Below are 72089 nucleotides of genomic sequence, written 5' to 3' on the forward strand. Positions count from 1 at the left end.
AGAGATAAAACCAGGAAGCTATGTGAGCAACCCTGTGAAAAAAATCCTGCTTTAATGTTATTAAACAAACTGTGTTGTCAGTACTTTGTTGAATTAAATGCTAAAACTGGGGCCTGTCACATCTGTCACTGTCACTATCAATTATATTTGTAGCAGAGTAAACTTGTGATAATTTTGACGATTAATCTTGTATGTTGCTTTCTAGCCAGTCATTTTATGAACTTGTCACAGGTAAGTATCATTATGCTCCAGTGTTTATGGCATAAATGAAAAGTCCCACTCTTATGATAATCCAAATTTTCCAAGCTACTGGCAATGGTGCTATTTGTTGTATATGATCACTTCCCATGGTTTTTGAATCATTTAATTACAAACATTGATTTGTAACTTTCTTTGGATATGTGTTTTTGGAAAGAATAACAGGCTGACTTATAATGGAAATACATTTTTATTTCTCTAAGTAATATTAGCAACAATATAGCACTGATATTTCTTCTATGTGTAAAGACCATTCCCAACAATTTACATCATGAAAAAAACTAATCTTTAAAGTGGTTACCAGTGCATCTTGCAATGAAACCCTTCAGTTAAACATGAAAAACTGGCAAATTCTTTACTTTGCATGTTGCAGTTTTAAAGTGAACTCAGCAATAAAGCCAAACTTCATGTATTATAAGAGGTCATATTTAATTTTACTTCATATTCATACAATACATAGGAACATGTCATTTTACTTGAAATACACAATTTAACTTGAGCTAATGGCACACAGAGAAATAAGACATCCTGTTCTTATGCTATTTTTCCTAAGAGTACTGCAAAGATGTCTTAGGCACTTGAGAAATGTTTTTTACATTTTTTTTCTGGGAAGAAAGCAATTTGGACAGAAACGCAAGACTTTTCCTCAATTAAGCCCTGTATTAACTAATTATTATCCCATTTCTGGCTTATAATTAATGTTCATTAAATTAATTGCACTGGTGATGAATCTATGCAATGGCTGTGGTGAGGAGGAGAAATCTGGAACCAAACCTGTGTTGCTCTAACCAGCAAACAAGAACAACTGTTTTGATTTTGATTTGAAAATTTAAATTGTCATATTTTATATTTTATAGCATCAACATTTGCATTTATGCTGTGATATGGTCTTTTTAACAAAACAAAAAAAAAACACTTCTATTGTCTAAATAAATGGTGATAGTTTGCTTATGTCACGCATTCAGCGAAGGAGCTGGACTTCATCTCCCAGAGTGCTAGGGGAGACCACGTGATCGATCACGTGCTAGGGGACTCTTGAAAACTCCAACCCCCAGGATTCACAGACTGATCACGTGGTTTCCCCACGCACCTATCAGCGCTCTCAGTCGCCTGATTATTGAACTCCTTTCACCTGATGCTCGTCCTCTACTAATATTTAAGCAGGGAATCAGTTTGAGAACTATGCAAAGTATTGTTTAGACAATCACTGAGCGTTCCCTGATTCTGTTGTTTTGTGTATTTCGTGTATCGACCCTTGGACGAGTTTACCCGTGTATGATTAGTGTTTTGCCCCTTGGATACTGTTGCCCTTTTTCGGATGGTTTCATGTTTTTGATTACTGGACTGGACTTTCACTGTGAGTTGTGTTTTACCCTTTGGACTGAATGGATCATTAAAATCACCGCATCTTATCTGCGAGCGTCTGCGAATCTGTCTGACCGTCACAGCTTACTTTAACACAGTACTAAATATTTTTTTAAGTGCAAAGGTTCAGAGTGCTAAAGCCTGCCGTACACCGTACAAAGGTTGTGAAAAATGTTATGAATCACTGCTTAAATGCAAATTTTTTACATATAACCATTCTGAGAGCAAATCATTTATAAATGTTTAATAAACAAGGCCTCTGATCTTTCAACAGAGTCCTGAGTATAATCTGTCTCTCTGAAGTAAGGCAGGATCTTGGAGTTTGGATGGTGATGGCTGCAGTTAAGGGCCAAAAACGCCACAAATGTTTGACAAGTATAAATGAGCTTTACTGCCAGCGGTGAACTGGAAGAGAACCTGCATCGTTAATTACCGTACATAAGAGACTGGGTGTGTCCTGTCAGACCACAGCATTCTCTCTCTCTCTCTCTCTGCTGAGTCAGACCTTCATATTAGCATACAGCTGCTGTTAGTCAAACTGCAGCTGCTCACTCTCTACCTCTCTCCTCCCCTTCCTTCTTTCTTCCTTTCTCTTTCTGCCTCTTGCCATCTCTCCCTCCCTCTATCTCTCTCCCTACTTTTGTTCTTTTCCTGCCTGTTTCTCTTTATCTCCTTGTCAATTTCTCTCCACTTCTCTCTATCCCTCCTTTGTTTTCATTTCTCATTCTTTTTCCTCTCCTTTCTTTAACACTTCTTTTTTTCTTTACTCCTTTTTCTGGCTCTCCTCTTTCTTTTTCTCTCCCCCTCTGTCTCCTTTTTTCCTTTCTCTTCTTTCTCCATCTCTATCTCCTTTTTCTTTCTCTCTGTCCTACTCTTTCTCTCCCTTTTCTCCTTCCCTTTTTCTCATCTCTCTCTCTCTCTCTCTCTCTCTCTCTTCCCATCATACTCACTTTATATCTCTCACCCATTTTCTTTTTCCTTTTCTATCCCACCCTTTTTCCCCTCACTCTTCCAATACAAGCTCTCATACATATTCTCTCTGAGGTCTTGTGGATACAAGCTAACCAATGAAGGTAGAGAGATCTGCATATGTCTCTCTTTATTGTCCAGTGCTCTGCCCTAATGACCACAGAGACCCAGACCAGCCTCATCTGGCCAACACACATCCACACAGTCCAAATGACTGCTTCCTATGGAGATTCCTGCAGGTCAAGTTCGAGGTACAAACTGGACACCTGAATGAAGCAATTGTGTGCATGTGTGTGTTTTCAAAGCTGAAGGATTAAACATTTTTAAAGGAATTTCTATAGATTTTTCCAAAATATCTGTTCATTTCAGTCACTGAGATGTAAACACAACTATTCAGAATGGTAATATGCGAAATGGTGCATCCCAGAGAAACTCTGATTTCTTTACAGTAGATGTTACAGGACCAGGGGTCCGGATGTCTACAACGGAAATGTGTATTTTATTTACTATTCAAACCTACACCTGTCTTCTGAGTTTTAATATGTAATATTGATGGTAAAATTGTGGAAAATTCAGAAAGCGTATGATTTCTTTGGGTACTGTATTGACTTAATACGTTTCAGATGAAAATAGTTTTTTTGCCATCAGGCAGTGTATTCATAACCACTTCATTAATAAATTCCCATGAGAGATCTTTTAGCAGCATTAAACACTTTGGATGTCTGGTTCCTGTCACCACCACTATGAAGAATTTTTTTGCTTGTTTCTCTAAAAGCATTTCACATCAAACCACTCTGAATGACTCTGTTTACTTCTCAATGATTGAATTATGCATAAATCTGGTGAATATTTTAAAGAAGCAACTTTAATAACCTAATAACACAGAGCTTACAGACTATGGGGACTGGAAATAACAAAAAATAGGCATGTAAATTAAAAAAGGCATGTAAATTAAAAAGACTATAAAATTACGAAGTGAAAATCTGAGAGTCAGTTATCTGATTTGATATAGTTAACTGCTATTTGATTAAAACAGTGTGGATTTGATAAAACAAACCAGCATTCAGCAAATTAACAAGATGTTTTTTCTAATATGAAAATATTCCTTGATAAAGGTGCTGAAAAATGAATGTAAATAAAAAAAGCAGTATTTTAGCAAACACGTTTATAAAAACGTATTGTATACTCAAAGTATTGAGTATATTTTGCCATCTTTTAGCAGCATTTAGCATGAAACTTGTCAATCATTTAGCATTACTCATTTTTGTTACTTGTTAACAAGCAATATTTTAATTTCTAGAGAACATTTTTAATTTTCTTGGCCAAAATGAACAGGCCTGCACCTTAACTTTTAGAAAAAAACTCTTTTTTGCAATGTTTTACCCAAACTGTTTAGTCCTAGTGTGTATTTGTGATCACCATTGAAAAGGCCAGATCTGTTGCCCAGAGTTACACAGACTAATGCTGCATTGACATTATAGTGAAGCAAGTTTTCATTTCACCTATCATTTTCTATAGAGAAAGATGCAACAGTTGTGAGTGGAAAACTGTGGGAGCCGTATTGGCGCAAAGCGCTCAGCAAGATTGCTAAAAAGCTTAGCTCTTCTCTACTTTATGCAAATGAGAAGGGAGTTTTGCCAGACAGCACCCAATCAGACTCAAATGTACAGACACATTAAAACAATAATCCCACCTGATACCAATCTTGGTTGCCAAGATCACAGGATTTTGTGGCACATAATGTATCCTACCTACTATGATCAGTTTAATTAGTTATATATATATATATATATATATATATATATATATATATATATAGTAAATAACAACAACAAAAAAATCAGCTCAAACTTTTCAGCATGTCCTGAATTCCAGTTAAGGTTCCAGCCAATAATTTTGCACCTCTAACATTCAGTTATTAACTGTTTTTCACAGGATCAAAAGTGCAGTTTCTGCATGTATTTCAAGTCTTAAGTAGTGACAACCAGAGGTGGACGAAGTACACAAATCATGTACTTGAGTTAAAGTAGATAAAATATTACTCCAGTAAAAGTAGAAGCCCTTACTCTAGACCTCAACTTGAGTAAAAGTACAAATGTATTTGGCTTCAAATGAACTTAAGTATCGAAAGTAAAAGTACTAAAAGATTAATTATGGCTCTAATGTCCTGGTATAATTTTTGTAACAAGACTCGCTTCATGAACTCATTTTAGGTGAAAATCCTCCAGTGTTTCTCTTGGTAAACCAGTCTTTTAATAGAATGTCATTAATTAGTGACGCTGGCATCTATTAAAATCATCATAAGCACAAAACACAGAACACTTGCTTTAAACTCAGGTTCACAAATAAGTTTTCCTTTACTATATTGACCTGTAGGTCTCTGTTCATAAACATAAACTAACCCAAACTAATTTACTATGAAATGAAAGTGTTTGTATAAATTCAGAAAAAAGAAACATGCCAGTCACAACTGCATATGTGTACATATTATATATTGTGCTCTATTTACACAAAGTTAGGTTAGTTCATCATTTAGGTGACGTATGTGCTCCCAAATTTTTATGCTGCTGCACTGACATTGATCCGTGCATTTGCACTGGGTCGGTATGACCAGCAGGTCAAAACAAGCTCAGAACAAAGTGACCGCTGTGCCCTGATTGGTGTTTTTGCTTTGCACTTCTTTTGTTTTGACATGTTACGTTTTTATACGCACAGAAACCAAAAGGAACGACAGATTTCACAAAATGCAGTGGAGTAAAAAGTCAGATATTTGACTTTGAAATGTAGTGGAGTGAAAGTAAAAAGTCACCCAAAATGGAAATACTTAAGTAAAGTACAGGTACATGAAAAAACTACTTAAGTACAGTAATGAATTACATTTACTCAGTTACTGTACACCACTGGTAACAACTAACTAATGTATACACAGTCAACTAAATGCCCTTGTTTTAGTGCAGGGTCCAAAATAGTAATAAAACAGCTTGGTTTGACACAGCTGTTTTTTTCACAGCTGATCTGAATAAAACTTAATATGACTCAATGCATCCTCTACAGGAAAAAAATTAAAGATGATATTTATAGCACAATTTAATGCACAATTTATTTAATTGTTGAATTTAACATATTGGAAAAAATGAAACATTAAAATGTGCCATAATGTACAAGCGCTGAAAACAGCCCCTGATCATTAAACCATCATGCATCTTGTTAGGGAGCAGGAAAAAAGTAGAGTTTTGAGCAATATGTTTTTAAAAGAGTGAGTCAGAAGTGGAGACTCACAGATCTGAAAGTTTCGAAAAGGTGGTTTCTGTGAAATATTTCTCTCACAGTGCTCTTAGAATAGATTACAGAATAGCAGAGGCTGTCAGCTACCACACAAATAACTTGTGATAAACAAACACCTGCAGTCTGTGCAATAAGTGAGAGTCGTTTGTACCTGGTGACAAAAACAGAACCCTACTTGTGAAAACAGTCCCTGGATTCGGCTTCAAATCTGAAACATTCATCGCTTTCAGCACTTTCATTTCTTCATCAGCTCTCTCTCCATCATTTTCTCAGATACGCTGATGAAAGTGAATGTGTGTCCTTCCATCTCTCTCTGTTTTACTGTTCCTCTATCCAACACCACTATCCCTCCATCCGTTCCCTCTGCCCCCCAAATCTTCTGGTTTAACGGGTATGGATGATAGGTCTGGGTGGTTGGCGTAGTGAGATACGGTTGCCGTGGTGAGGTATGCTTGTGTCATGCGGCCCGACAGGCGGAGTGATGCGCGTACAGATGGCAGCTTCACTTACAGCCCAGAGAGAGAGAGAGAGAGAGAAAGAAAGGAGCACAAATAAAAGTGAAAGAGCTAATAAAGAACACAGCTGAAAGCAAGAGAAAGATGAAGAATACAGAATATAAGAAAGAAAAAAAGAGGGTGAGAGTAAGAAAAAGAGAAAAAGAATGACCTTCACATTGCTGCATAGGTCATAATATACAAATACACATAGTTCATTCCCGGAAAAGACAGTCATTTGAGTCCACAACATTTGATGTCAAGCTTAAATAAACATGTGAATTCAAAGACCACAATTACCATAGTGTGTGAGTTCCGACGACCGTGCTCTCTCTCTCTCTACACACAGATAGATAGATAGATAGATAGATAGATAGATAGATAGATAGATAGATAGATAGATAGATAGATAGATAGATAGATAGATAGATAGATAAACAGCTCTCTACACAGTGACTCGGCTGATCCCATAGGTGTTCTATGGGATTCAGGTCTGGAGAAAGTGCAGACCATTCCATTTGTGGTACCCCAGTCTCCAGCAGTCATTCCCTAATGATGCTACCTCACTGAGTTGGAGCACTGTCATCCATGAAGATGAAATTAGGCCTGTGTTGTTCATGCAGAGGCACAATGGCTGGATTAATGATGTTATTCAAGTAATATGGGCCACTGGGTCACTGTACCATTCACAAAGTGTAGGGTAGTTCTGTATTGACTAGACACACCTACCCACACTAACACCACCACCTTGCCTTTAAGCTCCTTGTTAGCAAACAGCAAGTTTGATAATTATCGTGATATAACTTTCCTCAACAGAGTGATACGACATGTTCGATATAGTTTCGCTTTAATACACCACTCTCACACTTCCACATTGTAATTTTAGCAGCATTATATTCAAAGACGGGGGATCATGCAGCCCTGATTTAAATGAAAGTAAACTGAGGAAGCTGTGAGGCACTGGAAAGCAGGAGAGCACTATCTTTCCAGGCTAGCTGTTTTTAGCAGCTGGCTAACTTGAAGCAGTGCTCCGTCACTCACACAACACGGCAAATTGATGATACTGTAGATCAAACAAGACACAAAAGCACCGCTTTCAGGTCAAAAATACCTAAAAGGAGGACTCAGTTTGTCTGGTGTCAGATATATTGCGATTCACCCCTTAAACTACTGCGACAGAATAGAGGAATCCAGCCGTCTGCTAGCATGTGTCAGCTAGCATGTGTTAGCATGAATACTGCGATACACTCTGATATGGTTGTGGTAGGAGTGATGGCAGTAAGACGGTGTGATTGACCTACCAAGCTAGCTAATGTTTGCTGTTCGTACTAATCTGACGCTGAGAAACTAAACAGTTTAGCTCTTCTAATCTTTTCTTTCTTAAATTATGACTTTTACAATAATTGCAGCCGTGCTTTTCTGGCTGATAAAAGCTCACCAGAAACTTTCTCCCACTCTCCCATGACAGATTTGTGGAATGTTCCATTGTTTCGTGAGTGTTTGTGTCACGGTTGGCCCCTCCAGGTCCTGCCCATGTGTTCATGTTTTGGTTTAGCCCATGTGCGTTTGTTTTGGTTTAGCCCCCTCCTTTCATGACACCGCCCCTGATTGTCTCCACCTGTTTTCCACCTGTCCCTCATTTTCCATGTGTATTTAAGCCCTGTGTTTGGCCCTTCTGTTTGCTGATCTTTGTCCTTGTCCTGTTTAGATCTTTGTTTGTAGTTTGAATTGTCGTTTGACGCGTTTTGATTTGTTTGATTGTATTGCTCTGTTGTTTGCTTTGTTTGTTATCTGTTGTGTTGTTGGTCGTTATATGCTGTGTTGGATGTTCTGTTTGTTCTGTTGTATTCTGGTTTATGTCATGTCTGCCCATGTCTATCTATACTGGCTCTATGACCCTGGACTGTCTCGACCCTGATTTTGGATTTGCCCTTAACAAATCTCGCTTATCTCAGCACGTGCGTACGCCTCCTCGCTCCATGTTACAGTTTGTTGTGTTCTGACCCTAAAGGTTAGTTTAAAACAGAAATTAAACAACCAGAAGAAAAAAAATCAGCCTTCAAAATTTGAAAGAAATAATGAATTGACATTTATCGCGATATGTACCAATATCGAACAATATTAATTTTATTTATTGTGATAACATTTTTGGCCATATCACTCAGCTCTAGCTGAGACATACATCTGTTTCCACATTAATAGTAATCTATAAAATTACCATTTCAAAATCTAATCTAAATGTCCACCTTGGCTGGAGCCTATCCCAGCAGTCTTCGGGCGAAAGGCAGGATACACCCTGGACAGGCCACCAGTCCATCTATTATGGTGTCATGTTTGTAATCTGTAGTTAATTTACTGAGGTCTGTACTTTTTGCATGACTCACATTTCTGTATCTTATAACAACTGTGTTTATACTATGCTCTCTCTTTATACTGCTTATTTATTATACTGCATGTACTGCAGAGATTTGAGCCTGCTTTGCAGTGGTGCATACTTCTAAGACCTTGGGTTAACTGCATTGTGTGTTCTCTAAGTCTATAAGTCTACACTTTAACAGAAAGCAGGGCACAAACAGGGTAAAATGTAACATGGGCTGTTGATGTTAGCGACTCAAGTAGAGCATGGTCCTGGTCATCTTAGCATGATAGCAACATCAACAGCAATTGGTCAGATATGCCCTAAGATTAACCCTTAAAATACTTGTGGTCAGTAAATATGCATAAGTGAAATACACAATCAGCCAGGTATAAAATAGGGACTAACACAAAGACAAGAACATGCAATCAAGATGTAAAAAGGACAAGGACAAAAGGCAAAAAAAAAAAAAAAAAATGACACACAGGAAAGCTATAAAACCCCACAGAATGAATCGCTCAGTAGCTCTACTTACAAAAACAATACTTAACAAAGAGCTAGGTTAAAGCCTGGTCAGATGACAAACAAGACAGGTTAATCAGATCAGTATTCATGTGAGCTGGAACAAGGATTGGCAGTGGATGGTGGTGTGACAGTCATGTGGTCTCCCAGGAATTTCTGGAAAGTGTAGTTTGCCAAAGAGTCAGGTCCGGAGGGATATGTGAGAGTTAGGTTACAGCCTCCACACAGCAGGATTAGTTACTCATAAGACAGTGTTACAACTAAGAACCCAAAAGTAAACAACAAGAGAATCTCCATATCTCCCAATATACATTAAAATGTTTTTGCAAGTTTTTTTTATGCAAAGATTCATTAAAAATACACCAAGGATACATTTTAAAATAACTACATTTTATTAAGTTATTAGCTTTTCTACTAATGACTGATATTAGTGATGGTCTTTCTGGCTGATCATATTCATTTTGGTGAATATATTTTATGACACACTATTAATTAACTCTTGAATTAACTCTGTTTCTAATTGATGACTGTTACAATTCACTGCTTAGTCTGTTACAACTGTCTCTGCATGTGAGGTAAGATGTAATATTTGAGCTCATTCCACTTTCAGCTGAACTGTTTGGAACCAGTAGTATGTAACAGAGATATGTAGGTTGTATGTATAGGTTGTGTAGGTTGCATGACTAATCTTAATTAAATATTTTTAAATGAAAAAATGTGTTGGGTTGTGCCATGGTATCCCTTAGTTCATGTTCTTGATTGTGGAACTGCCCACAAAACATACAAACATATGTAACCTCATCCGAATCTAAGCAGCTCCAACTTAACACCTGTTGCAAGGACATTTACGAGAAATTCTATTGTGTTTCTCTAAATTGAATAATAACTCAGTGCCTCCACCTTTAAGTTGGAAATCACTGCTAACTGCAGCAGACTCCTTCCCCTTCTCTATCTCTCTCTCTCCTTCTCTCTCTAAGTGGATGTTTATGGCAGGAGGTGATTACTGTGTAGAGTGCTGTTCCAGTGCATTAGCATTTTATTACTCCATTAGTTACTCCTTGCTTCCATTCGCGATGCTCTGCAGAGCCAGACACCTTCCACAGAGGAAGGTTTATTTAGAATGTAAACACCTACTTGGATATGTACACCCCCCCCCCCCCCACACACACAAATTTAGATGGTATAACACTCTTCAAGCTCCACAGGGCTATGGTGTTGCTACTCTTACTCAAATTTTCCATTTTAAGTATTTGAATTAGCAAATAAATCAGGGAATCCAGAAAATTCATAAAGAGGTTGACATTTATCAAAAGGAAGGCATTCACTCTGCTAGTCAGCGATGAGCTCTTCACAGGTGCTGTAGATTTTCCTTTTCTTTTAAAAGTACTGTGTACTGGATCTGGTTGAGTAACATGCAGATACTCTCAACTACTAACTACTCAGATAACCGTCCCATGTCACCTAAAAGATCTTTAAATGCTGAAATCACTATTTGGGTATTCATTAGGCTGCATCACAGAAAATCAGGCCGATATATAAAGACCAACAATGCTTAAACATCTCATATTGTGTAAAAATGTGTGTGTGCATGTAATGATATTACAATAATAATCCAAAACATAATACAACACCCCTGATATGTTGCTTTACTGGCACAGGTGTGTGTCTTTTAATATATATGCCTCATAGTTCAAGTGCAACCCTAAGTAAGAAAGTAATTTTCAGATGCTAAACATGTCTTTTCTGATCAACTATGTTCACAATACAGTATACTGTACTATGTATAGAAACTAACTATCGATACAGCCTGTATCACTGTATAGATGTCTATCACCAGAAGCTTAGATATTATGATTATATGATACATTGCCATATTGATTTATTTAACACAACCTTACTGGCAAACATCTCTTCCATTTCTGTACAAAAGCACTTCAACTGCGCTCTATAGTCAGTAAACTCAAATCCTAGAGAAGCCATCATGTTATTATATCAGTAACAAACCTTTTCCAGTTTCAAAATGTAGTCTAAATATCTCCTTCTTAATATCCATGATGAGACACTGATTCAAATACTCTTCTCTTTCCTCATCTATCATGTATTTAAATGAGCCCCAAATGTGTCCAGTCAGATTTTGGGTGTGTATTTACAAGGTTTACACCTGCCCATCAACATCCAGCCTCAGCCAAAGCCTCTGACACAATCAATGAAATAAAAAGACATAAACAAAACATAAACAGACATAAATAGGACATACAGTTCAGCAAAGGTTTTTAATCAATCCATTCTTTTTACCTTCACTGTCTTCTACTGGTTGAGTTTATCAACTTCTGCCAATGCCCTCTTGATAATAGCTTCATCTGCAAAGCAGAAGTACATAAATAGTAAACATTATAATTCATTATATTGCAAGTTACTTCAACACAGACACATAAACTAATAAAATGGCCCATTAAAATAAGGAGTAAACTAGCAAAATAAATGGCCCAGTTTTACCCCTCAGCAAGGGATTCTCGTGGTATAATTCATATGGATAAGGTTTCCTCAACATTTAAACCCACTCAGTCACTCACTGTAAGAAGCACTGGCATCGTTTCAGGGGATCATATTAACATTATTGTGGACCATCTATCCCTGTAGTTTTGACCTCAAAGTATTGCATGTTGTCTCTTTATAAAGATAACATATGCATAATCAGGTAATCAGAGCTTTTAGGCTCAACAATAACAGTGGATTAACTAAACAATAACAAACCACGCATAGCCTTTCAAATATTGCAAAATATTTTACTGGAGAAGGAAAGAAGTATCGAAAGATCTCATTACAGGGGAATATCAACTGTTTTTCTCAATTTCTGCATAATTCATTCACTGAGACAAAAAGGGCCAATATCTAGAATTTTTCTTGCATTTTATTTTTTCATCCTGAGGTTCACTAATACCATTTTAATGCACTTTACATGACCCAATTAAAAAGGCTGCTTTTGTGCATTTAAGACTGATGCATGTAAAGGAGCCCTGTTAAGAGTGGCTGCCCTGTATTGTGCCTCATTCAAATGCCACCTGGGCTCTGACACACCTTGAAATCAGTATGTGGTTAAACTGCTGTAGGCTAAATGGATAGACATATGTAAATGTACTGGTTTTCATGACATCACAGCGAATTCAAAACAATATGTTTTTGATGCTTAGTTTCCATGTATGGATTGGATGGACTTAGGAGTGAATGTTTCTGAGTCAATTTTAATCAGTATTTCTATACTACATGTTTTATTTAAGAAAATGGAAGAAACTTTAAATAAAGTTAACCAGAGAAGCTTGGTATTAAAATGGTTCATTGTAGAGAAACTCAGATTTCTCTACAGTGTTAGAGAGGAACAGGGGTCATTTATGTATATAAGCATAGCACATTTAGCTTTTAGATTTAATATTTTATCTTTTAGCAAAATTTTGCTTTTAGAGGCATTAAACTCTTTAGAAGTCTGGTTCCTATCACGACCACTGTGAACAACTCTGACTTGGTAAGAATTTCTCATTAAATCTCTCAGAAAGACTTTGGTTATACCTGAGCCGTTTATTAGTGCCGACATTTTGAAAAACACTATTGCAAAAATGCATTTAAAAGTTTGTGTCCATGTGGTTTTGCTTCTTACTATAAGAGAGCAGTAGGCGAATTGAATCATCAAACTGCCAAGTAATCACTAATGATTTACTAAAAAGTCAATTTTAATTGGTGTTTTTCAACTATTATTTGAGTTTAACTGATAAATCATGACAGCTTTAGAAAATACTAGACAGTACTTCACAGGGGTTTAGTGTCTCCTTTATAGCAGACACACTCTTGCAGCAAATGTAATGGTCAATTTTCAAATTGTCAGGATAATGTTCATGTTATGTTTTATGTGTATGGCATCTGTGTAAAAAATGTGAATAAAACTGAAGGTAAAATGCAAGCATACTGAAGTGCACCATTATTAGACACGATGATTAAAATAATTTAAAGGAATAAACTGGCTTTAATTCTAAACGCTCAAGTTATCTTAATGAAAAGCATTAAAGTATTACATTGGCTAAAATTCTAGCAGGTCATCTTAATGGCTGATTTTCATGTTTAATCTAATGAAAATATTAAAGGAACAGTTTGGCTAAATTGTTAACAAGTTAACTGTTGATTTTTGTGTTTAATATAATGAAAAGTAATAAATTAAAGGAATCAACTATACTTTAACTCCCACACAGTTCCAACTTGGCCACTCAGCAGAGTTAATTTAACACTGAGCTTCATGATGTTTTCATACATACACAGACAAAAACCCAAGCTAAAATAGAGTGGAAGAGTTTTACGTTAATGACGCCCTCTGTGACTTTAGAAAGTAGGCACTGTTCGGCTCAGTAATTCAGCCCACATGGAATAACAAACTTCTCTTACTGCTTTCTGCTGAAAAATCATCACTTGTACTCCTCCTTACAACCTCCGAGAAAAATATCAAACCAGAATTATCACTAGTGGGTGTAATTATTCTTTCACGTGCAGTTTTAGCCACATAAATTTGACTTCTGTCCTATTTTTCAATAGCCAACATAATCTTGAGACTTTGGTGCTTGCAATTAAAGCTGAATTTATAGGGATATATAAAAAGGGGAGTTAGAGCAAGCACATATTTTCAGATGTGGCTCTCCTGAAGAAATAAGATATAATCCACCTGCATATGTGTGTGTGTGTGTGTGTGTGTATATATATATATATATATATATATATATATATATATATATATATATACACACACATACATACATACATACATACATACACACACACACTTATGTGCACAGATACATATGTGTGTGTGTTCCTCTTTGGAAGTGCAAATGTGACTATTTATTTGAAAGAAGTCAGCCAAGATATTCCATTACACTCAACCTCATGCACACACAGAAAGTCAAAGTTGTTTTAAAGTCAAATGGATTGTAACAGGAGAGTCAGAGATGCACCCTGAGGAATAGGTAATGTGTAGAACAAAAAGACTCATAAATATTAGATGAGGAAGTGTATGCATTGCGGTCATACGCTTACAAGTGTAAGCTTCCAAATCAGTGTGTTCTAAAAACCCCCACATACGGACACTGCAGCCATGCAGACAGAGAAAGCACCTGAAATATACAAACTATACAGACACAACAGACACTCAATACATTCTTTAACAAACACATTCACAACGTATACACAGTCATATGAAATTTTTAAAAACGTTTCAGTCAAAATATATATTTTGTTGATTGTTTCAATCAGATGGGGTATTTTTGCAGCTAGGTTTGCACATATGAAATGTTTGACTGGGGTGCGAACAGAAAGTTATGAAACCTTTACAGTGTTTACAAAAACTCATTTTCCATTACATGGGCCCTTTAACATTACACACACACACACACACACACACGCACATCTTCCAAACCATTTCTCCTCCTAGGTTGTAGGGGGTGCTGGAACCTATTCCAGCTGTCATTGGGCGAAAGGCAAGATAAACCTTGGACAGGTCGCCCTTTAACATACTACATAAAATTAAAATAAAAATGTGCCAATTTTTCTTTTCAATAAATTCAGCAAATAAATATTAACTGCATATTAAATTTATAGAAATCTCTTTAGATGATGTACTAACTTATTTACTTCAAAAATATCAAACATATAATAAATAAATAACAAAACATGTAATTTGATCAGGGTTCCTAAACTATTGCATGTGGCTGTACATATGAAAGGTTTAAATTCAGAATTGAAAAGTCTAATCTGAAACAATGAGAACTGTATATGTCTCAAAACTGGGCACTGGTTGTGTCCTATCAAAGCAAAGTAGATGGGGAGGGGGTGGGGCTTATGTAACAGACATGCCTGCTCTCAAATGACTGGGCTTTTTCTTTCTGAAGTGGTTATAAATTTTAGGAGCTGTGATGTTTGGAGTTTTCTTTGTTAGGGGGCAAACAAAGTTCTACCAGAAAACCGAAAGAAATATGAGAAGTTTTACTAGCTTTCACAAGAGTACAAGAGTAAGGAAAGCTAAAATGTGTTTCACTTTAATACCTAAATAATACATCATTTGTATTTTTTTTTGGTTGTTGCTTTTTGTTGTTTATCTTTTATTAAATAAAACAACAGTAACAACAGTGTACTTTTAAACACATTGTCTTAAACTGAAAACAGTGCACGAGGAGTGACCATATTTTAGATTTTCTATGACCAAGTTTCAGTCTGAGCTGTTCAAAAAACCCCTTTGTAGCGTTTTGTTGCGCATTAGACTCAGACTCACTCTGATCTCACTACAACTTCAATCTAGCCAACCTTTACCTGCTCATATACAGGGTGGGCCAATTATATGGATACTCCCAAATAAAATGGGAATGGTTCGTGATATTAACTTCCTGTTTGTGGCACTTTAGTTTATGGGAGGGGGAAAACTTTTCAAGATGGGTGGTGACCATGGTGGCCATTTTGAAGTCGGCCATTTCGGATCCAACTTTAGTTTTTTCAATGGGAAGAGGGTCGTGTGACGCGTCAGACTTATTGAGAATTTCACCAGAAAAACAATGGTATAGACATAGGCATAGACAATTGCCTTCAGATGACCCCAAAGATAAAAGTCTAAGGGGGTCAGATCGGGAGACCTTGGGGGCCATTCAACTGGCCCACGACGGCCAATCCACTTTCCAGGAAACTGTTCATCTAGGAATGCTCTGACCTGACACCCATAATGTGGTGGTGCCCCATCCTGCTGGAAAAACTCAGGGAACGTGCCAGCTTCCAAAGTGTCTTGATTGTCTTGAGTGATTGGTCATCGTGGGCCAGTTGAATGGCCCCCAAAGTCTCCTGATCCGACCCCCTTAGACTTTTATTTTTGGGGTTATCTGAAGGCAATTGTCTGTGCTGTGAAGATACGAGATGTGCAGCACCTGAAACTACGGATACTGGAAGCCTGTGCTAGCATTTCTTCTACAGTGTTGCTATCAGTGTGTGAAGAGTGGGAGAAGAGGGTTGCATTGACTATCCAACACAATGGGCAGCACTTTGAACACATTTTATAAGTGGTCAGAAACTTGTAAATAACTCATGAAAGAATAAAGTTACGTTAAAACCAAGCACATCATTGTTTTTCGTGTGAAATTCTCGATAAGTCTGACGCGTCACACGACCCTCTTCCCACTGAAAAAACTAAAGTTGGATCCAAAATGGCCGACTCCAAAATGGCCACCATGGTCACCACCCATCTTGAAAAGTTTTCCCCCTCCCATAAACTAATGTGCCACAAACAGGAAGTTAATATCACCAACCATTCCCATTTTATTTAGGTGTATCCATATAAATGGCCCACCCTGTAGATTGACATCTTGTACATATTCCATCCATATCTTCTAATCTGGAATAAATATCAGTATTCTATCCCCTGTGTACCCTACATCTCATTTATCTACCTCAGACTCACATACTGCATATATGGAAGTGTACTATTGTACGTTATAGCCTTTATTTCATAACATTACTGTATAAAAACTGTGTATTGGACTGGGGCAAAACTGGTGTATACTAACGTGTATATTGTACATATAAAAGTCTAGCGTGTTTGTGTGTATTTGTTTTTTCTTATATATTTTTATTTCCGTACTTCAAGGGGGCTACTGATGAATCGCTGCCAGAGTAATAAAAACTGAGTTTCTTTTCTAATTTCTAAAAAGGATTGTGCAGAATATTTTATATATTTTTATTTGATTTTATAAACTGTCATAATCAATCACAGCCCTTACTGTGTGAATTGTGCAAATATGAATAGATTAACGCAATGAACTCTGTGTTAGATTAATGAAATTTACATTTCTCATGGAAACACAGAGATATAAGCACCAATGATGAATCCGCTTCAGTGTGTGAAATCAAACCCAGCCTACTAGTACCTAATTTTCATATCATTTACATGAAGCATGCCCCCTAATTCAGGCAGATGTTTCAGTACAGAGACAATAAAATTACAACATTCAGCAGCTTGTGAGCTGATGTCTGAGCTCATAGGTGGAGTTTGCGATCAAGCAGTGAGTGCACTGCTCTTCTATAACTTTATAGTGTTAAAATTTCAAAGAGCAGATGAATGAACAGAAGAAGTTTGTTTCATTAAGAGATAAGATTATGAGAAGATTATGCTTTTGCACTAGCTGTATATTATATTGTTTATTTTTAGGACATGTCAGTAGTAAAAAAAACAGGGCAACAGGGCAATATGTTCATAAATGGAACATGGAACATGGAATACATGCTGATGTGCATGTAAAATAAATACATTCACCATTCACTGTTGCACTGAATGTACATGAATTTAGTGCTATTGTTATTTTATGCTTTTGGCATTATAGATGATAATAGTTGCTATGTATAATATTTATATCTATCTATCTATCTATCTATATATATATATCTATATATATATATATATATATATATCTATATCTATATCTATATATATATATATATATATATATATATATATATATATATATATTTAACAGTTTTGGTTATGCTGTAGTCAAGTTGTCCTTGGAAGTTCCAACCTATAACTTTGAAAGTCGTAAGTATGACGAATTGTGTTCAAGTGGTTTAGGCCAGAAACAAACAATGTAGATGCACTGGTAATAATGTTTTTAATTTTCTTTTGCTTTTGTCATTAAATCATTTTATTCTGTAATACTGTCTATGAGATATGTACTGTTTCTATATTGTTACAAGCATTACATAACCTGGTTGTATTTGTATCTTTAACTGTGGATGATTTTAGCCTGCAGTGTTTATGTGCGGATGCTGAATAACTGAAATAGAACAAGTGGCTATGATTGCATTTTTGTTGGAAAAATGGAAAAATCTTAGTGTCCCACTAGTAAATCGTCGCTGTCAAAAAAACAAAAAACAAGTATCTGCATGTTTAGCCATTTTTTGTTTTCTGCTTAATTTGAGCTTAGCAGCTGTACTTTACATTGTGCAAACAATTCATGACTGGACCAGTAGAAATGCTCCAAATTTGCTTTAAATAAAATTATTTATATTAACTTATATTTAAAGTAAAGAACTTTTTGCCCTCTCCTGTAGTCAGCAACAAAAACTAACAAAGTGGTGGCGTTTATGTGTGATCAGGTGGTAAATATGATTTTTCCAACACAAGGCAGCAGTAGTTAACTACAAATCCAGCATTTTTCAGGTTGTTATCAACTATGACACAAACTCCTACATACACACATAGTCCTACCAGGCACTGGTTTAATTGCACAGATATGCCAAACATGAAATTAGTTTGTATGTTTGTATATAGTTTATATGCTATTAAAATTGTTTTAATGAAAATCAATATAAAAATTACATTTTAAATAAGGTAATACTGAACGACCCAACACCATTTGAAAACTAACTGTTGTTTCAATATTTGTTATTGCAATAGTTGTTTTTTCTCCCCTTCTGGTGTAGGTTCACTGTGACTTGATAACAACAGGATGTGCTAACAGCACCACTTACTGGAGAAACTTCAGACAAGTGATTTCTAAAGTTACGTCCATGTGCTTTACATATTTAAGAAAAAGTGTTTTTCGATGTCATAGAGGAATTCAGCTATAGATGCCTTTGGAAAAGTTAGCCGTTTTAATCACAGGGACACTTAAACTGTATTAAATATGCTGCAAAATGATCAGAGACAGTATGCCACTCCTTACAGTGTTTTGACTGTAAAGGTTATATATACATATTATTTAATGTTATTTAGCAGGCTGTTTAAAGGTAACTTAGTCCTCTTTAGCTCTCTGTCTCTGTCCAAGCACAGCAACTGGTGATTATCACATTTTTAGTATAGTCATCAAATTACTTGTCAATCATCAACAATATCCAATTGCATCACATCATCACTCAGGCCTAGTACACAATTTTGATGAATAAGGGTCATTACACTGAAACACAATTGCATCTTCATAACACACATTTGCTGTATTGTGTGCAAGTACAATGTAAACATACATAAAATGTCCTGGCTGAAACTGAAGAGTGCCCCAATTTTCTCTCTCTCTCTCTCTCTCTCTCTCTCTCTCTCTCTCACACACACACACACACACTCATTTACACATAGAACTCTGAAAGACCTATATTTTAGCACTTCCATAGCTACTGGGCTTGGCTGAACATTTCCATGTCTAATGTCTTCTGTCTCTAATTACTCTTCATCATAATAGTCCCATAGAGCCCAGCAGAGCACATGTGCATGTGTTTCTTTCAGCTGGAGGGCCCTAATTCAAAAGCATCACAATAATGTGAATTACACTGGGGATGGGCTGAAAGTACATGCACATATTCGTTTTGCACACATTTGTGTATAGTAAATGTGTGTGTGTGTGTGAGAGAGAGAGAGAGAGAGAGAGAGAGAGAGAAGGTGTGTGTTCAAGAGGTGTTCTTTCTATTTAGTGTTCTTTTCCCAGGTGTAGGCTGCCTGGTTGGGAGAGGGGACATCATATACAAAATGCATACAGTTTATAAAGCAAAAGTTTAAAAAGTTTTAAAAAAGGTGGAGACAATCAGGGGTGGAGCCATGAAACAAGATGGCAGGACTGAAAACCAAAACAGAAGCACATGGACAGGCCTGGGAAGTAAACAACATGAGCACATGGACAGAACTGGGAGGGGCCAACCGTGACATTATTTGCATTATGATTTTTGGATAATTTATCTACAAATTTTTGTGCACACATTTTAATAATTTGATAAGTTTACATATGGAAAAGATGTTCTCTGTAGAGTATGTTCAACTAGAAAATTAGTAAAATGTCATTTGACCAGTGGTGCCCAAATCATCTTTTGTATTCCCTGAAACACGGAATTCCAGTAAAATCATGCAATCACAATGCCACCATCAAGTTTATGTGGCTGCACGATGGAGGTTTGTTATGAGATGACAAAGCTAAAATTGACCCAGCAAAGGCAGTTACCGAAGAACATTTAGTTTAAAACTAATGTTTGTGTAATAACCAATACATTTGACTGTATTATTTGATTTGGTTGCTGTACTGATAACAAAAGGGAGCTGACATCTAACAGGTTGAAATTTCCACATTCTTGCACAAACCACATTCTAGTACACTAAATAGTATGTAAAAAACAGCACAATACTGTTAGATGTGTACTGATCAGTTTAGCAGATAAAGTATAAAAGTGTGTGGTTTGGGACATAGCAGTACATCAATTAAATGCATTTAACACACTTGAATGTGACTGCTACACCATTTAAGACGGAAAACTGAAATAAGCTGGTGAATGGAAGTCAGCTTCAGCTTTATACATACATGTTTAAGAGCCTTCACAGTTTTTATTCATTTTTGTACAATCTCACGCATTCAAAATATCTGAACTTGAGAGATATGTGGGTAATACTTAAGATAACCCTTTCTGACAGTGTTTTCTGGAGACTGCAAAGTGTCTTGTCCCTTTTTTGTAGTCATTTTAACTATTTTGCTTGGCCTTTGTCCACCTGCAGGATTTCTTACAAGGAATAAATGTCTAGTATAACAATTTTGGGACTAAATGTGGATGGGAATGTAAACATCTTAGGGTGGGAACAAACTAAGAGTGAAATTATTAAACCAATCCAATGTCTCTTGAAGGCGGAGCTCAAAGTAGGGGAAGCTGCGCTTGTCAACATTATACTGCACAATAAATCTGTGCTTGGCCCTGTGATTGATTATAACGCAAGTTACTGCAGCTGAAAAGTTCCCCCAAACACTTTAGTTGTGACCCGGAATGATGAGGCGAATGCATACGCTGAGATTTATTCTGGGCAAATCCAGTTTCGTGGTCAAAACAGTCCAATACATAAAAACAAAAATACATATGTATTCACCTCTAAGCAATGCTCTGAACCTTATTCTCAAGTCACTGAATAAGGCTGCCAAAATTTCCTATCCATTTCTGTGCTGTGACATGCATATACAGCTGAAATCTCATTTGCATTAAAAAAGACCTTATTCCCCTATTATGCACAATAATGAATTCATAAACCATCAGTTTTTTGTGTTTTAAACATCACGTTGTAAACAACTGGCCAGATCTGTTACACTAAACTTTGACAACCTGTCAGCAAGTAGGCATATTAGTTTCCCTTCAGTTACTATCTTCAAACAGAATATTGGATGTGGTTTCACTGCAGAGATTTTATGCATTCAGCTCACTTCAGATAAAACCAAAAAAGGCATTTGTGAAACACAAATTTAAAAAAAAAAAAAAGTATTTTACTAGTTAGCTTGCTTCACTTGTTTTACTAATTGTACTCTGGATACTAAAAGAGCATGCACTTGTTGGATTTGGGGGCAGGTGTTATAAGGGTACCCTTGTTTGTGGCAGATTTTGCAAGTTGTCCCTAGATATGTATTCACTATGAGATTACATCTGCCTAGCAGGCCTGTAGCTGCAGCAACAGTGAAGCTAAAAGCTATTTGCGAGTTGTAGCTTTCCTACCAAAATGGTGATGAAGTGTTCTTAATGACATTATCAAACACTATGAATTTAGATACATAAATAAAATCCTAAAAATTCTAGATCGTGTCAGATGGTGTGCTGGTGTGTGCGTAACGTTTGCACTCTCAGTGAGACCTACTTTAGAAGGTAGTGCAGTATCGGGGACCGACCTCTCTCTCTCTCTCTCTCTCTCTCTCTCTCTCTCTCTCTCTCTCTCTCCCTCTCTCCCCCTCTCTCTCTATCAGGGTTATTCTATAAAAAGGTGCTGCATAGCTGTGGTCCCTTTGGTGCCCATTATGGCCTGGCTACCATTCATCACCAGCAAGTAAGCATTTCAGCTCTACATGCACCAAGAGAACTCAAGACCCATTCATTAACACACAGAGAGTTCTCTCTTTCTCTGCTGTTCTTTTCTTAGCATCTGCCCCACTGTTCCCTCTCTCTCTCTCTCTCTCTCTCTCTCTCTCACCTGTACACTACGGAGCTGCACTCTTTCTGCTGACGAGCTACTTTTATCCTCACTCTCTCTCATGTTTTTTCCATGCTGTCACAATCTCCCTATCTTTCCCTTTTATTTTCCCTTTGCCATCTTTTCTCCTGTCTTTGCCATTGTGTCTATGCTTCCCCCCATCATTTTAAATGCCCATTCTGCAATTTTGACACTGCATCAATAATAAATCCCATTACAACAACCACCATTTCCCAAGTGAAGAGAGGAGGGATTGGACCGTTTCTTCTCTTTTCTCACAGCAGAAGTGCAGATACGCTGACCACAGACGAAAATAGCAACACGGCTCGCCGGTAAATGTGCAACTGACACATTCTGGATACCAGCCAAGAGATGCAAGTGGCTAGTTACTTTCCTTCCCAGCCTAGAAAACATGAACCTGCCAGCATTCCTCTCTAAACCCAGTGGAATTCTCAGATTCTCTCAGGGGAGATCACTGAACCTCAACCCAATCCATTACTACACAAATGTCACGTTCAGCACTGGAGCTGTTAGCTTGATTTGGTGTTTGCAGATGGTACTCGTGACTTCATGTATCACTGCTGTTAGCTTGCCTGCTAACAGTTTCATTAGTTCCTTATCTAATGGTCAAATCAGAGTTGTGATGATGAATACACTCTTCAGTCATTAAGGTTGTAAATCAGTGTTTTTTAATAGAAGGCATGAAGTAACGCCGTACAGCACAGCTTAGTGATTTATAAGGATGCAATTATCAAATATTTTCATTTAACTTTTCATGTTATACCAGTCATTGTGGTAGTCCTGTACACAGTCAAGTCCAAAAATATTTGTGCATATTTGGCAGTGACAATTTCTGTTATTTTACCTCTGTACACCACCACAATGCGTTTGAAATGAACAAGTCAAATGGTGACTTTCAGCTTTAATTCAAGGAATTAAACAAAAATAGTGCATCAACCATTTAGGAATTACAGCCATTTTTACACAGTCCTTTTATTTTCACAGGTTCAAATATAATTGGACAGTTGACTGATAAGCAGTTTCATGGCCAGGTCTGGCCTGACAGGTCTGACAGATTAAAGAGATAAAAGGTCTGGAGTTGATTTAAACTGTAAAAATAGCTGTTTATGGGAATACGCGGTGCTGATGCAAGTGAGGAGAGGCATCATTAAGATGAAAAAAAAATTATCTAGGAGTATCCAAATCAACAATTGGTACATTCATTAAAAGAAGGAATACACTGGCAACACCAAAAGGCCTGGAAGAGAGCTAATGAATGATGGCAGAATTCTCTCTGCTATGCAGAAACACTCCTTCACAACACTCAGTCAAATCAAAGATATTTTAAAGGAGACTGGAGTATCATTGTCAAAGTCTACAAGCAAGATATGCCTTCATAAACAAAAATGTGTCATTAACCTCATGATTCTAACCACTGGTAACACTCAAAAACATCTAAACATCTAAAAAAGCCTGCCCAGGTTTGGAATAAGATCGTCTGGACAGATGAAACCAAGATTAACTTCTACCAGAAACATGCTGCAAAACTGATAGGGTGACATTTCACAGTGCACATGGATAATGACCCAAAACATGAAGTATGACTGCAAAAGCAACCCAAGAGCTTCTTAAGACAAAGAAATAAAATGGTCTTGAATGTCTGAGTCAATCACCTGACCTCAACCCAATTGAGCACTTTTTCTTACTTACTAAAGACAAAACTGAAGGCACAAACAAGCCATAACTGAAGATGGCTCCAGTAAAGTATGCTAAGTGTGGAAACTCAGTATCTGGTTATATTCAAGTCCCAAGACTTCAGGTAGCCAGTGACTGGTAAGGATTTGGATCCAAGTATTAAAAATAACCCTTGTATTTATAATTATCAGTCCTATTACTTTTGAGCCTGTAAAAATGGAGAGACTAGGTAAAACTTGACTAATTCCTCAACAGGTAATCTAATATTTTTCAATTATAAGTTATCAAAATATTACTATAAATTATTAAGTTTATATTCCCGTGAATTGAAGCTGAAACTCTACAGTGAAACCACACCTTAACTGCTTCATTTCAAATCCACTGTGGTGGTGCAAAGAGGCAAATTTACAAAAATGTGTCACTGTTCAAATACTTATGGATCTGACGAAATTAGAAAAAATGCAGACACTCAATCTGTTAATAAACCATCTGGTGTTAAGGTTTGGAATAGGTTGAACTTTAGCCTAAAGCTAAGTTTACTATTTTGCCTTACAATGCCCTGCATGTATCTCTTAGTCAATAATTGTTAACAAAAAATTAGGGCAAAATTTTCTGAAAACCATCATAAACAATGTCTCAGACATCAGTCAGGACATTCATAACCGCTTCATGTAATACATTTCTGTGAGGGAGTGTTTAGGTGCATTAAACACTAAACATTAATATTTATTTAGTTGAATGTTAACTAAAGACAGGCAAAGCATCTCAAAATAGAAGTCCTACCATGTAGCAAATTGCTGTTGTCAGAAGGCAAACACTGCATCTCTAAAATGGTAACTTTACAGGAGGAGGAAAAAACCTACTTTACTTTTAATGTAAACTTAGTAGTATTTTTTATTAAACTTTTAGTAAACTTAAAAATTCAAAATATTCCTTTTACTATTCAGTCCAGACAGTCCATGTATTTAAAGTAAGCTTCAAAAACTTCAACAGTCCATGTTGATTTCATCACTTTTGTGATGTCACAGAAATCATTGTATTTACACATTGCTGCACAGTGTGCAGCAGTTTAGCCTCACCAATTCTTTTAAGTTATATAGAAAGTTTCATCCTGGACTGGTTTTTGAGTTAAGCATAATGCCACCCCAATCAGAAAATGCTTATGTAAGACTTAATTATTTAATTAGTTAATTAAATAAACGATTTAAGTGGACATAAGTACTTCTCAGAGAGAAATAGATAAAATGAAAGAATAGAAAGGAAATGTAGGATCTGAACGTAACGTGACGAAAGTATCAGACGCTTGTGGCTGTTAAAAGAAGGTTGTTTAATAAACGCCAAACAACTGTAGTCAAAAAGGGGCAAATCACAAATGTAGTCAAAGTCTAAGACATAATGTCAAAACACAGATCCAACCAAACAAGCAAAGGTACCAAGAGATGAGGCAGAAATCGTAAACGGGAAGAACGGAGCAAAAGGTCAAAAACACGGTAATCAAACAGAACAGACAGAAAACGCTCAGTAGTCTCATATGAATCAAACTCCACAACATGTCTAGCTAAAGCCTGGGCTTAAGTACTCTAAACTGTTAGTCTTATGACCACACATACACAGGTGCAGAGAGTTACAAGTCAGATGATTGTGAACGCTGATAGGAGCGCTCGTGAGAGTTCAAAATCACATGGGATTCCACAGAATCCTGGGTAATGGAGTCCTCTCCTAAGTTGAGTCTGAGTGTGGATGTTCCATCACCTGATCTCCCAGAGTATTCTCGGAGATGTAGTCCTTTCCTCCATAGAGGAAGCCGAATGTGAGACACTGAACTCTTTAAGGAGCTGCAGAAGAAACACTGAATAGATTTTAATACAGAATGTAAACCAAATAATTGTAGACGTCAAGTAAGGTCTTTCTGAAGCTTAAGTGCAACAACAGCACCCTTTATTGCAAAATTTCTCATTGCTAAATTTCGTTCAGGATCAATGCCATACCTATCTATCTATCTATCTATCTATCTATCTATCTATCTATCTATCTATCTATCTATCTATCTATCTATCTATCTATCTTTCTTTCTTTCTTTTAATTTTAACTTGGTTTGTGGGATTTTAAACAAATGTTCCAAAAACTCCTGCTGATTAGCCTCTAACACCACCAAACAGCTGCACAATCCACTCTAGCAAAGACTTCGGCAGATGCACTTCCTCCACAGGCTCCTTCTCTTTCATTCAGACCAGTTTTATGATATGTGAGCAGTGAGGTGGGATTGGACTCAAAAATGATGAAGATGAGTGATGATGATGTTTGTGATGGGGGACACAGTCACCTTCAGTTTGCTGCTGGTGACCTAGTACTGCTCTAATGTTAGCCGCCTGACACTTCCACTTCAAAAGATGATATCTTAACAACTGAAAATATCCACAATCCAGCCAATATATCCAATTTTTCTCCAAGTGAGATACATCTTCTTACTTTAGCTTATTTCATGACACCCCCCCCCCCACACCATGCAAAACCTTTTTTTTTGTTAGTATACAAAGTTAGTATCTGTTAGTATAGCAATTGAAAATGCAGACAAAATGCATTTAAAAATAAATTAAACTCAAGCAATATTTCTTTAACTATGTTAATAATAATCTCTATTATATTAAGTACTAACATTCCTCTATATTTTACTACAGTATACAAATAATTTGTCAATGTTTTACTATTTCATCTGTCATAACAAAACCTCCAATTTCCATTTTTTTGTTTTTCATTGTTTGACACTACCTGAAAATATCAGCTGCGCTTTACACTGTGTGGACAATTTATGACAAAAGACCAATGAAAATGGTCCAAAATTACTTACAAAATGGTAAAAAAATTACAACAAAATCTTTACTATGACTCACATTTAGGCTTGTCATGATCATAAAATTTTAGCTAATATATTTTAGTTACCTGCTATGGACTGGTGGCCTGTCCAGGGTGTATCTTCCCTTCCGCCCGATGACTGCTGGGATAGGCTCCAGCACATATATACATATGATATATTTACATTAATAAATCTCTGCTTTACATTTTACAGTCACCTACAATATGTTGAAAAAAGCCTTTTAGTTAATATCCAAAGTATTACAAATATTAACATCAAGTGCTGTGGCGATGTTGTCCCTTAGCTTAGCCTGATCGTAGAGATGACACATGACTGTGTTTATTGTCATGAGACCCAAAGCTGTTTTATCTGATGTGTGAAACCTAATGCCATGGTATGAGGATGTCATTACATCTGCATGCACCACCAAATGCATCCAACTAGCACAGTTTAACAACCACACTTCTAGAACAATTGTATCTATATGCAATAAATTTACTATTAATCTGCAATATTACATCACCCAACACGGTATGCAAGAAATAAATCAGTTAAAGCCTCTTAGTGCTTTATTTGATTAGTTTGATTTAAATAGGGTGAAATACATAAAATTAAATCAGAAATGATGATGCACCTCTGATGTCTAGTTGTTTTGTAATCTCAAATAGGCTGGCTGTGTTTTTTGGCATGGCATGATTCCTAACTTTAGCCATGTAGGTCCACTACGGACAGTGGACACTAAATGTCTTAGCTGATCTACTATATTTATTTTGTGTAAGTGGGAAACCTACATATCAGATTTTTGACTTTCACAACATCAAATCAGCCCTGAACATAGTTCAAATTCTAATACTGAATTAATACTGATTTGAGTTGTGATCATTATTCATCTTCCAAAACTAATATTTTTCACCCAGGTCTAACAAAAAGGTCACAACTCTTCAGCTAGTAACAGCACCACAGCTGTTACTAAAGCACAATCTCCCTCTCTACTGCAAGCATTTCCTTATGAAAAGAAAGCTCTGCATAATGTCACTTTACAGGGAGCTGCAGCGAGAACGTATTGTTGCGTGGTGCAGTTTGTCATAGTTGATGCATGATTAAGAAATCGAAGATAAATATCCCCTGCAGACACAATGAGAATAGGAAAATGGCACCATTATTCATGGTATGAAATTAATAGGCCGGAGTTCTAACTCACCCTGCGTATGTGTGCATGTGTACCCGTTATGTTGCAAGCCTCCTGTTTTCTTTCTGAGAACAGGAGTTAGAAGCGCTTGCCAGTTCTTCACTAAACATCAAATGCATCAGCATCATTCAGCATGAAGCTAAATTAGGATTCATCAATACTAAACTAGCACAGTGAAAAAAGGGGTGGACAGAAGGGATGGGGGGAGCGACAGGGAGAAGAGAGGGGAGGAAAAGTAAAGAAAAAAGAAGAGGAGAGGAGAGAGGAAAAGAGAAGACAAGCACAGAAGTAAAGACATGAAAGAGAAGAGAAGAGAAATAGCACAGAAAAGCACAAAGGAGACGAGGAAGTGAGAAAAAGAAACAAGGAGAAGAGCAGAGAAGAAAAGAAAAAAGAAAATGAAACACACAGAAAAGAGCAAGAAACAAGATAAAGTGCTTCTTTGAGAATAGAAGCAAGGGAAAATGAAAGAAGAAAAGAAGAAAAGGAAACTACAAGAAAAGTGTAGAAGAGAAAAGGAGAAAAAATACAAGGAGATAAAGCACAGAGCAAAGGGAAAGAAAAGAGAAGAGGAAACAAAGAGAAAAGAAGAGATGAGAAGGAGCTATCAGGGCAGCAGTGGTGGGATAGAAAAGAAATGGGAAGAGAAAACAGAAAAATAGTAGAGAGGAGATAAATGAGGAGAACATGGGGAGATAAAGGAGAAGAGGAGAGGAAAGAAGAGGAAAGAAGCAGAAGAGGAATTAAGGAAATGAGAAGAGAAGAGAAGAGAAGAGAAGAGAAGAGAAGAGAAGAGAAGAGAAGAGAAGAGAAGAAAAAATATCAGGTGAACAACATAGAGCAGAGAAAGGGAAAGAAAAGATAAGAGCAAAGAGTGGAGGGGAAAGTAGAGAAGAAAAGAGAAGCTTAGAGGGGATGGAAAAAATGCGCTCAGCACTCAGCAGGGTGTCAAAGTAGCTCTCACATTACTCCTGTTATAGATTCTATTTATGCTGTTTTTGAATCTACATGAGATGTCTAATTAAGAGCTTCTGATTTGAAAATTCACACTTTTTCATCCCTCTCCCTGGCTTCTCTCACTCACACTCTTCTTTTCACTCTCCCTCTTTCACTTTCTCCCTCTCTCTAGAGAATCGCTACCAAAGACTCCTGCCATCACAGAGCACTTTCCAGTTCTTTGACCTTAAAAAATGCAATATACCCACCAACACAGAAGAGATCAATACAGACAACACTGGTTTGATATTATCTAGTTATCATGGGAATGAGCCTCAGCTCTAAAAGGCATCTTACTGCATGTATGGATGGGCAGAGTAAAGTGTTCAAAGAGGTCCAGTGGAGTGAGGGGTCAAGCCACTACATATGAGTCAAATCAGAACATAAAACCAGCAATGAAGGGTGTTAACTGTCTATTAATTGACTGTTCACTACACAAAGGCAACTACAAAGAAAGAAAAAGGACAAAAAACATCAGAGAAAAGAACGAATCGCATGTTCATCATGCATGCATATGGACACTACAGGTTACAGTCACATTTATATGTGTAAATAACAGCTAATATTAAATTTACCTTCACAGTAAGCACCAGAACAGGACTTAAAGCCAAACACAGAGCCTTACAGTGATAGTTTAAATTTATGTAATGAAATGAGGACTTTAGTTGTTGTCGCAGCACCTGGAGGATTAAATGCCTTTCAGGCACAGTGATAATTATTACAATAAGTGTTACGAGAACACAGTTAACATAGTTTAAACACAGTTTAAAGTTGTGCATACCTCCATTAAAACCAATGGATTTTAATTTTTGAACATGGCACAGTGGCCACCCAGTGGCCTTTAAAGAAGGCAATTCTGCATGTCCAAGACGTACATGTAACACAGCAGATATCAGCATCGGCTGATATGTACATGTAAAATACTGGTTATTGGCATCAGCTCCTAATTCCCATATTGGTGCATTCCTAAAACAAACAACCACAAGGAAATACAAAAGAGACAGAAAGGAAAGAAAAGCAAACAAGCAAATCGACAGAAAGAAAGAGAAGGAGAAAGAAGAGAAACAAATAGAGACAAGATAAAAAAAAAGAGGAAAAGGAATGAAAGAAGGAAAAAGAGCCATTTGTACATGAATACCAAATAATAAAAAAGTAATAAAGAAAAAATAATGAAAAAGAAAGCAAGATAGAAAGAAATATGATGACAATGAGGTATAGAGGAGCTCAGTGAAAATGGGTCAGAATTTGTCAAAAGGCCTCAATATGATATGACTATGGATCTATTCACCAAGATATTCACCAAGCTTTGGTCAGATTGACCTTTTGACCTTTGTATAATAAGCTGTATTCTTTGAATGAACAAGCAAAAATAGCAGAGAAGCAGTCCAATTTCTGAAATAACATGTAACTACAAAGTTATTCAGGCCAGTGAACAGAATCAAATAACATGACTTATATTTTATCTGTAGATTTCTTAATAGCAACGTAATGGCATTTTTAATTATTTAAGGGTTTTTGAGTGCTAAAGTGCCCCCTAAAGGCCTATCTGGACCAAGTCTTGTAGATCCCACCCTAGTCTTAATCTATATAAGCATTTAATGTTTTCTGACGATAGGAGCAAAGACTGATGAGTTATAGCAAATCAAGCTAGCAACACCATGGCAGCAGGGATGAATTGGTGAAGCAACACCAAAGTGAATGAAAAAGTCAACATATTCTAGACCAATTACGAAAAGTTTGGATCAAACTCCAGAGGCTAGTTTGAAAAGAATGTTTTTTAAACAGTTAACAATTACAAAAAACTATACATTTTTTAATGCACATGCACAGGGAAAATTGTTTGGCACACTGTGCTACATTATATTCATGGAAATTTTGTGACAAACAGCATATGGCAGCCATTCTGTATTGATAAGTCAACATTTTTCATAATTATTGAGGTTCAGGCTCTTCTGAATTTTGTGACACCAAATACATACGAATGGGGCGAAAGCTGTAGGACTAGTTTGCAAAGTTGGTTTTGCATATTATGCAAATGAGCAAAAAATGGGGGTGGAGCTTAATGGTAGAAATGGCAAAGCTGTTTGCTTCGACCCAAGGAATCAGGAAAAAAAATTATTTTGTTGCCAAAAATTTTGATTTAGTAGTTATAAGGCAAAACTGTGTGTTTTCTGCGCTATAGCACCCCTTTTAGGGCGATTGGGCTCATGTCACGGGAGGGACTACCATCTATTGACCAAGTTTCTAGGACCTACAGTTTAGTCTGGGCAATTCATTTTAGGGAAATAAAAGTAATAAGAAAAACTCTGACAAAGAAAGAAAGCAAGAAAGAGAGCAAGCAAGAAAACAAGAAAGAAAGCAAGCAATAAAGAAAGCAAGAAAGAAAGCAAGAAAGCAAGACACCCATTTTATCACACAATGATCACTGAGTTATTGTATGATGTAAAGGCCATGAGAGGATGGAGATAAAGCTGCTTTCATTCATCACAGTTCAAACGTAAACAGCTTTGAGGTATCAGCTCCTGACTGAAGGCCAGACACAGGTTCACTATTTCACGCTTACACTTGCTCCTCGAGCAACTTTAATGCTATTACTGCTCCAAGTATATGACTCCATGTTCAGCCTCAGCTCCGTGACCAACCACTACCTAATGCACCAAAATCACATTAGATGCAGTCTACTCTGCCAACAGACACTCAGAGAATGAAAGAGCGAGAGAGAGAGAATGTGAGTGAGAGACACACACACACACACACTCCATTTCTATAGTCAATACTTTCAGCAATAAACTGGCTTACGTAGGTTCTTACACTGTGTGACGTACTGTTATGCATATAAACGGACGTTCTCATGTCTCATGACTGCACCAGGGTTGAGCAGCGTCATCTGGCCGCAGTAATTCATCATTTAATATAGCTTTCATTTCAACAGTTTTTTGTTATGACTTAAGGGGTACTTTAAAGCTGCACAATGTGAGCTTTAGGGACTTGGCGAATACTCTGGTGGACAAGTGTAACTGTACACAACATGTGGAAGAACATTGTGTAATGTGCAGCAACAGATGAGCTATCGTCTCTGATTTTACATGGACCAGCAAGGTAGGAGATTTAAAAAAAAAAAAAAAAAAAAGAAGCACTGCCGTGTCCGATCTGCTCGTACCAGCACAACACACTAACATGTCACCATCACATCAGTGTCACTGTTGTACAGTGAATGATCCACCACTCAAATAATAGCTCCACAGAACACACAATAAATGTATCATTTGGGATTTGCTGACTGATGTTTGCCAGCAAGATTCCTTAAATGCAAGCAATGATTACCTCAATGGCACTTGGCACTGCACACCTGTACGACATTTTTGGCAACATGTAACTGAACACATCTCCACTTGTCTGGGCTGCTGAGCTCCAACTTCCTTTGTTAACTAGGCGACAACTCTACAGTTGATATTTCAAAACAACATATCCGTAATACACTTATTGCCATTACTATAACAAAGAAAACTATTCTCCTGAACTGGAAAACTAAGAAAAGTCTCTGTGGTGGTTCTGTTTTGTATGTTCTGGGGTGGATTTTATATTAAATGAACTGACTCCATTTAAATTGCGGGAGGAAACTGTTCATTTTTTAGCTGAACTATCACTTTATGCTTAGATAACTAACCACAAATCTAAACTAGACCCCCTCCCTGCATTTAATTTGTGAGAGAAATGCTACAGTGCCTACATATTAATTTCACTGTAGAGAATACCTAGTCCCTCTGTGTCTCCGAGAATTCGTTCATTCGTTCAGTGGAAAGCTCTGGAACAATTTCAGATCGTTGCAATTAATCACCACACTGTCACCTGTCTCACCCTCATTTCAGAGACTTGACTCATGGGGGGATCACGGTCTAGCTTTCATGTGCAAATGTTTAAGAGCACACTGGTGATAAAGAAAAAAGGCAATGTAGAAGTGCTGCACAACATATTGTTTATGAAGCACTGTCATTGTTATTAACCTTTGTGAAACTGAAAATACGTATAAACATGACACTGTTGACTTTCTAATTGAAAACACATTCTCTAAATGTAACATATATGGCAATTATCTGCACGCTATAGTGCAAAATTTTTATTTATCTGCAAATAATGGTATTTATTTAATAATCTATTTAAAATAATGGAATAAAAAAAATTTAATACTATTATACATTGTGCCAGAATTTATTATAAATGTGCCAGAATCTTCTCTGTAGACAATGTCTTACCTTATTTTAATACCTAGTCTCTCCGTGTGTCCAAGGATTCATTCACCAGTGGAAAGCTTTGGAACAATTTCAGAACAAAACTTGAATTTTACTAAGGCACCCAAAATTTTGAATATAAATGCATATAAAATCAAAATGTAAATATTTTAACATTAGCCTAATTATGAGCAGTTTCATTTCACACTCATAAATATGAGTGTACTGATTGTAAACTGATTGACATGGCAAGAAGAGACTTTTAGATTTGTAACAATTCCTTTGAAAGATAAACTGAAAATGAGTAAAAAGACAATTTTAATGAACTCAAGTAAAGTACAATTCTTCCACGGTGATATTTTGCCGATTAAACGCAGCTCTTCCGAAAACAGCATGGTCAATGTTTAGTTAGCGGGCAGTAGACTGTGGGTTCACACTCCGGATGGGCCACAGCAGCTATAGTGTACAGAAGTAACTTTACTTTCCATGGGAGCAGTGAATTAGATGCAGAAATATTTTAACACGTTTGAGTTGCTGAGAGTGCCTCAGATTTTGAGAGAGGAATGTTCTGTCAGTCTGTGAAAATGTCTACTTATTTATTTATTTACTTTAAAGTAAGCACACAATCTGTGACACAGTACAGCAGTCTCCATCTGGACACTGAAAGTCTGCTCACTCTAGTTAGTTATGACATTTCATAAGTCTTCAAACTTAAAGACGGATAGCATTGTTGTTAGAATTATAATTGGTTTTCACAAAATAATCAAGAAACCAAGGCAGTGATTAAGGACACACAAATTTATGTTGCATAAATTTTGGTGTTTTTTGCATACAGAACCACCTACTAATGGCACACGCTTTGCATTCAAGGTTTAAAAGTGCTTTAAGAAGGAAGCTGCAAACAAGTTTGGGACAAAAAAGAAAAAGATTATATAGAGAAATAATTGCACTCCAGCCAAAACATGTTATTTTCAGATTTGCAAGCATATCAAGGCACACTTCTCCTAGAAGTATCTGGCCCTAAGAGTTTAAAAATGTGTAACTCTTAAATGAATGTATGACAGAAAAAAAGTGCACTTTGCATTTTTCCATGCACAACTGTGTGTTTACACAAATGTACCACATTTGTATGTGCATTTGCATCTGAAACTGGTGCACAAGCACTAGTATGCTGGAACCGGAGTGTCAGCTTTAATTTGAGGGAATATGCATCTATATTGGGAGAATCATACAGAAACCATAGCTTTTTATGCTATACATTATACACTGACCAGCCACTTTACTAAGGACACCTACCTTGTATCTACAATCTTTGTCGATTTTATCAGGTTAATTTACCATACAGGTGTAGCATGTAGCTCTATCTGATGAACAAGGTAGAGGTGGGTAATATGGCAAAAAAAAATAATAATTTCACAATACTTAAAAGACATTTTGTGATAAGAGTCATGTTAATACACAAACAGTGCACCAGTAGCACCACACTTAAAAACTGCCATCAAAAACTCTTAATACAATAATTCTACACACATACTGTACTAAATATAATTAAGTAGGACTAATGACGCTCTCTTTTTAACGAAAATGCAGTCAGTCAGTGTTCTTTAGATAGTTTAGGCATAACAATATCATCATATTGCCCACCTCTATATAAGCTCAGGAAGGAAATTCACATCATTCATATTTGTGCAATTTGAAGGGTGGGCTATCTTGTGGGTTATCTTGAGCTATCTTGTTATCTTGACTAAATAGTGAGGGGACACAATATTTCATTCTTCCATTTGAATTCCAATCTATGCATGCCTTACTTGAATACCTGATTCATTCCTCCAAACTTTTTAATGACATTTTCAAATGTAAAATAGAAACTAATAAAAAATAACAGAAATTAATAGTCTATTTGGTCACTGTTTGGTTTTTTAAAGGATAATCAATAGTGTATCCCAAAACATATTTTAAAGTAACTTTCCAAATCTTGCCCACACAAAGAAGATATGTTAGAGTGAGAGAGTCTCTATATTAATCAACTGGCACAAGTTCCAAAGACCTCCACCTTGCATTTACATAAAATGGGACTTTTCAGGTTTCATTTTTTACATCATTTAAAAATGCCAGGTACCCATTATATTTTGTGAACATTTCATAATGAATGGACCAATCAAACTGGTCCAAAACTACTTTACTGAAAAACTTTAACATACATTAAAGTTAATAATTATTTTTCATTCTCCTATAAAGTTACCATTTCAGACATGCAAGGTTTGTTAAGACAGCGATGATCCATAAGTTAAATAAATAACAACGAATTGGCATTTTTGTGTTTTGCATGAAGGCCACATAAATGTATGTTTTTAGTCACGTGCAATGTATGGCACAAAGTTCCTCCCTCTGCCTAGTATGTTTCCAATCCAGCCTGCTTTTGCTGAAAACAATGAAAGTCTCTCACAAGAGGCGAGTCCCACAGGACAGCAAACAATGTCACAAACCACTGAGCTGAAACTGCTAATTATCAGCCACAGCAGACCGCGCTGGATTTCTCAGCATTTCCCCAACACGGCTGCTTTCAGTGTTTCCATCGTATCTCTTATATTCTCTCTCTCTCTCTCTCGCTCAAACTCACTTGATAGCTTGGTGTCTCTTGCTCTGTGTGAACATTCTACTGAAAATATGTCATAAGGTGGAAGATGTTTTAGTGCTTAAAAAAAAAAAAAAATCACATGCTGGATACAACTTTGAAACCAAGAATATTCGGCCTCTCTTCAATGTACACTGAAAACAGTGATGCATTAAACTTTGTTTCAAATCTGTACATTTTCACATGAAAACAATGTATTACCAAGATATTTGCTTAAAAATATCAGTGTCAGATGTTTAGATTTGACTGTATTCCAGAATGCAAAATGTTAGAGCAACCAATAAATCTGAGCAGAGCTCATCAAATTACTCATGAGTCTACCAAAAAAAAGGGAAAAACATTTTATCCTAGGGCTAAATCATATGGCTATAAATGGGTATGTTAAACCATACTTGGGTATTTTGAAATACTAAATAAATGTAATCTATGGCCCCTTAAAATTGAACTCAAAAAAAAAATTCTCACCGTCACACATTTTATAGCATGACATCAAACTTCAATTGATACAGTTTGTATCATCTCACAAGCCCTCTTAAAAAATAATTAACGTGTATCATGACACCTCCATCTGTAACCCTGTATAAGTGTTACAAATCTCTATAGCGCTAATCCAGGTGGATCTAGTCTAAATCTATAAAATGTTAAAATATCAGTATAGGCAGATATGTACATGAAATATCAATATACGTCAGTGGATTCCTAAATCATTTTGATAGAATCTGTTTTATTGATATGGAAAGTCAGTGCACTACAGCCTATTCATTATTCTGAATTTTGACATTTTTGCCTGCACATGTATATGCACTCTCCTTCTAACATTAGCATAAATGCATTTTCATCTCAGTAGTGCTTAAGATTCTCCATCAGCCTTATTAAACTAACTGCTTGTAGCTATGAGATGAACACCTTTTAATAAAACTAATTACACTCAGTGAAGGAAGCTCCACTGCTCCAGCTTATTCACCGAGGGACTTTGTAAAATGTTGTCTCTAAATTTATCTGCCATTATTATTCTTTTTTTTTGTTTCAAACAAGAGTTCTCCCTATAACTAAGCCCTGTAATAGTCTTCAGTCATATAAGGTACACATCTGACATACACCTACAAGTCTCATCTGTTGCTGCATTATCGGCATGTCATTTTTGGCTGTTCGCTAATAAATCCCTTAGGATGTCTACATCTTTAAACAAAGTCTACAAGTATACTACTTTAAACAAAACGCTCAGCATATAATGCCATCACTGTATAAAGCACACAACCTATTGCTGCATGGGTCTTTAGTCAAATTTAATGAAAAAGTTGGTCTTGTTCTTGTATTATCACAATATTTTCCTGTCAGTAATGATCTTTGCTAGAGAGGATAGGGTATGCATCAGGGCTTTACATGTATAATAGAGCAAATGAACTTTACAAGGGATGGGTGTGGTTGTTTGGATATCCTAATTATTTATTTACTCAAATCGTGTAGTTATTACTTTAAAAAACAATTTACTGATATTACAGATTTCATTTGATATATTTTAAAATTATATCTAACAGTCTGACAGTTATTTGTTCTCCTAAATAGCAGCACTTTTAGGTGACTCTAGAGCAGAGGTGTACAACCCCAGTCCTGGAGGGCCAGAGCCACACAGTTTAGAAGTTTGCATTTTGGATCCAACTTTAGTTCTTTCAATGGGCAGAGGGTCATGTGACATGTCAAACTTATTGAGAATTTCACAAGAAAAAAACGGTGTGCTTGGTTTTAATGTAACTTTATTCTTTCATGAGTTATTTACAAGTTTCTGACCACTTATAAAATGTGTTCAATCCACTAGAAGCTGGCACATTCCCCAAGTTTTTCCAGCAGGATGGGGCACCACCACATTATGGGTGTCAGGTCAGAGCATTCCTAGATGAACAGTTTCCTGGAAAGTGGATTGGCCGTCGTGGGCCAGTTGAATGGCCCCCAAGGTCTCCCGAGCTGACCCCCAAAGACTTTTATCTTTGGGGTCTGACGTGTCACATGACCCTCTTCCCACTGAAAAAACTAAAGTTGGATCCAAAATGGCCGACTTCAAAATGGCCACCATGGTCACCACCCATCTTGAAGTTTTCCCCCTCCCATAAACTAAAGTGCCACAAACAGGAAGTTAATATCACGAACCATTCCCATTTTATTTAGGTGTAAATATATACAAATGTATTTATTTATATATAAATGTATTTATATATATAAATGGCCCACCCTGTATGTGTGTGTGTATATATATATATATATAATATATATACACATATACACACATTTTTTAAATATGCATCATAGGGATATGTGCATGTGTGTGTACAATGAGTGAGAGGGAGTTTGCAGCAGAAGGTGGAATGTCCGAAGGAGTATGAGACATTACAAAGTATGGGAATCACTGCTGTAGGCCAAATGGTAGTATGTCAACCTCTTGACCTCTTAAGCACAACCCTCATAATTTACCTATAAGTTTCAAAGTAGCTACTCAATAATTGAGAGTAGCAGTTAAAAAATGACAACTAAATAATAAGCCAATGCAAAATTTTCCATCTTTTATAAATAGTTTTTTTAATGGATGTTCAAATAGCAAAAATGGTCAAAATGCCCATCCCTACACTTTACTAACTTCTCCTCTTCTGGCACAGGGCACTCTGGAGTTTGGGTACGAGCTCTGCGCCTGCAGGGGTTTGTGTCCCAGTTGGGAGAGACTGGCTACACCTGTGCTCTCCATAGTGGGTCAGAGCATCTGCTGTTCCCAAAATTCAAATCAATCACACCGCTAGTGTCTAAAAGCATGTTGGCAGCCCAGTCTAACCAAGCCCGACACTACGACATCATCAATAATTTATGACTCAGGAATGCAGTACAAACAGCATCGCTGACAGTTCACTGGTATTCTCATTAAATGTTAACGTTTGGTAGCAGCCTGATTCACTCTTGCTATGCTATATGCTAAGACGGCGGCTAACATATAGCACGTGGCACTAGCAGAACACAAGTGGGTGGGGGTTACGTAATATCCATGTCGAGGGAGAAACGCCTCTCTAACACTTTCACACACACACACCCTCTGTGCCATATTCACTCACCAGGCTTCTTATTAAGAGAGTTAGTTCACTCTAAAAAGAAAAGCTTGGCACCAGCAATCATTTACAGAGGGAAGCTGCGTCTGCTGGCAGCAGGTAGAGAAATACATAGAAAAAGAGGGAGAGAGGGAGAGAGAGGGAGAAACAGAGAGACATCCTTAAATTTGAATATTATCAGCTAACACACACATTCCACACACATATCTACTTTCTCACTGGTTGTCTCATGTCATGTGATTGCAATTTATTATTTACATGTCCAAGATGTTATGCTTAATCTTCATCTCCTTGTCTGTTTTAATTTTAAAAAAGTGAATAAAACCATCAGTTAGGGATAAGTCTAAAGCTGCTTTGATTTGGCATTTTACATGTTTAAAGTACTTGTTGGTATTTCCGAATGAGTACTTGAATGCTTGTTCTCAAAAGCATCCTTAAAAACAATCACATTTATTTTTCACAATTGACCTTAGTTTCAAACATATAAACAACTCAAAATATATTCAGCAACAATCCATGTGATGGCACCGTATCCACATTTTCAGTCATCTTATTCAAATCAGCGTGCAGCTGTCAGTTGTACAGCTATTATGAGTCACAATGCTAGATGCAAAGCATGCAACAAAATCTGACTTATCACTGTTTCAGATTTAGTTTTTTTTTAATTGCAGTTGTTTTTTTTATACTGTTTCCTTTTTTTGGCTAGTTAGTTTTTTTTTAATCATACAAAGCAACACTGACAGCGATATGAGCTCAGTTGCAGCTGGATTTAGAACTCACCACAACCAACTGGCTCTGCAGGTTTAGCATCGACCTCATGAGACTCATGTAATACTCAGGTAAGAAGCACTATACTAACACTTTTTAAATGATTCATCAATGTTTGCCCATGGTATACCCTTAGTGAACATCGTATCATTCATTTATTTAAAGTGCTGCTATGTTTCTTAAAGTTATCATATATAAGAACTGTGAGATTTTTTCTGATTGTTCAATTTCTATTCCACCCGTATAGATTTACTGGACTAAAACATCACTTAGTGAATTTCTCATGTTTAGTAACGGCTAACTAACACTGTTAGCCTACTCACTACTCACAAGATGAGGTGAAGCAGACACTTTATCTGTTTCTCTCAAAGACTTCAGTTGTATTCGTATGGGATATGTTAAGGCCATTTTTAGGGATTTACCTTTTAGGGGGGTGGGGGGTACTTGGTACCATTTCCTTTTTTCGAAATTCTCAGATGTTCAAAACATCAGAAGAATGTTAAGTACAATCCGAAGAGACCTTAGTTAACCTGCATTCCCGCCTGTTTCTACATGTGCGATATGTTCCCTGAAATACATCAGCCGTACTCTCAAATGATTAGGGTTCTTTCTCTCCCTATACCGCTGTCAAACTCCACCATGAAGTAAAAACCTTGTCATTTCTGTTTTTTAAAACCATTTTCAAAGATTCAATTCTCAGGTTTCGGTTGAACAGCAAGAGTCTTTCAGACTTGACCCAGATTCTGGGAAAGGTTTCCTTCAGGGATGCGACCTAGAAGTGTCATCCTCCAAAAAACACAGCGATGGCTTCCGCTGCACGCACATAAACAGGAGTTAGCAATTAGATTTGTTTAGGAAGAAACATATTCTGCTCGTCTGTAGGCTCACGCGCTGAGAAAATGATTCATTATTCAGGAGTTCTTGCATCAATTTGGAAATCTTACCAACAAAAGTATGGCGAGATAAACAGGCCAAGGAGCAGGTTTCTTATGCAATGACAGATCTGAATTTCATAAGGATAAAAAATGAGTTCACAGAGACAGGGAGGAGAAGGAGAGGAAGAGGATACAGTAACCTCAGCAACAACTTACTCTCTTATCAGCCTGATATCAGCATCCCTAAAGCTTACCATCACTCAGAATGTGCTCTCTGCAAAATGAGCCAAAACAGACACCCACATATTCTTAATAAAGCCCTGCAGTTATTTTAACATCAGGGTTCATGCATAAGAATAATATATTGATAAATTTCAATATCATGATATTTACCAAATATAAATACCATAGAATTAACTGTGGTATTTACGTTTGTGTTGATCAAGTTACTGAACCTATGCTTCTTGAGTGGAGCTACTCTCTTCTAAAAGAAAGGAGGGATGCACCAATATGGAAATTCTGGGTTGATGCTTATAACTAATATTTTTCATATACATATCTGTCAATGCCAATACCAGTGCCAATAAATAAACATAATAAAACGAATAAACTGAGACTAAATCCACATGGAGTGAAATTACAGAGAAATACAGAGACCATTTGTGCTCACTTAGAAAACCCATATAACATGTCATTTGACCATGTGTGTTGAAACTATTGCATACAACTGTATAGACAATAAATCTGTCCGAAGAAGCCTCCTACATACTGCTTCTCTATTGATGCTGCTACAATATACCACCTTGCTCAGAAGTAAAATGGATCAGTATGTGGAATTGGAGCTTTCTGTGCGCTCCTATGTTTTCTATCACTGTATGAAAGGAATTCCATGCTGCCTTTATTGTTATTGTGTGTGCACACAATTCACATCGTTAAACAATTATTACTGATTTGTTCTATCGGTGTAACAACAGAAGGCCACTGAAGTGTAAAGCATATTTTCAGCTTTGTCAGATTACATTATTTAATATCAAAATGCATTTTACAAATAAAACCTTTTCAACATTCACCATAGACTGATCAAATCACCCATTTACCATCACTGCACACCTGTACTTCAAATTTTAAACTCTTTAATTATTTGCTGATATAAGACTAATCTTTCTGTTAGAGTTGCCAATGTTTGCACTACTTTTTTGATCACTCACATGCTAGTATTACTGTCTAGTATTCATTGTCTGGTTTACTTATTGTATATTCTGTTTTATGTGATGCGACATTTGGTTTCAAAGTATACAAGTTGGACTGAGAAATTAAAGATTTAAAATGTGTCAACCAATGTTTCTGGTTTTAATCTTTTATCTCTTTTTTTTATTAAACTACATTTGTTGTGCCTTATAGGTGTATATGACTTTATTTATAATAAAGATACACAACTTGCCTGTCTAAAGAGCTGCTCTAATAATTAGTTTGGGATAATGAGTCCTTTCCTTCAGCCTTAAATCAGAGGGGGGAAATAATGTTGTACACTTCTAAGTGTTCTTTCATCATTAATTTGAAATTACAGACACACAAACAGCACTGAGGAGATGAAACTGATTTACTGGGTCAGGCATACAGCACTGGAGCGATTATTTTTATTTTTAATTTTCACTGATTTTAAGAAAAGTTTACTTCATGCATGAATAACATCACTGCAGTGTTATAAAAAGGCTTAAGCACACAACTTCAGTGAATGTTATTCAGCTCCTAAACTAACTTTTTCTCTCGTTTTTTCCACTCAATTTATTCATGTCCAGCTTCAAGGCCTTACAAGTCCCCTCACCATTTCCAAACAGAACAACTAGTTAGGAAGCAAACAGTCTTGCAAGGCTGACTTCTGGCTTTCATCACAGGGTCAATTAATACAGACAAAAACCGCCTACTTTGACATAAAGGGCCATTTGATTGACAAGCAACAAGACAAAGCACTTCAGCTGTGTTCAACGTATCGATACGGTAATTTATTGTGGCTAAGCTTGTACTATTATAAGTATCAGTACAGTGATGGAATTACCAACACTTATACATTTATTTTATAAGATCTCAAATTCTCAAAAGGAGGCTTCAAGGATATAACCCACGGCAATCAAATAGGTATGCACTGTGAAACATGCGAGGATGTCGCACTTAAGTCCTACTGAATGCTTTCAATGATCTCTCGATAATTTTTAAAATATTTTATATCATGAACTTCATATATTTTTCCCTTACTCCAGCTCCAAAAGACGCATTCTTTTCAGCTACTTTCACATGGAAGTGTGAATGGCCAATCAGAATTGAACTGACAAAATCCCAAAGTTGTGGCCAGTTTAGTATACTATAGATATCAGCATAGGTTAAATTGGAATTTCAGAGGTGGGAGCACCCTATTTTTTCATGAACGCAAGTACAAACAATACTTTTCAATTTACATGGTATTATACTGGGTTTTTATCACTGACATCAATATGAGTTTGATGCCATATCATGTATATACTGTCCTATTGCCATTTTATGTTCTGAAAAAAGCAAAAGGCCTTTAAGCTAGCAAAATAAACAAATGATCCCACCCTGCAACACCACCTAGTGTTCAATGCTATCTAAGCACATTTGAAAACATAACGTATCAAACTGCTGAAAACCTCAGTGCCTCCTGTCTAACATCACTAACCAGTCTTTGAGCTGACCGAGATGATTTCAATAAAAAAAAAAAAACATTTACATGGAACAGGCCTTCCAAATGAACAAAAGTTTGATTTAGTGCGTTCAGTTGTGACAACTTTGTAAACTCTGTATGTAAACTCACCTAGATATCTAGGTGATATGTGGCAGAATATTTTGGTATTACTTTACACGTAACAGGATATATTGGATAACAGATTTAATAAGGCATCTTAGATTAAGGCACAATGAAATTTATTTAGCATGTACAGCAGGAAAGATTCAGTGCATGCTCACATGATTGTGAAAATCAGTGCAACGATATGAAAAGGATGCACCATTTAAATGTTTACAACTTTAGAGCGCTTTATCTAAGACACATGAAGCCTGTTGCTAAATTTCTGAACCAATACCTATACTAGCTATGCTTCATTCTGGATTTGGCATCATGTCCATATTAGGAACTCTGGTTCTAAGCTAGTTACTCTGGGGGAAAACGTTTTCAAAACTCAGTGCTTTTGCATCTTGTGGCTAACAAAAAGGTTCCAAAGCTGATATGTTTTGTATTTTGGACACTGGACATTCCCCAAGTGTCACAGGATCCTCTGTATTTTGACGTGGTTTATCAGTCAAAATACATACATACTAGCGAGCTCACACTATGTAGTCCTGCAGCATTATATTTTAGGTAAGCATTACTACAAAAACATAACTCTCCCTAACTTTAATTTTATTTATTACCATTTTATTTTTAGAACAAAGTTCAAGGTAAACCAAAGATCTCATTGTTTTGTCATTGAATCGTATTGTAGCATGATGCTGCTACTGTGATACGTACAATTACTTTGCTGACAATATCCAGCCGTACTGAGGACGTACAGTTCTCATAGAAAGCCTAGCTTTTTAAATGCAGCTAATGTGTCTTAAAGTGAACAATGTGTCAATAAAGAAAACCCTCATTGCATCAATTGCACTGACTAAACTTTGTTATCCTAAATTATTTCACAGCTCCATCATTCTGTCTCTGTGAAAACCCAGCATCATTCATCACCAACACCATTAAAACTGGGATGAAATCCAGGTGTATCCAGGTTTCAGTGGTCATATTAAAATTAATTCATTTAAATGAACATTCATTTAAAAATCTCACTTTTTTAGATCACTTCCCTCCAAAAAATTTCAGATTGTGAATAAAAATAATTAGAAGTACAAGGCAGGTGTGAAGTGACATGATATTGAGAAACAGTGTGGACATGACGTACAGCCTGGCATGAGTCACTCCTCATTCTGTTATGCTGGAATCTGATGGATTTTAAATTGGGTCATGTGCTCACTGTCTCCTTCTTTCTATGTTTCTCTCTTTCTCTGCAAATGCAGTGTTTTTCACTCTTTTTTTCTACCTTTCTTTTGCAAGCAAGTATGCTTCACGACTGCCCTCTTTCTTTCATCTGATTCGTTTACAGATAATTAGACCCATGGGAGAGGGGGATAACTGTCGAAAAAGAGAGACAGCAACAGAAAGAGAGAGAGAGAGAGCAAGAGAGATAGAGAGAGAGAGAGAGAGAGAGAGAGAGAGAGAGAGAGAGAGAGAGAGAGATGATGTAATGGGAGTGAGAAAGACAAGGATAATAGAGGAAAAGAGAGAAAACAGAAAGAAAAAAGAAAGGGGGAAAGACTGGGAGACATTGAGAAAGCAAAAAGAAAAACAAAGACAGTAAAGACAGAAAAAGAGGGTAGGAGAGAGACATGGAGCAAGCAATAAAGAATGAGTAAGTGAGAAAAAAGGAAGAGGGAGCAATAGTGTGATAGAAAGAAACAAGGCAGAGAGAAAGAAAGAAAGAAATAGAGAATATAGAGACAGGAAGGAAAGAAAGAAAAAGGTAAAAATTAACAGATACATAAAGAGAGAAAAAAGAGAGAAATAGACGATAAACCGGTTAACACCACACAGCTCCAATGATATTACAGCCCATTACAGAAATAGACTGATCAGATTATTTACAGATTCATACTCATACACCATTTTTAAAGTCATATGCCTCTATTATTTTGTCTATCCACACTGCTTCATTCCTACTGTATCTATAGCAGGCAGTGTATGTACTGTACCACCGCAGTGTGAATTTTCAGCCATTAGAGGGCTGGGTACATTTGTTATGGTAAGCATAACCTAATTTTATATATATATACTGCAAGCAAATTGTGACCACTTTATCTTTGTCTCATTATTTCGGCTCTTAAGACTCATCTGACAGTGATTAATTCCTAACAACCAATAAACAAAGCCTGGCGGTCCGACTGTTCTAGAAAAATCCAGTGCCTCTGTGTTTTCTGCTGCTGACACATTTTCTCACTCTCTCCAGGGGGCCTCAGAAACCCTAATTAAGTCATAATAAGAATTATGTGACATTTTTGATGTTTCTCTAGTTAAGAGTCACTACTCATTCGGCAGAAAGTAATAAAGTCTGACTTAAATCTCATATAAAAGAGCAAATGTGAATATGCATTATTGCAGAACAGGGAACATGACAGTCCAGCAAAAAATCAAACGTACACAATTTTCCTTCTTACCCCAAACTGAGTCATTCAGCCAAGAAATGTTTCGTATCTAAAGTGGGCTTCTTTAATTTTAGCAGTGATATAGCTAAGTGATGTCCCGGCAATTATCACTGTGCTTACTGTACATTTAAATCATCACTCAAAACTTTATATCACTTGTAAAATGTTGAGTTACATAATCTCTAACAGACTTGTTTATGTGGTTTCTGACAATATATGACTTACTGTAACCTGTATAGAGGATCAGAATTACTTTGTAAGGCTAATACTTGCCATCCTAAATCCTGAATTCTTTCTGAACTTTTGTCTGTGTTTTAGATATTATTACATAATCAAGTCTACTTGAGATTATTTAAGAATTTCTCACAGTTTGAGGTAAAAGTGTGATCATTTAAGGGGGATTTCCATTGATTCTACATACTGCATAATTCAGCAGTTGAGATGTAAACAAAGTCAGTGGTTTAATATAAAGGGATTTACTATACACAATCTTAGGCTCTCATTTATTAACAGTGGTGGTGATAGGAACCAGAGGTCGCAGTGTTTTTCAACACAAATATAGGCAGTTTATCTACAATCCAAAACCACCAATGAATCTGCATGTGTCTTCTATAACAACATTCTGTAATGTAGTCTGAATGACTTTCCATCCTAAGCATTTACGAATTATTAATAATTAGAAAATGCAGGCTGCAGAATGCCAACTGACAGGGTATACCCTTACACTGTTAGAAATAAAGGTACTTTACAGGTACATTTTTCATTAATCAAGTTACAAACAATGCATATGTACCCACAAAGGCACAACAATGGTTTTAAGGTCCAGTTGTGTACCTTAAGTTTCTCCCACTGGAAAAGTACATTTACAACAGAACAATAAAATAAAACGCCTGGAGACGAGACGGGGTGTGTGGAGTCAATACAAAGTAGAAAATATCATTTCAATGGATTCTGGTATAGTTATGTTCCCTGACTAAAGATACTGAGATGTACCTTTGAGGGTACCACCCCAAAGACAAAAGGCGTAATGTCCCAGTGACAGTTTCATGCATTTATTTCTGAGAGTGTATATTACCCGTTTCCTACACAAGCTGTATTATTACTACTACAATTTTTTTTTGTCAAACCACAACTTTAAGCATCCAAATACAGCAAAATATCAAATTTGTGCTTAATAATTTAGGTGCAAGCATACATGCTGTAATTTTTCACTACGAATTATGGTTTCTTTCACTGATAAAAAAAAACATCAGATTAAAGTATGAGCTGAGGCAACATTTAGAAGAGCAAGCTTCATTTAGCACAAACAGAAAGAGAAAATTTCAGTGAAGGGACTGGCAGAGTGTCCAATAAGTGATCCCCCCGTAGATAATTTCTGTGTCGTTTGTTTTGCACGCACATAATCTGAGCCTGATTGTCACTGCAGGAAGACTAATCTAGGATCTGCTGCTTTTTGAGATTCAATTCCCAATATCTGTGACAAATGAAGAACGGTGTGATCCTGTAAACAGAGTTTAAACTATACATTACATTATAGAGATTAGACATATTAACGTTTAAGCACTTAATTAAACATAGCTTGATAAATGTGTATTACAACTGAGCTCACTCATTAACTAACATAACAACAAGAAGATCCTGATGAATTTTCTTGTCAATTGAGATAGTAACATTGTGTGCAGTATACTGCTGCCTTATTGAGCCCCCTACTCATCGGCAACTGATTATAGTGTTGGGGAGGGGAGATACATTGTGAAAGGCAAACAATTTTGCAAAAAAAAACAAAAAACCTGATTTTCTGCCTTTTCATCACACATAGAATAAAGAAGCCTCAAATACTGACAGAGGCTTCTTCTAATCCTTATCATACCGCCATCCCTAACGCTATAAAATAATAGGGAAACTTAAAATTAAGACGACTAACTGCAATGAGAGCACACAGCTCTCCTAACTCCTATTTTAGCTCTGTATCTCAATGCAATTTAAACTTATTTAAAAAAATGTTCTAGGATTTTTACTCGGTTTCTTTCTACCCCCAGTTTGGAGAGAACTAATTTCCACCTAGGGATAAAAGATGCAGAGAACATGTTTAATTGCGATTCTGACCAATACTGTGACTGCGATTCAAACCATTTCTGGTTTTTATAAATGGAACCGTTTGTATTCCCTTTTGTTTGGGCCTAGCATACCCACTTTTTTCTGGCTTGAGGTTTGAGCACTAAATGCAGTGTTGCACCCAGACTGGCAGATAGTTGTGGGTTTCTGGTTGCTTCTAACTAGTCCAAATCATCCACAGGTAGCTCACATGCTCTTTTTTATTAGGTTAAATTTCTCTACTTAAAACTGAACAACTGGAAAACTGCACTCCTTAGTCTATAATAATCATTAATTCCTGTTTAATTCCTATTATTTATCTTTCATTCAATTTCCAGACAAAGGCTAAGGACCACAGTAGACAGTCCTCCACGTTGGGGGTGAAGCTTCCTTTGTAACCTCTTCATACAGATTCATTGCACCTTTTTTTGAGTACGCCATTTCACCACTGCAGGTAATATTGTAACACCACCAACAAGCCTACTGTAACCAGGGCACTTTGAACAGCCGTGTCAATTCAGCCTACAGGCTACTATTACTTCAGCATGCAGACTATTATTATTATTAATATGCTATTTATAAGAATAAAAAAGAAAAGAAAATAACTTTCTATGAATATGAATAGGTTATGATGTCTATAAGAACCTATGTACATTCATAACACATCATAATGCATTCACATGGCTATAAATATTCATAAATTTGCATTACACTCTATGGTCATGCTTATTATACATTAGAACTGGTTAACAATGCATTACAAGTAGCGTTCATAACATGTTACACAGGTTGTATGTGTCAGTTCTCAATAAAGTGAGGCAGATTATACTAAAGTCTCCTCCAATATCATGAGTGAGACTTCAAGTTGAAGGATGTACCAAAGAATTCATTGAAACCCTGCAACAGCCAAAGTAAAGTACATTACAAGCTTCAAGTATCAGTGTTTAAACTAGTGGTGCTATCAATAGTATTTTTCTCCAGAGTGGGAAAATCAGAGTACACCACTGTTAGCGTGGCGCTAACGTTACACTGCATATCCAATAACTGATAGCAGGAATTAGCATTACAGTAGTGTATAGTAATTTCTTGCTCAGCATGATGTCAGATGGAGGTTTCAGGGGAAGGCCTTGATGGGTACTTGGTTTGCTGTGATGTAATTGTTAAAGTGACAGCACATTTAGGGAAGCACACTGTAGTAAGAAGACTCATTCAATATTTGTATTATCATATGTATTTTCATAGATATATTATTAAGTAAATATATTAAGTAAAATATAATAAGATTAGTCTTTAGATAAGATTTTCCTTCAACAATATTCTAAGCCACCAATGACCTTAAAATTCTACAAAACATGTATATTTAGCTTTTTGGACTACTCAACATTTTTTAAATTACCATTTCAGATGTCTTGAATATGCTACTTTCATATTTCAAATCACTCCTCTGTAAGTAAAGCTCTGTGACAGAAAGGTCTGTGACACTGTGACAGAAATCACTTAGCTTACACACAGTTCGCACTGTCATTGCAGATATTGATTCATTTTGTTTTCCACTTTAAATCAGTTCCTCCCTGCATTCACCTAGAAAGCTGTTTACTTTGGAAAACATGCCTCAACATGTTGCAGGTTGTTGATAATTTCCTTTTTTAACTATCACCTGTATGACAGCTGTGTAAATAGTGCACAATAAATAGCCTTGATAAGGGTCAGAACTAATTCAGGCTTAATAGTGACATCTCTACATAAAATTGCATTGCATCAACCTCCCAAGAAATGCTTTTATTTGTTCCAATATTAAAGCTTTTAGTTCAGATCAGGGCAGCCCTACCTATTGTTCAATCTCCTGTTTTCTGTTCCCATTTTAAGCCACTAATAATAAATGTGTAAAAGTAGACCATAAAACAAACCATGACATTTTTGCCAGAAACAATCACTTTCTGAAGGTTTTTTAAAGTACTACTACATGACAACAATTGTAGCATTTGGAATTTAATAATTAATTTATACAGCCTAAAATTCATAACATTACTTTGTTTAAATGAGTTTGGGAGATTTTAGCTGCATGAATAAAAATCTTTATCAGTTCAGTTGCTGCTGTGCCTTAGGTCTGTTTAATATGTACTAAGTAGTTGAAAGAGAGGGGGAGAGAGAGGAGAAGAGAAATAATGACAAAAAAGAAAAAAGAGACACAGAAAGTAAAGAGAGACAAAAAGAAAAACAAAGAAAAGCAACCATGAGAAAGATACAGAAAGGACGGAGTTAGGAAGAAGAGGAAGAGAGGGTCAGAAAAAGAGAGCAGAGTACGGAGAGAGAGAGAGAGAGAGAGAGAGAGAACAAGCTATCCCAAGAGGACTGACTTATTCATACGCACTTATTCACAAACTCACTATCAGGAGTTTCTGATCAATAGGAGCGGATTTGGTGAGTATCAGGATTTGGGGGGGGGGTTGTTTCTTTCCTATGAGAGCAACACAGACACACACAATCCCTAAATGACAGACTCCCAGAATTCCACACACTCGCTGTGTGGAATCCATTTACTAAAAATAACCTTCAGGTGACGTGATCATAGACTAAGGCCTGAATGAAAACTTGGTCGATGATGATACTTACCAGGTCTTCTCCAATGTCAACTGCAGTGTCCACTGCAGAGAAGAGATACTGGACCAGAGTAATTAAAAGTGTGATTAATACCATTGGCTACAAAAAGATAGCAGAGCTGAAACTCCTCTCAGAAAGTGACTTATTTGTCTGAACAGCAGAGAGACAGACTTCGTACCAAAAAAAAAAAAACCCAACATATTGAACACAAACTACGATATATATAAAGAGTGTAACAGAGTAATGCATCACTGTGTCCTAACATGTCATAATGCCTCTTAGAAGTCCGCAATATGACTGTGTGTCATGATTATCATGATAAAAAACTTCAAACATTGATGCACTTCATAGGGATTATTTATAGGCAAGCGATTTGTCCCCAGGATTTTTTTTATTTTTTAGCAGGAATGCTTGTGGTTTGTGCTTGGTGCTTGTGAATCCATGGCAACCAAAGGAAAGCACAAGTTCAGAAAGGCCCGCAGGCAACCAGGGATTTGGGTGTGAAGAGGCAAAAAGAGGCTCCTGGTGTGAACACAGGGTTAGAATGTAAACCGAAAAACAGGGCTATTTTAAAATTTCTAGTTACCTGAACCTCAAATAGTAGGTTAACAGAAAAGCAGTTCTTACATTTTGTAAATGTATTATTTGAAGTTAAATGTCATATTTTAAAGTCAAAAAACACCTTTTTTCCCACCATGCACTGATGCATACAATACTGTGATTGAATTTTTTAAAATACTGGAATAATAATTTTGTAAAGTTTTTGAAAACATTTAACATTTCTACATTTTAAAAAGTACTGTTTAGAGTTATTATAGAGGTCAGAATATCTGTTTTTTTTTTTAATCAACAATATCTGATGAACATTACCTGGCCTTACTGCAGAACCAAAAAACTGCCATTGTTCCTCTTTCTCTCTCTCTTTCTCTCCCTCTCCATCAGTTCCAGCACCTAGTTTTGCTCAGGAGTGACTCATCTCTTGTTTTAAGTCTTTTGTTTTCTGTCACACAGGTTGCCACCACCTTTCCTGCCACCAAACAAAACCTTCAGTCACTGTCAAATACAAAAAAAGCGTGATTCCACGTGACAAAGGCCGCCTTTCTCTAACGTTTCTGTCACCTTACCTTCACTTACTGTTTTTTAAATAGTTTCTAAACCCTATAGAGGCAATGAGATATGGAATATAAATCCTTCCACACACAAAAAAAAGTTCTTCAGTCATCCTTATCCTACAAAAGGGCATCCTTAAAACCCAAATCATTAAAAACCACATCTTTCTATATAAACATATGTTTTTACATAAAATATTCAATGTAGTCTATAAATATTGTTAATGTTTCAAAATATACTATTCACTTTCCAGTCCAGTCCGTATACAGAAATGCCAGTTTTTACAGAATTAACTTTTTCATGATGTCACATATATCCTCCTATTCACCCTACAGCCATTTAGCCCAGCCCATTCAAACTCAAGCTATAAGGAGTGTTTCCCTCGGATTACAGAGATCATTTTCAGCAAATGAAATGAAACAAAATCAACCTGTGCTAATTTTAAGGGATGAAGAGAAGTTGGAGAATGGCAAGTTAAAATGAACTTAAGACTACATTTGGTACATAAAGCCAGACAAATAATATATGTGGGAGTAAAAAAATGAAATACAAGGAAAAACTGAAGGACATTTGTCCTTTAAGAAGACCAGCACCCTGAAAGGCATTTCTCACTATTAGCCACTCTTGATGCCTCTTTGTATTTTTACATGATGACTCTGTATTATTTTTGGCTCCTTGTTTCTAAATGTGGGTAAAAGCTGCTTCCATTTACTCTGTTCCGTGTACTTAAGCGAAACTGTGGTCTATCTCATTTCTGAGTCATTCCAAATGACAATACTTTTAGTTACTTTAGTCAAGCGCATTTGTGAGAAAAAGAGTCTACTTCTTCCCGAGTTTGCTTCCATGCTTGGGTCCGATTTCATTCATTTCAGTGCCTGGACTGCTTTGCTGACGTTCAAACCTCTTTCTCTTCACCTTCAGCATTTTATTTCTGAGAGAAAGCATCCCAAAACTGAACAATAACCCCCACCAACGTTAGCTGATCACACTGAACAGTTCATTTACCTGAGAAAGGTAAGAAAATAGCTAAAGGTAGCCATAATTAAGGGCAAACAATATAAATATTGTCAAAAAACTGTAAATGGACAATAACATTACACAAGTTATAACAAGCAAAGCAAATATACCAGGCTAGCGTATGTATGCTAGCTACTTTTAAACTTACCTGAGGTAATTAGGGTATCACACTGGTTCATTAGCCTCCTTGCTAACAAGACTCTCAGAGTGACCCTTTACCAACATGTTACTGGAATAAAGTCCGTTTTTCTAGTTGTTTCTTTAAAAAGCCGGCATCGTCTGTCCTGTAGCTTCACACTGGTTTAATTAAAAGTCCTAACAGAAGCGACTCACGAGACACTAATTAAGCCAAACGGCGACACCTGCCGCTTAACCGTTCTCACTGCTCGGAGTGTGGGCGTGTCTAAAATGCAATGGGCGTGGTTATTTGTAGAGTATATGAGAGGAGCTGTACTGAAAGACTTTCATTATTGCTAGAAAGGGGCTCAGCGATCCGTGTTATGTGAGTAGGCTGTTAAATATTCAAAACACCATACAACGGTCCGCCTATGACTATCTCTGTAGTAGCATTACATCTGCTGCACATCTCCAGGCCATGTGGCAATAGCTGGGCTTTATTATTACTAAGGCAGTCCAGCCAATAGGAATAAGTTGTTGCCACACCATTTGGATAAATGTATCTATGTTAATCATTTTTTTCTTTTTGAAAATAAACTAATAGAAATCATGGTTAGTGTAAGTAAAAAAGCGGGATTATCTTTTTGCTGTTGTCATTGCTGTTATATGTATACAAGTACTGTGGCCACTGGTCATCCATTTGAACCTGTATAACACATAAAAGTTTCTCTATTTCTACACAGATAAAGTTCTTGTCAAATATAAAGATTATTTTTTGTTCACCTTTTAGTGTTCAGCTTGAGCTGCCTTGAATTTCCTTAGCCAAGGAAACTAAGGTTGTCCAGGTGGGGACAGTGCATGTTATACAAAGATCACTGAAAGCTTTTAATAATAATGGAAATTTCAATCACTAAAATGTAAAGACAGTCTTTCAGAGCAGAAGCAAAATGTAGTCAAATTTACTGACTCGTTTCTTTACAGTGATGTAATAACAAGGAGGGTTTACAATATCTACAACTCTAATACGGCCATTTCATTTGCAAAGTGTCCAGTGAGTTTACACATTTTAAAGTTTGTATATCTAATGTTGATGATGGTAAAATAGTGGTAATTCTGAAAAAAATTTTTTCAGAATTCAAAATGTTTTCCTTGGGTGCTATTTGGCCTCACGACACCCTGCATGTACCTCTTAACCATGGATGTTTTTAAAAACTACATTATAGGCCATCAAAACTATCATGAAGCAATATCTGGGGTATCAGGTAGTGAATTCATAGTGGCTTAATGTACTAGCATCCTGTGAGCTTTCAGAGACATTAAACTCTAAAGATGTTTGTTTTCTTCACCACCACTGTGAATAATTCTGTGTTCTGAGGTAATCTAATGGAAATGGAAATGTGTACCATAGATGCAAATACTTTGTATCTATTTATATATTAGCGGGGTTGCATCACCATAGATTCCCCCAGCAGAATCCTACTAGCAGAACCAAAGATAAATAAGAAATTTGACTCAAGCCAAAGGTATAGAGCACATTTAGTTTGCTGAATGATAAAAATAATGAGACACTGTGTGAATAATTCTCAAGCTATCTGAATGCCTGTGCTCTACTGTGGCCAGGTAATGTCTTTGTTGTTTGTTTCTTTGTTGTTCAGACTGTATGAAGTTCTAACACGGTTCCTCAGCACTGTCACATTTGAAGTAGATGTGATGAGATCCACATACTTTAATAAAATGGGGAAAGTGTGTTTGAATTATGTTGATATATTTGCGGGACTGCTGAAAAGAGCGTGGCAGTTGTGCCACACTCGCGTTCAAAGAGAAGCAATGTGTCACTGCTCAGAGTCAACAAGAATAAATCTGCATTAATAAGTTTCCCCCTTTCTTTGGAACAGAACAGAAATATAGCTTTTATCTCCAGCTTACCTCCTACTTTGGCCAAAATTGCCTATCATTTGTAAAGCCAATGTGCGAGCAATAATGTCAGACAGATGCGGCACTTATCAGCCAAAATTCATTGTGCTCTCGGACTCTGGGTTTATTAAGAATACCACTCGACACAAAAGAGCAAACACCCTTATCAGATTGTGGCAAGAAAAGAAAAATAAGCCCAACCACTGTTCACCCTCACTGCTTCCCTGCCTGCTGTCCTCTAGCCTGCGGAGAAAAGGTGTGAAGAGAGGTAGGGGAGGACAGATAAGTGCTGGGAAGAGGAACAACCTGTCAAGATGGAAGTAGATAAATAGGATGTTCCACGTGAATGGAAGTCCTAAGCATTGGCAATCGTCTTTCCCTAAAGTGCAAGGTACTAAACACAGACAAGGTTACACAGGATCTATCATTTGAGGCTTAGTTTGATCACTTTTTGGGAGGGAGGGGATGAAGGCAAGGTCAGGGATGATGAAGAAATTTAGCTTTGGGGTTGCTGTTGGAGATCAATATATGGATAGTTAGCATTTAGCTTTTAAAGAACAGCCATAAATCAGTGTTCATACTCCATACAACTAACCTATATATGCTGTACCAACGAAGGCATTCTTTTGGAGCTGCAGTTGAGAGATTGAACAAACTTTGCTGAACACTAGCAAAAATCACTATAAAAGAAAAATCAGTAGGCTCAACTACTGGAACTCTACAGGTTGTGTTATCACAAATATATTTGGCTGTAATTTGCTCGCAGGCATAAGCTGAAGGTTCGAAGACAATAGCTTTTATAGAACAGTTAAGAAAAAAGCAAAGCAAAGACGTCCCATTGTATCAAATGTGCTTTAATACTGGCAAATTCTTACACCTAAAAAAGTAGCACTCAGATTTACACACAGAGCCATAAAACTGTCATAATATCAGGTTCAGATCAGTTTTTTAAATAGTTGGTTCTGTTCCAGTTACTCTGCAGTGCATTTCACAGCCCATCTTGTTTGCATATCCCAGTTTGTTTAGTCACAGCTGCCAAATCAAAAAGCTAGTCTAAGGGCAATGACAGGAATCTGGAACTTGATGTCAACTTGTCTCACCTTTCTTCAGAATCTGATGGGCTACAGGTCAAATACTATGTAATGTAAGTTATCTAATGTGTCCATTTTCTGAGCTATGTTCTAAAGAAGACAATAAGTACTGGTTAGCTGCAGTGTAAAGTGAGTATTATAACCAGTGCTCAATGGAATGATACAGTTCTTGTGGAAAATAAAATGGCTTGAGAGCTTCTAAACCAATCAGATTGTGTTGTTGGAAATAACTGTTGTATTACACTGTAACTAAATGAAACTAAGCCGTTAATTAAAAGACAGTTGCTATGGTGGAGCATCCTTTTTTGCATTGTGGGTCTGTGGAGGAGCCTCTTTTGCATCTAGCACCAAATGATATGGTCTTTCAAGGATTTATAACTGCAGCAGCATCATAACTCCTGACCCCTGATCAGCTGGAAAGGTAGGCAGATACTGAAGTAAATAAAACACAAGGGATTTTTCAACATAACATAATCAGACAAATAAAATGAGCCTCACCCAAATACACAGCTGCAGTATGCATCTGTGAAGAGATTCAGTGGGAAGCCTTAAACATTTTTCTGATTTCCTGCTCATGACCACAAAATGGCAACTCACGTTAAATGATCACTGCACAAATTAACGTTAATTAACATTGTGACTGCCCCCATTTGCTGTCTCTTCCCAATCAGTTGTGCAGTTCAGATTGAGCTTTCACCACTTTGTTTTTCATTAACAGCTTCATTTTGCGTTCAACTGTAGCTTTGCTGGTCATCCATATAATGACAGGATGTTTGTTCGTGAAATCTTTTATAGCCAGTTGTGGCAAACTGCTCTACTTTTCACACATAAATGGGAGCAACATGTATTTAAAAACAAATTTCCCTGCAGTCCTTCCAAAATGGCTTTGCTCTGTTTTCATAGTAGCTGCAGAAGCAAAATCCATACAGAAATCTGATATATTGCCACATATCCACATACATCATAAAATACTTCAAAATATATGGACATACATCTCATTTTTGGTCTGATGGTGGGTGAACACAAATTCACAATATACAAACTGTACATATATGTCTGACACAGTTGATTACATCCAAGTACACTTATAAATGTTGTTATCTGTATACATTAAATATGAAATTATGAACAATATTTTCATTTATTTCATGCTTGAATGGTTTTAATGCATAGCTTACAGTGTGCATATTTTTTAGAATTTTCACTTCATTGGGAAGGATGTGGAAAAAACAAAGATGTTTAATAGCCTTGTATTATATAAATGTAGCTAGCATATGTGCCATTCAAAAACATTTTGCATTGAATTACATATTACATGAGAAATGCGATCTCCACAATTGAGACAGTGGCATTAGCCACCATGGTAATATTAGCTCACTTACATTACAAAAAGAGCTACAAGCAATCTATCCTAACATTGTGACCTTTTAAAATGTACAAAATAAATGTAATTTGAAATAAGTACTGCGTTCCAAATGTATGTATTCACAAACAAAGTTTACTGCACTACAGTTTTTTCATTAAGTTGAATAAGATTTCTGTTAGTGTTCTTGTCCAGCATATCAATAGTTGCAATGAAAGAACACATTTCTGGTTGGAGTACGGATGGGTCAAATGACCATTTAGTTGATGAAATGGTTGACAAGTTACTAAAAAAATGAGCACACAATTTACATAACTGTATCAAGGTTAGTACGAAAGTGGCAGTTTTTCAGGGTTTTTTTTTTTCCACCCAGAACTTAGAAAACACAGTGCAAACACATGCTGTGAGGATTGAGATCAACTGTGAGGATGACATAAGTGTTGATTAACATTTTTCAGAATTGTTATAGCACAGTTTGCAGACAGAGGTGAAGTTGCGCGGTGTGGCTTCGCACGTCTATTAATAAATGTGAGTGTGGCTTCACACTGGCTGGTGAGAACCATGAGATGTGTGTTAATGAGGAGTAAGGAGGCAGACTTCAACAGTATCTCTCTTTCTCTCTTTTTTTCTCCCCCCAACTTCGACAGTTTTTCTTTGTCTTGCAAACTGACTTGCTTAAAAAAACAAATATTCTCTTTAAGACTCTTACGTCACTGTGTACAGACTTAGAGTTTCTAAGATTTTCTAATGGGGTTTTCCAATGCAAAACTACCAGCATCTTTAACGACAGTTAACTGGAACCATTTTTCACTGGCCATCAGTCTGATACTGAAAGTTCTAGATTTTGGTATCTGCTTAAAATTGGTACTGACTAATATTACTCAGTGGTGTGCTCTTCTGTCTTTGCAACTGAAACCAATGACAATTTAGCTAATTATTACTGTTCTACATATTTTTGTCACAAAGCACTACATCATCAAAAAATGCACCGCAACAAAAGCTAGAATGGTATGTTGGTGTGTCAATTGCTATTCGTAGAATTACTTGGTAAAAGAGCTGTCATAAGTTAGTTAGCTAATGGTATCGCTTATGGCAGCATTCACAAAACAAGTGTTTTTGCTCATATTTAGATAGTGAACAAAAATATAAGCTTTGCTTGATATTACACGTGGCCTTGTGTAAATGTAGACATTTGTGTGACTGTGTGAGAGCAAAAAGTTGGAGCATATTATTTTATATCACCCAACAAGCTCAGCTATCTAACTATATAGCAATGTAGCTAATTACCCAAATTAGGCACTTGATAGCGGCACAAAATGACCAAACAGACATCAAAATTATTAATCGTGGTTGCAATGGTTTCAACTTTGTGGTTGAAACTCTTCCTGAATGTGCAGTGGAAAAAATGCCCACAATAGGCCTAGTACTGCTCAAGAACCATCGCCACACGCTCTTTCCAATATTAACTGGATTAAGTATTCGAAGACTTTCTTCATAAGCTGAAAGGTTTTAACCCCTTAAACTAGAATTGATCTGTCCATGCCATGCCCATTAATGCCATCTTTTGTAGCAACTGTTCACAAGTTGGACAAATTTTATAAACTGTTGGTAAAAATCCCATTTACATAATAAATGAAATTGGAATTTAGAGTGACTACACAATATTCAGTTTAAATTCTATACCAGCTAATTGGTCTACATTGTTGTAGCTATTCATTACTAGACAGGATGGAAACAACAAATAATTTACCAAAATGTTAATGTTAGCTCAATTAAACAACAAAAAATTATATTGGATTTATCCTGAGAGTGTGACTTTTCACATACATTAAAAATGAATATAATATTTAACTAATAAAGCAACCTCGCAACAGTTATTATGGTCCGAGCATGAAAAAGTTTTTTTTTTCTTATAACCCTACATTTTGTACAGTGTCCTTGAGTGTCGAGAAAGGCGCTTTTAAATTAAATTTATTATTATTATTAAAGTGAATACATCACTCTAATAACTACATAACTTGCATATAGAATTTCATAGTAGTTAATGAATAATTAGTTATTAACAATAATAACAATATAACAAGTTACTGTACATAAGGGCTCAAGATGAATAAGTGAATAATATGCCTTCTGTGTCAGGTTGCTACAAACTGTTACCCCTAACTAAAAGTAAATTTGTTAAGGACTCAGGGCCTTAATGAACCAGTATTTTTCATAATAGCATTGTCACATTCATGTCAAAGCCACCTGTGGAGATATTATTTGATTTAGATGAATTCTGTCAGTAGCTCACGCGATGAGCTCCACAGACAATTGATAGGGTTGTTATTATTTGAAAGAGTTCTTTTCCAGGCTATTAGGGACCAATATAGAGTTCCATGGTGGGTGGAAATACCAGGTCAGCCTGTAGCGAAGGCCCTTGTTTGCTAGTATGTTGCATTTTTAATTTAGGCTCAAGTGAGGCCTTCTGATAAACTACACACTTTCCAGACAGTCCATCAAGTCCCATCCACGTTGCTCTTTTTAATTAACAGGTTAATAAATGCTGCTGTAGATTTAAGTGACCCTGACATTTTCAGCAGGAGGGATGGAATCGGACACAGTGCAGTAAATTTGTCACTCGTTAGCTTGGGGGAGAAAAAAATATGGCATCATCGGTGGTTGGAGGTTGAGGTTTTATTTACTCATTCTTGTCCCAGGAGAGAAACGAATTGGTAGGGGCATGCAAGGGTTCAGTAGGAGGGGGCAAACATTTAGACTTCCCCACTGCACATTATGCGCAATTAATGATCTATTTACCTATCTGCTGTCCATTACCCCTACTTTGGCCAGCTGCTGGCTCTGGGACAGACAGAGCCTAGCTGCTCTGATAGATTTCCGGGCGGGATGAGCTATTCGTCAGTGTCGAGGCTTGATTAGTTGTTTGTGTACGCGGCGGGACCCTCCATCTCCCTGAGCGAAAGAAGCCTGATTGCTCCCTCTCTCCTCCACATCCATTGTGCCACACTGACACCCTGTTATATGCCTCCTGCCGACAAGCACGAAGCTAAATTTACACATTCGACCGTAGCACTCACGCTGTATTCATCAGATCAGATTAGAACCTTGTGTTACTCGGACACATATCTGTGTTAAAGAAGTGGTTCAGCAAAAAATTTTATTCAGCAGATTTTCAAAATCTTCTCAAAACTAATATAAAACAGTGTCTCGGACATCAGGCAGCATATTCATTATTATATTATGTAATACCTTTCTGTGAAGGAGCTTTGAAAAGTCCTAAATTAGTCAGATGTGTGGTTCCTATCACCACCATTGAGCAAACATAGAATGAGCCAAAATTTTTATCAAACCACTGAATGACTTTTGAAAAAGTTTCACTTTAAGTATATGCATTTCTATAAACATGCATACATACATATCACTTATGTGTACTCACATATAACACAACTATAACGCAACAAAACACTTTCTTGAAAAGAAAAAATAAATAAAATATATTTTGTCATATTTTTATCATTTTTGTCTGACTTATCCCAGCTGTGGGAAGTCAGGTCATAGGCCTCTAGAGAGCCTATATGCAATATTATGCAATAGGAAAATAGCCTGTATACATATAAAACAGCATTAACAACTGTCTCATTGATCGATTGATTGATTGTTTGATTGATTGGTTGATTGAATGATTGACACTGGGGACCGTTTATGACCACTCGTATTGTTCTAGGGGGTGCCTTGTATGTGTGCTGTCTCCTGCGGCCTTGTCCTTGTCCTATCGAGGTCTGTTTGTTTGGGCTGCTGCGCCATCTTCCCTCTTATCTCTTCTTCTCTTCCCCCACACAGAGCAGACTGAGTGTTTGAGGGAAACAGCGCTGTTTTGGATTAGCTCTGCCTGCTTGTCCGTGTGTTTGTGTGGCTGACTTACTGAGTGGCTGGCTTCCTGATCAGCCTCTCCACCTGTCTGCCTCCATTCAATGAGCTATACAAGTGTATCAGACGGATTTATCAAACACCGTGGGGAGCTTTTAAAAAAGAAGAATGCACCAGATGTTCAAGCAAAGTAATTCAGCAGCAACATCAAATATTGACGAGATCTAATCTTACAGACATACTACTTATTGCAATGTGTATCTTTTTTTTTAATTACAAGATATGTTTGGCAATTACTTGCTTGGAAATTGCTTGTAAAAGAGCTTGTTCTTCATGCCAAACAAATAAGACACCGTGTAATGCTAGTTGTAAAGACTAGCGTGATTGCGCGTTTAAATTCGCCATGCAAGCTCAAAATGCCTCAGGGCTTCAGAATGTAGCAGCACAAATTGAGCATGAGGCACAGACAGCTAACGAGACGGATCCTTAACTAGCCTTTTACCCCACATTTAAAGTACATTAGCAGCCGTGGTAGCGAAACAGGCTAATAGGGAAGCCTCCTGGGTGAGTCTGATTACTCTGGACTGCAGGGCATGGAGGTGTTGCCCCCCTGGCCTGAGAGCGGCTGTAGTATATCTCAAACCGGGCATGTGAATTAGGTGTAGATGTAGCAAGTAACATAGTGTGCATATATTACACAGCACTAACCCTTTAAATGCCTGTGGGTTTTTACATCAGCTCTTGTGTTGCATCCAACCACATGAAGAGCCAGTATATGGATGTAAACCACTAAAATCACAAAACTATTTATTAATGTTGTGTAGATAATGTAAACAATAGCTTAGGGATGTTACACTCTAAAAGAAAGCAATTTACACCCAGTCATGCCTGCGTTTGTCAGCGAATTTCATTTTAAGAGCTTTTTTTAATAAACAGTTAACAATTTTGCACCACAGACTTCTGGGGTGAATCAATTTTGCATGTGAAATTTAGCATTGAGTTCAACTTTGGTAAACTTTGACACGCAAATTTATATTTTCAAACAATAGTGCTACTGCTCTGGCTGTGTTGACTACTGAGTGGGCAGCCTTTATAACACTAACGCTAAGACACAAACCTTTGACCATTTCTTCCCCACCAGGAGTAAATAAGCACATGATAGAGAGACTGTATGATACGCTGTCAGTTTGGATGCTGTATTGTTGTCTTTACTTTTGTGGTTTCACTGTTTGCTTTAGACTAGTTAGCCAGCTTGCTGTTGTAATGTATAGATAAACTGATGCTAAGTCATCCTATTGGCACCAACCATGTCCAGTATCAACATTTTTTGATACTAATCAGGGTACAGCACTACACCTCCTTGAGTATAAAAATATCTAAAATCCATTTCCGATATTTAGATTTATTTTTTATATTTATTAATGATTTACTATCATTTTTGTTTATGGTTAGCAAGTTATCTAGCTTGGAAACTGCACCTACACGGAGAATGTTTTTGTCAACAATTTCTAAGACCTGCCTTGGACCATATCCAAGGCGATGTGAACTGTACATTTCTAGTGCGACTGCTGCTTTAAGCATTTAAAAACAACATCAACACTACTAGAACTGGTTAATTGATTAATTTATCCCAACAACTCAATTGTGGAGAGACAGGGAGGTGGAGAAACAACCTATCTGCTGCTCTCGGCTTAGGAGTTCTGGTGATAATCTGGCATCAGCAGCATAAGCACCTTTAAAAAGAGCAGAGAGGGAACAGAGCGAGAGGTGAAGGACGAGCAGCAGCAGCAGACTGAAGAGCTGAAAAGTCAACTTTGAGTGAAGGACTGAAAAGTCTGGCTTTGAAGCCATTGAAATCTTTGGTTTCATTGTTTGTGTTTGAGGTGAAAATGAAGTTAAAACAGCCGCTGTTATCTTCAGCCCTGACTTCAGCTTCCTTCCTTCCTAACGCATGTTGCGCTACATTCACCAATAATGCATACGTCATTCCTCGGACTGAATCAGACTCAATGTCCCACAGTGCTTCAGGAGATCACATGACTATGGACAATCACATGCTTCATTAGTTCACGGTCTCCTGATTATTAACCCAACACACCTGTGCATGATGACCTAGTTAGTCAGTATATAAGCCAGCTTCAGCTAGGTTTAGTGTGAAGTATTGTTTCTCTCTGAGCATACTGAGTGTTTACTTTGTTGTTCTGAATTCTGTGTTTTGACCGTATCTTTGTTATTTTGACTTTGCCTTTTGATCTCCCCCTTTTTTGTATCTTCACCAGCTGGTTTTGTGTATTTGAACTTGGCCCTATTTTGGATTGTTTTTTGACCATGATATTGTAAACCCCTTGGATTTTGGTTGCCTGCGGTTTTTGGTATTTGACCCTCGCCTGTTTTTGACCCTGATACTCGTTCTCCTGTATTAAACCTTGTTTGTCTTCTTATCTGCGTTCATCTGACTCCTGTGCTCATCCTAACAATACACAAGACAAGTTTATTTAAATAGCACAATTCATTCACAAGGACAATGTGTTTTACATAAATAAAACAAAAGGATCATCAAATAAAAAATAAACAGTACAAATGTACAAGAGGACAGTGAGTACAAACAGCTTAAAGAAATAAAACAATTAAAAAGAAATACAAACATCAGAAAACAAAATAAAAATCCTGAAAGAAATTTAAAGACAAATAGTGCAAGTGTTATTAAACTTAGCTTATTCAGGAGCTGATTCAAGATGCTAAAAATAAAATGAATTAAAGTGCAGGTCTTTGAGCTCAGTTACTACATTTGGGCGTATCTAAAATCTATAAGCCCATTGTATCATGATGACTAGCTACGGGTAACTTGCTTCGAGGGGACTGTCTATGTTGTTAGTCATCTGTGCTTGTCAGCCACAGCTCTAGCTGTTTACCTCGAATCCGTAGCACATTAGCACCTGTGTTCGCGGAGCAGGTTAACAGGAAAGTCAGTAGACGTTCTCAAGCTTCCTGGGAGAGACTGATTGTTCTGGAATGCGGGGCATGAAGGTGCTGCCCCTTGGCCTGAGGGGGCTGTAGTTTATCTTGAGCTAGTCAGCTAAAATAAATGTAGATCTAGCATGTAACATCGCAAGCATAAATCATATGTCATGCATTAAGTCCTAAAATGCCTGTGGGTTTTTACACCAGCTCTTGTATTTAACCACAAGTAGAGCCTTTCCAGTATATGGGTGCAAGCCAATGAAATCATATAGATATTTTTGTAAATGTTTGCATTCCGTAATGTAACTATTAGCATAAAAGCAAGCTTATTTGCTATTGGCAACTTGCTATTATTCTAAACACTAAAAGCAATGTAACTATAATCAAGGAGATTTTCCATATTGTTGGTCATCCCTCCTATAAAAAACAGCTTAGACCAGCACAGCTGATCACCAGCCAAACCAGCAAATCGTTGCCATCCAAAACAAAAAAGCATACATCATTTTTATTTTATTTTTATTTTTCTTCATCATTTGCGCAAAAAACTGCTCCAAAATTGCTTGGAATAAAATCTCTTTACCTTACGTTGAAAGTAAAGAACAGTTTTGCCCTCTCCTGTAAACATATCCATTTTTGATATACATGTTTTTCTTTGGACAGCAATGATATGTTACATTTTGGAAGCTGGCCTGCAGCATAACTATGCTGGGTGACCAGCTAAACCAGCACCTTACCAGCACCAGACCAGCATAAACAAGCTTAGGCCAGCTAGGATAAATACTGGTGTATGCATTTTTCTGACAGGGATGTGTGCTTGCCACCCACAGCGCTCACCATTTACCACACATTTATAGTGCATTATCATTATATGTATGGAGCAATCTAATAGGGAGTCACAGTAGGCTTCCTTAAGCCTCCTGAGCGAGATTGATTACTCTGGACTGCAGGGCATGGAGGTGTTGCCCCCTGGCCTGAGGGGGGCTGTAGTTTATCTTGAGCCAGTCAACTGAAATAAGTGTAAATCCAGCACGTAACATTGTGTACATAAATCACTGTGCACGCTAAGAAGCAGCCTTAAGCCTGAAAACACCTACAGATTTTACCCTCAGCTCTGATGCTGTTTTCAACCACAGAAGGAGTTTTGCCTTTCCATCATATGGGTGCAAGCCACTAAAATCACTTTGTGTTTCCTACTATATTCACATCCCATTATCAAATTGGCAAACTGGCAGTGTAAATCTTTGTCAGATGTGAACTTATTATTACAATAAACATTTTAACTATTATGTTATAGACCACCGAAAGTCATGCTGTCATTTGATTGCTGGCATTATGCCCTTAACTCTAGCTCTAAGCTCTTTTGGAGTTTCCAAAAATCCCCAATCACCAGTCTCATCAAAACAATCCCCACAGACAATGTTTTGACAAGTAGTTAAAAGGCTTTGGCACTGGTAGTCCACCCTTATTTGTTTTTTGCAAGTGTTGTTTAAGCCCAACTTTCATGCAACACTTCATTGTTTCAATTCTTTATTGAACTCATAATTCCAAAAATATACACAGAACAAAACACATTTGCTTTTTTGGAACATTTTTGCTTACTACAGAACAATTTTTCAAAAACACCACTATAACTGCTTAGATCTATAGTAACAATAGTAGGATTGACTTGTCCATTAGTCCATTGACTAATGGACTGGTTCACTGGGTTGTTGATTGATTGTTTATTTATTCAGTTAACAGACAGACACTCTAAACCTTCTACAGTTCCATACTTCACTGTGTTTAATGTTAAAGAGTTTGTATGCTATATTTTTTTTATTGTATTTTGTATTTCTTTTACCATGACCATTTTACACCCTGTTTTTATCTCAGAATTAAACAGGCCATTTTTGTTACTGCGCCTTGAAGACTGATATAAGATAAATGAGCTCTGTTGTGATTGTTTGTGGCTAATGCCTTATAACTTCAACATGGGTGGAGCTAAACTGCTGGACAGAAGTTGGACAGACATAAATGACTTGATTTTTATATAACAGACACACAGAATTCTAAAAGAACTGTTTGTGCAGCATAGTTTCCATATATGGACTGTATTGACTGGTACAGTATGTTTTGAAACTTTGACAATGTTTACCTATTACATCAAACTCATTTGTTTTTTTTAAAAAAAAGCAAGCTTTCCAACATACGGGCCCTTTAACTCACAATTATGTTAAACGACATAAACAAGCAACATTAGTGTATTGTAATAGATTGTGCATATTCTCTGGCACGGCCCCACTAACTGTTTGCTGTAGTTTTAAACACGGGCCTAATCACAACAACAGCTTTAGATCATTTGATCCAGGTGTATACCCGGTCCAGGATATGTGCTGCCCTACAGAGGTTTGTTCTGATCCTAAGAACAACAGCAGAATAAGCATATAGCAGTATAATTATAGTAGCAGCTTCTCTTCAGAAGCATGGTAACATCAAGAACTGACTAAGGTTTAGTCTAATGTTGAAATTTGTCATTTTTTTTAGCAATCCTTATCCAGCTAATCAATGTTTTCACAAACATCTGGACATTACAGGCAGGTGTTTGAGATTAATATTGGCTCTTCAGAAGCAGACTAACCCCATCATCAACTTATTAAACATGATTACAAGCAAGTCAGATTGAGTGTGATTATGTCAGCTAAATCAATATGGGGGTGTGTTTTAAGTGAGTGGAAAGCCTTCATGACTGAGGTTGTGAATAAACATTGGGTTCATTCAGGGAAAATGTGTGGGAAATCTATTCAAGGAAGCCTGTAAAGAACATCCAGATCCAGCACTGTCTAGGACAAAGCCTATTATTATCCCTCACTGCACTATTCTGAAGGCATGTCAGCAAAAGAAAACTTATAACTTTCTCATGGCATTGTCTACTGTCTCCAAAGATGCTGGGCTGTCCCATAGGTGATTTGTTTAACGTTGCTGGATACTTTATGGATATTTTTGATGAATTGCAGGCTGGCGCTTCATCACCAGCGTAAAATGCTTTAGTTGTGTGTAATAACTTACTGTAAGTGTGGATATTCATGCAGAAGGAGCTGAAAAATCTCCTAAGAGCTATGAGAGACTCAGTCATTTTTATGATCTTTTTAAGGGCCCATTTCATGGAAAACAGAATTTTACTTGCTTTCTTTTTTTTTATAAAAGCATTTAAAGAGGTATATAAACACTATCCCATTCACAGTCCAGTACGTACAGTCTATAATAATTAAGTTGCAAAAAACTTCTGCTTTGAATTCACAGTTTTTGTGATGTCACAGTCATGTGCGTGTTTGGGTGACCCTGATCAGGTGACATATTTTTGTTAATTAAAGTAAAAAACGTTATTACAATCTACACACAATACTATATAAATGATATTTTTGTTATGTGTATTTTTTTTGCAGCTACAGCAAGGCTGCTGTAATACATGTACAACCCCAATTCCAATGAAGTTGGGATGTTGTGAAAAACATAAATAAAAACAGAATACGATGATTTGCAAATCATCAAAAGACAAGATATTTAATGTTCAAACGGATAAACTTCATTGTGTTTTGCAAATATTCACTCATTTTGAATTTGATGCCTGCAACACGTTCCAAAGAAGTTGGGACAGGGGCAAGAAAAGACTGGGAAAGTTGAGGAATGCTCAAAAAACACCTGTTTGGAACATTCCACAGGTGAACAGGTTGATTGGAAACAGGTGAGTGTCATGATTGGGTAAAAAGGGAGCATCCCTGAAAGGCACAGCCATTCACCAGCAAGGATGGTGTCACATCTGCCGCCTGCCAGTCTCCTCCCCACCAGGAGGTCACCGTCTCCCGAATACTAGGCATTTCTTGATCCTTTGACCTCTTTAGTCTGCCATCTTGTGTATATATACCCTGCGTTTGCAGGTGCTCATTGCGAAGTCTTGTTTGTTTTCTTTCCACAATTCTGAGCAATTATGTTTATCTGGTGTTTTGACCTTGCTTCTTGGTTTGTTTTTGACTACTCTTTTGGATTTGCCCTCTTTGGATTTGTCTGCTTTCTGTGGCCTGCTTTTTTGGATTTCTGACCCCATACTTGTTATTACCTACCTTGCATCAGGAATTAAACTTGCACTTGACTCCTGCCCCTCATGTGAAGCAGTTTGTGACAGATGGGGCGAGGTTCCCCACTTTGTGAACAACTGTGTGAGCAAATAATCCAACAGTTTAAGAACATTTCTCAACGTGCAGTTGCAAGGAATTTAGGGATTTCATCATATACAGTCCATAATATCATCAAAAGATTCAGAGAATTTGGAGAAATCTCTGCAAGTAAGCAGCAAGGCAGAAAACCAACACTGAATGCCTGTGACCTTCGATCCCTCAGGCAGCACTGCATTAAAAACTGACATCGTTCTGTAACGGATATTCCCACATGGGCTCAGGAACACTTCAGAAAACCACTGTCAGTGAACACAGTTCGTCGCTCCATCTACAAGTGCAAGTTAAAACTCTGCCATGCAAAGTGAAAGCCATAAATCAACAACATCCAGAAAAGCCGCCGGCTTCTCTGGGCCCGGGCTCATCTGAGATGGACTGACGCAAATTGGAAAAGTGTCCTGTGGTCTGACGAGTCCACATTTCAAATTGTTTTTGGAAATCATGGACATCGTGTCCTCCAAAGAGGAAAAGGACTGTCTGGATTGTTATCAGTGCAAAGTTCAAAAGCCAGCATCTCTGATGGTGTGGGGGTGTGTTAGTGCCCATGGCATGGGTAACTTGCACATCTGTCAAGGCATCATTAATGCTGAAAGGTACATACAGGTTTTGGAGCAACATATGCTGCCATCCAAGCAACGTCTTTTTCAGGGACGTCCTGCTTATTTCAGCAAGACAATTCCAAACCACATTCTGCACGTGTTACAACAACGTGGCTTCGTAGGAAAAGAGTGCGTATGCTAGACTTGCCTGCCTGCAGTCCAGACCTGTCTCCCACTGAAAATGTGTGGCACATTATGAAGCGCAAAATACGACAATGTAGACCCCGGACTGTTGAGCAACTGAAGTTGTACATCAAGCAAGAATGGGAAAGAATTCCACCTACAAAGCTTCAACAATTAGTGTCCTCAGTTCCCAAACGCTTATTGAGTGTTGTTAAAAGGAAAGGTGAGGTAACACAGTGGTAAACATGCCCCTGTCCCAACTTATGTGGAACGTGTTGCAGGCATCAAATTCAAAATGAGTGAATATTTGCAAAAACCAAAAAAAATTGAAAATTGAAAAAAATTGAATAAAGTTTATCTGTTTGAACATTAAATATCTTGTCTTTGTAGTGTATTCAATTGAATATAGGTTGAAAAGGATTTGCAAATCATCATATTCTGTTTTTATTTGTTTTTCACAAACTTTTTCACTTCGTCAAAAAAGACACTGTCTGGATGGTAGCATATGTTGCCATATACACTGCTCAAAAAAATTAAGGGAACACTCAAATAACACATCCTAGATCTGAATGAATGAAATATTCTCATTGAATACTTTGTTCTGTACAAAGTTGGATGTGCTGACAACAAAATCACACAAAAATCATCAATGGAAATCAAATTTATTAACCAATGGAGGCCTGGATTTGGAGTCACACACAAAATTAAAGTGGAAAATCACACTACAGGCTGATCCAACTTTGATGTAATGTCCTTAAAACAAGTCAAAATGAGGCTCAGTATTGTGTGTGGTCTCCGTGTGCCTGTATGACCTCCCTACAATGCCTGGGCATGCTCCTGATGAGGTGGCGGATGGTCTCCTGAGGGATCTCCTCCTAGACCTGGACTAAAGCATCCACCAACTCCTGGACAGTCTGTGGTGCAACAGTCTGTTGGTGGATGGAGTGAGACATGATGTCCCAGATGTACTCAATCGGATTCAGGTCTGGGGAATGGGCTGGCCAGTCCATAGCTTCAATGCCTTCATCTTGCAGGAACTGCTGACACACTCCAGCCACATGAGGTCTAGCATTGTCCTGCTTTAGGAGGAACCCAGGGCCAACCGCACCAGCATATGGTCTCACAAGGGGTCTGAGGATCTCATCTCGGTACCTAATGTCAGTCAGGCTACCTCTGGCGAGCACATGGAGGGCTGTGCGGCCCTCCAAAGAAATGCCACCCCACACCATTACTGGCCCACTGCCAAACTGGTCATGCTGAAGGATGTTGCAGGCAGCAGATCGCTCTCCACGGCGTCTCCAGACTCTGTCACGTCTTTCACGTGTGCTCAGTGTGAACCTGCTTTCATCTGTGAAGAGCACAGGGTGCCAGTGGTGAATTTGCCAATCCTGATGTTCTCTGGCAAATGCCAAGCATCCTGCACGGTGTTGGGCTGTGAGCACAACCCCCATCTGTGGACGTCGGGCCCTCATACCATCCTCATGGAGTCGGTTTCTAACCGTTTATGCAGACACATTTTGCAGGGCTCTGGCAGTGCTCCTCCTGTTCCTCCTTGCACAAAGGTGGAGGTAGTGGCCTCTGGACCCTACGCTGACAGACACAGCAAACCTTCTTGCCACAGCTCCCATTGATGTGCCATCCTGGATGAGCTGCCCTACCTGAGCCACTTGTGTGGGTTGTAGAGTCCGTCTCATGCTACCATGAGTGTGAAAGCACCACCAACATTCAAAAGTAACCAAAACATCAGCCAGAAAGCAGAAAGGTACTGAGAAGTGGTCTGTGGTCCCCACCTGCAGAACCACTCCTTTATTGAGTGTGTCTTGCTAATTGCCAATAATTTCCACCTGTTGTCTTTTCCATTTGCACAACAGCTGTGAAATTGATTGTCAGTCAGTGTTGCTTCCTAAGTGGACAGTTTGATTTCACAGACGTTTGATTTACTTGGAGTTATATTGTGTTGTATAAGTGTTCCCTTTATTTTTTTGAGCAGTGTGTATATATATCTATATGTCATTCAGCATTAATGGTGCCGTCACAGATGTGCACCAGTTATCAGAGCAGTTCCAATCGTCTCTCGGGCAGATGGGAAATGAGCTACAATAGTTCAACAATCAGTTCATTGGTTTCCATTTGGGTCCGTTTGTTTTTGAATATGAAAAAAATGCCCTCATAAAGTGAATGCTGCACTCTTTAAGATTTGGAGATCTCTCTGGTGGAAATCTGTAACTGCACACAGTGTGAGTTGTGGTTCAGACCTCTTTCCCAAGCAGATGAATCTGATGATTGTGAGTATGTTGAAAGTGCTGTTAAAGAGAACTCAAAACTTGGAACGAGATGTGACTTCTGAGGATGTGAGTGAATTAGCTACTTTTGCCATCCTATCTTCGTTAGTATAATGTTCATTTTGCCTAAGCTTCAAGCCAGACTCTTTTTAAGCCTGTAAATGTGACAAGAAAGATCCAAAAAACTCCTGTGAAATACATCTGAATTTTAAATTATATTGGGTTTCAGCTCAGTAATGATGCTTCTTTTAATCTCACTGCAATGACATGTGTGGCTGGTGGATGTTCATGATTACATCACAATGTTTATAAGTTTTTCCAATAAGTAGTTAACTTGCTCTAAAATCTTTCCATTGTTGCTGCAGTTTTAAGCAGTCTTGCAACCCAGACTTCTACTTCCATCCATCCATTTTCTAAGCCGCTTCTCCGTCAGGGTCGCGGGGGGGATGCTGGAGCCTATCCTAGCAGTCTTCGGGCGGTAGGCAGGATACACCCTGGACAGGTCGCCAGTCCATCGCAGACTTCTACTTTTTAAACAAAAATAAATATAACAGTATTGTGCTACCTGTCACATTTGCCTAAAAAACGTAATATTCTATTTTGGTAATATTCTATTTTGGTAATTGTAACACGGAGCGTGGAGATGGAGGCACGTGCTGAGATAAGCAACTTTTATTGAGGGCAAATCCAGGGTCGTGGGCATGACAGTCCAGGTTCACATAACCAACACAGAGAGATCGATAGGCAGACATGACGAAATACACTCACGAAAACAAACCCAAACACTTCCAAAAGGACATCCAAACAATTTAAACAATCAATACATCTAACATCAAACAACGAACAGCGAAAACAAAGGGCAAACACCGGGCTTAAATACAACACTGGGAAGATGACAGGTGAAAATAATCAGGGGCGGAGTCACAAAACAAGGGGGCAG

The 72089-nt window shown here is 37.2% G+C and overlaps 1 long non-coding RNA gene across 1 annotated transcript; it reads right to left on the reverse strand.

The window, feature by feature from the left end:
* Positions 1 to 6073: 6073 nt before the first annotated feature.
* LOC108427434 lies at positions 6074 to 52904 on the reverse strand. The gene is made up of 3 exons (XR_001857847.1): positions 52773 to 52904; positions 11545 to 11609; positions 6074 to 6377 (listed from the first exon to the last, which is right to left on the reverse strand). It is a non-coding gene; the product is annotated as an uncharacterized LOC108427434 (long non-coding RNA).
* Positions 52905 to 72089: the final 19185 nt, after the last annotated feature.

Source organism: Pygocentrus nattereri, chromosome 22, assembly GCF_015220715.1.
Source record: "Pygocentrus nattereri isolate fPygNat1 chromosome 22, fPygNat1.pri, whole genome shotgun sequence".
Lineage (NCBI taxonomy): Eukaryota > Metazoa > Chordata > Actinopteri > Characiformes > Serrasalmidae > Pygocentrus > Pygocentrus nattereri.